Raw genomic sequence first — 72089 nt, 5'->3', positions numbered from 1 at the left:
GGTGCTATCGATGTCTGAGAGAGCTGTACACACTCACTTGTTTCCCCTTCCAAACCAACTGACGACCTTACAAGCAAACTGCCTGTTGCGGTTACAGTGGTGGAAGTTTTGCGTGGAAAAACAGGTGTGACAGCTGTCCCCACAGTCCTAGAAGATGAAGAGCGCGCGGATGCACTGGAAGGGGCGGGCGGTGGATGGTTCGCTCCGCTAGGCCGCATTGCAGCACGGTGAGCTTCCCACCGGGACTTATGATATTTAGTCATGTGACGATTCATGGAAGAAGTTGTCAAACTGCTGAGGTTTTGACCTCTACTAACAGAATCATGACAAATGTTACATATCACATGAGTTGGGCGATCTTTTTCGATGTGAAAAAAGGACCAGGCTAGGCAAGGCTTAGAGGCCATGCGACCTGTTGATCCACCCCGAATAATGCTCATAGGCAGAGTGGTGGCTGAGGATGCAGTTGTAGACGTGCTACCAGTGCTCCGACTCTGTCCAGGAAGGCGCAAGGTAACTTCGTCGTCGGTTGCATCCTCCTCCACCGCCTCTGTTGACCTCCTCGAGTGCCTGACTGGGGGTTGACAGTAGGTGGGATCTAGAACGTCATCATCAATTGTTGTGTTTGCACTCCCCTCCCCCTCAGACCGAGCCTCTTCTTGCCCTGACCGAATATTTAAGTTGTCATCCCAATCGGGTATCTGCGTCTCATCTTCATCAGTATGTTCCTCATTGTCTATAACCACAGGTGTTACAGTTTGTGACAAAGGGTCAACATTATGCTCAGAAACTTGGTCCTCACGGCCTGAATCTGAGTCACAAAGGTTCTGGGCATCACTGCAGACCATTTCCTGTTCTGTACTCACTGTAGCTTGGGAGCAGACCTCTGATTCCCAGGCTATAGTGTGACTGAACAGCTCTGCAGACTCAGCCATCTCAGTTCCACCATACTGTGCAGGGCTGATGGAGACTTCAGAGCTGGGAGAAATCAAGTGTGATTGGGATGACAACTCAGAGGACTGGTGTTTTTTGGATGCGGTACTTGAAGTGGCTGAGAGGGCACTTGTTGGACCACTTGAGATCCATTCAAGCATTTTCCTTTTTTGCCCATCATCTACCTTTATTCCTGTTGTTCGTGTCCGTAAAAAAGGGAGCACATCGGATTGTCCACGGTAAGTAGTAGACATCTTACTTTTGCTGGTAGATGGTCTATCTTCAGCAGATGATAATGGAGCTTTGCCACCTTCCCCACGGACAAAACCTTTTTTGCCTTTTCCACCACGCCTCTTCCCCTTTCCACCAGCATCTGTCATTTTGCCACTCATGTTGATTGCGACAAGATTGTGGACTGAAAATGTGGTAGTAAAAATTGAGAGGTGGTGAAGATTGCAGTGGTGGTCTAGCTTTATTAACAGCAGAATAATAAAGAATAAATATCCCTGACAATGCAACTTAGTTATAATTAGTTGGAGTGTGCAACGCAGGCAGACGTGCTGCAAATGTCTTGGCACTAGTGGGACTAAAGCAAAGTCCAATAGCCACGTATAGGATGCCACTAGGTACACTGAGTGTGTGCTAGTATAATGGCTTAGTTATAATTAGTTGGAGTGTGCAACGCAGGCAGACGTGCTGCAAATGTCTTGGCACTAGTGGGACTAAAGCAAAGTCCAATAGCCACGTATAGGATGCCACTAGGTACACTGAGTGTGTGCTAGTATAATGGCTTAGTTATAATTAGTTGGAGTGTGCAACGCAGGCAGACGTGCTGCAAATGTCTTTGCACTAGTGGGACTATAGCAAAGTCCAATAGCCATGTATAGGATGCCACTAGGTACACTGAGTGTGTGCTAGTATAATGGCTTAGTTATAATTAGTTGGAGTGTGCAACGCAGGCAGACGTGCTGCAAATGTCTTTGCACTAGTGGGACTATAGCAAAGTCCAATAGCCACGTATAGGATGCCACTAGGTACACTGAGTGTGTGCTAGTATAATGGCTTAGTTATAATTAGTTGGAGTGTGCAACGCAGGCAGACGTGCTGCAAATGTCTTGGCACTAGTGGGACTAAAGCAAAGTCCAATAGCCACGTATAGGATGCCACTAGGTACACTGAGTGTGTGCTAGTATAATGGCTTAGTTATAATTAGTTGGAGTGTGCAACGCAGGCAGACGTGCTGCAAATGTCTTGGCACTAGTGGGACTAAAGCAAAGTCCAATAGCCACGTATAGGATGCCACTAGGTACACTGAGTGTGTGCTAGTATAATGGCTTAGTTATAATTAGTTGGAGTGTGCAACGCAGGCAGACGTGCTGCAAATGTCTTTGCACTAGTGGGACTATAGCAAAGTCCAATAGCCACGTATAGGATGCCACTAGGTACACTGAGTGTGTGCTAGTATAATGGCTTAGTTATAATTAGTTGGAGTTTGCAACGCAGGCAGACGTGCTGCAAATGTCTTGGCACTAGTGGGACTAAAGCAAAGTCCAATAGCCACGTATAGGATGCCACTAGGTACACTGAGTGTGTGCTAGTATAATGGCTTAGTTATAATTAGTTGGAGTGTGCAACGCAGGCAGACGTGCTGCAAATGTCTTGGCACTAGTGGGACTAAAGCAAAGTCCAATAGCCACGTATAGGATGCCACTAGGTACACTGAGTGTGTGCTAGTATAATGGCTTAGTTATAATTAGTTGGAGTGTGCAACGCAGGCAGACGTGCTGCAAATGTCTTGGCACTAGTGGGACTAAAGCAAAGTCCAATAGCCACGTATAGGATGCCACTAGGTACACTGAGTGTGTGCTAGTATAATGGCTTAGTTATAATTAGTTGGAGTGTGCAACGCAGGCAGACGTGCTGCAAATGTCTTGGCACTAGTGGGACTAAAGCAAAGTCCAATAGCCACGTATAGGATGCCACTAGGTACACTGAGTGTGTGCTAGTATAATGGCTTAGTTATAATTAGTTGGAGTGTGCAACGCAGGCAGACGTGCTGCAAATGTCTTTGCACTAGTGGGACTATAGCAAAGTCCAATAGCCACGTATAGGATGCCACTAGGTACACTGAGTGTGTGCTAGTATAATGGCTTAGTTATAATTAGTTGGAGTGTGCAACGCAGGCAGACGTGCTGCAAATGTCTTGGCACTAGTGGGACTAAAGCAAAGTCCAATAGCCACGTATAGGATGCCACTAGGTACACTGAGTGTGTGCTAGTATAATGGCTTAGTTATAATTAGTTGGAGTGTGCAATGCAGGCAGACGTGCTGCAAATGTCTTTGCACTAGTGGGACTAAAGCAAAGTCCAATAGCCACGTATAGGATGCCACTAGGTACACTGAGTGTGTGCTAGTATAATGGCTTAGTTATAATTAGTTGGAGTGTGCAACGCAGGCAGACGTGCTGCAAATGTCTTGGCACTAGTGGGACTAAAGCAAAGTCCAATAGCCACGTATAGGATGCCACTAGGTACACTGAGTGTGTGCTAGTATAATGGCTTAGTTATAATTAGTTGGAGTGTGCAACGCAGGCAGACGTGCTGCAAATGTCTTTGCACTAGTGGGACTATAGCAAAGTCCAATAGCCACGTATAGGATGCCACTAGGTACACTGAGTGTGTGCTAGTATAATGGCTTAGTTATAATTAGTTGGAGTGTGCAACGCAGGCAGACGTGCTGCAAATGTCTTGGCACTAGTGGGACTAAAGCAAAGTCCAATAGCCACGTATAGGATGCCACTAGGTACACTGAGTGTGTGCTAGTATAATGGCTTAGTTATAATTAGTTGGAGTGTGCAACGCAGGCAGACGTGCTGCAAATGTCTTTGCACTAGTGGGACTATAGCAAAGTCCAATAGCCACGTATAGGATGCCACTAGGTACACTGAGTGTTTGCTAGTATAATGGCTTAGTTATAATTAGTTGGAGTGTGCAACGCAGGCAGATGCGTTCTGCAAATGTCTTGGCACTAGTGGGACTAAAGCAAAGTCCAATAGCCACGTATAGGATGCCACTAGGTACACTGAGTGTGTGCTAGTAAAATTGCTTAGTTTAAAAAAGTTGTAGTGTGCAATGCAGGCAGACGTGCTCTGCAAATGTCTTGGCACTAGTGGGACTATAGCAAAGTCCAATAGCCACGTATAGGATGCCACTAGGTACACTGAGTGTTTGCTAGTATAATGGCTTAGTTATAATTAGTTGGAGTGTGCAACGCAGGCAGACGTGCTGCAAATGTCTTGGCACTAGTGGGACTAAAGCAAAGTCCAATAGCCACGTATAGGATGCCACTAGGTACACTGAGTGTGTGCTAGTATAATGGCTTAGTTATAATTAGTTGGAGTGTGCAACGCAGGCAGATGCGTTCTGCAAATGTCTTGGCACTAGTGGGACTAAAGCAAAGTCCAATAGCCACGTATAGGATGCCACTAGGTACACTGAGTGTTTGCTAGTATAATGGCTTAGTTATAATTAGTTGGAGTGTGCAACGCAGGCAGACGTGCTGCAAATGTCTTGGCACTAGTGGTACTAAAGCAAAGTCCAATAGCCACGTATAGGATGCCACTAGGTACACTGAGTGTGTGCTAGTATAATGGCTTAGTTATAATTAGTTGGAGTGTGCAACGCAGGCAGACGTGCTGCAAATGTCTTGGCACTAGTGGGACTAAAGCAAAGTCCAATAGCCACGTATAGGATGCCACTAGGTACACTGAGTGTGTGCTAGTATAATGGCTTAGTTATAATTAGTTGGAGTGTGCAACGCAGGCAGACGTGCTGCAAATGTCTTGGCACTAGTGGGACTAAAGCAAAGTCCAATAGCCACGTATAGGATGCCACTAGGTACACTGAGTGTGTGCTAGTATATTGGCTTAGTTATAATTAGTTGGAGTGTGCAACGCAGGCAGACGTGCTGCAAATGTCTTGGCACTAGTGGGACTAAAGCAAAGTCCAATAGCCACGTATAGGATGCCACTAGGTACACTGAGTGTGTGCTAGTATAATGGCTTAGTTATAATTAGTTGGAGTGTGCAACGCAGGCAGATGCGTTCTGCAAATGTCTTGGCACTAGTGGGACTAAAGCAAAGTCCAATAGCCACGTATAGGATGCCACTAGGTACACTGAGTGTGTGCTAGTAAAATTGCTTAGTTTAAAAAAGTTGTAGTGTGCAATGCAGGCAGACGTGCTCTGCAAATGTCTTGGCACTAGTGGGACTATAGCAAAGTCCAATAGCCACGTATAGGATGCCACTAGGTACACTGAGTGTTTGCTAGTATAATGGCTTAGTTATAATTAGTTGGAGTGTGCAACGCAGGCAGACGTGCTGCAAATGTCTTGGCACTAGTGGTACTAAAGCAAAGTCCAATAGCCACGTATAGGATGCCACTAGGTACACTGAGTGTGTGCTAGTATAATGGCTTAGTTATAATTAGTTGGAGTGTGCAACGCAGGCAGATGTGCTGCAAATGTCTTTGCACTAGTGGGACTATAGCAAAGTCCAATAGCCACGTATAGGATGCCACTAGGTACACTGAGTGTGTGCTAGTATAATGGCTTAGTTATAATTAGTTGGAGTGTGCAACGCAGGCAGACGTGCTGCAAATGTCTTGGCACTAGTGGGACTAAAGCAAAGTCCAATAGCCACGTATAGGATGCCACTAGGTACACTGAGTGTGTGCTAGTATAATGGCTTAGTTATAATTAGTTGGAGTGTGCAACGCAGGCAGACGTGCTGCAAATGTCTTGGCACTAGTGGGACTAAAGCAAAGTCCAATAGCCACGTATAGGATGCCACTAGGTACACTGAGTGTGTGCTAGTATAATGGCTTAGTTATAATTAGTTGGAGTGTGCAACGCAGGCAGACGTGCTGCAAATGTCTTTGCACTAGTGGGACTATAGCAAAGTCCAATAGCCACGTATAGGATGCCACTAGGTACACTGAGTGTGTGCTAGTATAATGGCTTAGTTATAATTAGTTGGAGTGTGCAACGCAGGCAGACGTGCTGCAAATGTCTTGGCACTAGTGGGACTAAAGCAAAGTCCAATAGCCACGTATAGGATGCCACTAGGTACACTGAGTGTGTGCTAGTATAATGGCTTAGTTATAATTAGTTGGAGTGTGCAACGCAGGCAGACGTGCTGCAAATGTCTTGGCACTAGTGGGACTAAAGCAAAGTCCAATAGCCACGTATAGGATGCCACTAGGTACACTGAGTGTGTGCTAGTATAATGGCTTAGTTATAATTAGTTGGAGTGTGCAACGCAGGCAGACGTGCTGCAAATGTCTTTGCACTAGTGGGACTATAGCAAAGTCCAATAGCCACGTATAGGATGCCACTAGGTACACTGAGTGTTTGCTAGTATAATGGCTTAGTTATAATTAGTTGGAGTGTGCAACGCAGGCAGATGCGTTCTGCAAATGTCTTGGCACTAGTGGGACTAAAGCAAAGTCCAATAGCCACGTATAGGATGCCACTAGGTACACTGAGTGTGTGCTAGTAAAATTGCTTAGTTTAAAAAAGTTGTAGTGTGCAATGCAGGCAGACGTGCTCTGCAAATGTCTTGGCACTAGTGGGACTATAGCAAAGTCCAATAGCCACGTATAGGATGCCACTAGGTACACTGAGTGTTTGCTAGTATAATGGCTTAGTTATAATTAGTTGGAGTGTGCAACGCAGGCAGACGTGCTGCAAATGTCTTGGCACTAGTGGTACTAAAGCAAAGTCCAATAGCCACGTATAGGATGCCACTAGGTACACTGAGTGTGTGCTAGTATAATGGCTTAGTTAGAATTAGTTGGAGTGTGCAACGCAGGCAGACGTGCTGCAAATGTCTTGGCACTAGTGGGACTATAGCAAAGTCCAATAGCCAGGTATAGGATGCCACTAGGTACACTGAGTGTGTGCTAGTAAAATTGCTTTGTTTAAAAAAGTTGTAGTGTGCAATGCAGGCAGACGTGCTCTGCAAATGTCTTTGCACTAGTGGGACTATAGCAAAGTCCAATAGCCACGTATAGGATGCCACTAGGTACACTGAGTGTTTGCTAGTATAATGGCTTAGTTATAATTAGTTGGAGTGTGCAACGCAGGCAGATGCGTTCTGCAAATGTCTTGGCACTAGTGGGACTATAGCAAAGTCCAATAGCCACGTATAGGATGCCACTAGGTACACTGAGTGTTTGCTAGTATAATGGCTTAGTTATAATCTGTTGGAGTGTGCAGAGGACAAGAGGGTACAGTGGCAGGATTGTGGTGCTCTGGGTAGAGGAATGGAAGCCTGCCTTTCTATTCCCTCCTAATGCTGAAATGCAGGGAGGAAATCCCTGACCTGGGCTACACAGACGCTGTTGCTGTTTGCAGGACCTGTCACCTATGGCTCTCTGACCCTGCCGCTTTGAGCCCTTAAAAGGACTGCTATAAAGTGCTCTCCCTATGCTGTCTAACGCTGTGTATGCAGCGCATACAGCTGTATCGGCTATAGGACTCAGGAGGACGGAGCTGCGACACTGATGTCTGACACCAAAGACGCAGAAGGCAGATAATGGCGTCCGTGAAGAAAATGTCCGGTTTTATAATGCAGGGACATGTGACATGCAGATCCTATCACACATGCCGTTGCTTCTCTGGCTCAAAGTCCACTTAGCTGTGTGTGTGTCTGTGATTGGCTGACATGCTGGCCCGCCCCACAAGACGCGCGCGCTTAGGGAAGGAAGACAAGAAAAAAAAAAAAAAAATGGCGATCGCCATTATAGAAACAGCAGTGATCTGAAGGCGCTGTTCACGCACACTATACACTGAAATGTGATAATAGTTTGATTCACAGAGTGACTTACACTATTACAGCAGAAACCAAGCTATGATTTAGCTGTTTTTTGGCTGCTAGAACCGTTCTCGAACGTTTCTAGAACTATCGAGCTTTTGCAAAAAGCTCGAGTTCTAGTTCGATCTAGAACATGCCCCAAAATCACTCGAGCCTAGAACTGGAGAATCACGAACCACGAACCGCGCTCAACTCTAGTCCTGACACAAGGGTCCCCAGCGGGAAATAGTGCCAGAGCGCCAACTAATGGCAGGGTCATGGAGTTGAAGCCAGGGCAGACCCAGCAGGAGCTCAGGAGCCATTCTTGGGATGACATAGAAGGCTATAGTCTCGGCATGCGAAGCTCCAACCTGGAGGGTCACGGGCTCGGTGGTATACCGGACGGGTTTGTAGAGCGGTTTGCCGTCTACGAAGGCGAACCAGAGAGGCTTCTTCAGCAGAGTGACAGGGACCTGGTATTTGTCTACCGTGGCCTGGTGAATAAAGTTGCCTGTTGCCCCGGAATCGATGTGGGCCTCAGCTGGAAACTGGGTCCCCTCTGTCGTCACCCGCACAGTCTGTTTCATTGGAACCAAAGGGATTTTGGTGGCAAGGGTGGCGGTTCCCACCATCCCTTGGACCTGGGGTCTACCAGGTTTCTCCGGGCAAGAACGTAGCATATGTGACCCGTCTCCGCAATAGAAACACAGGCCCCGGGCGAGCCGTTCTGCACAGCGTTGCTGGGCCTGGGTCAGACGGTCCACCTGCATAGGTTCTGGCGATAAGTCACGGAAAGGCAGGGACGAGGAAGCAGTAGGTCTCTGCGGGAGCACGGCATGGCAAGGTGGTCGCTTCTCCCGGACTCTCTCTTTGGTACGCTCCTGAAAGCGGAGATCAATCCAGGTGGCCAGGGAAATCAAAGCGTCCAGGGTGTGAGGAACATCACGGCCGGCTAGTTCGTCTTTAATACGCCCAGAGAGACCCTCCCAAAAGGCCGCTGTTAAGGCCTCATTGTTCCAGCCCAGCTCCGAAGCGAGCGTGCGGAACTGGATGGCGTATTGGCCGACTGATTGGGTCCCTTGGCATAGCCGGAGAAGCGAAGAGGTCACTGCGGTAGTTCGTCCGGGCTCATCGAAGGTGCCCCTGAAGGCTCGCAGGAACTCCTGGATGTCGGTAATCATAGGATCCTCGTTTTCCCACAGGGGGTTAATCCAGGCCAGGGCTTCGCCTTCCAGGTGTGACATCAGGAACGCCACCTTGGCCTGGTCTGAGGCAAACAAGTGCGGGAGCAACTGGAAGTGCATGGAGCACTGGTTCAGGAAACCGCGGCAGGACTTGGCATCCCCTGCATAACGAGACGGAGCAGCGAGGTGAAGTTGCGAGGCCGTAGATGAAACTGGTTCGGACCTGGAGACTGGTTGCTGCGTGGACGAGACGGCAGTCTGCAGCGTATACAACCGGTGGTCCACGGACGTCATGAATTTCTGCATCCGGGTCAGGGTTTCACGCTGTTGTGCCAGCTCCTGGCGCAGCTCAGCCAGCTCTGATGTTTGCGCTCCAGCGGGATCCATGGCCTGATCAATCTGTCAGGGCCGGGAAGGCTGGTGGGCCCAGGAGGTGGATCCACTGGACCTTGCACCCCACCGGATGGCAGGGTACACGGCAGCCGGAGCGCTGACGTGGCAGAGACAAGTAGAAACAGGTCACCAGAGTCACAGAGTTCTTTAGGACAGTAATGTAATCAGGCACAGGTACCAAGGAGCAAGGACAAGAAGTCCGCAGGACACGGTACCAGGGGACCTGAGCACCTAGCTCATAAGACTAGCTACAAGACACGTTGATCAGGCCCCGCCCACATGGAAAGGCAAGTCTTATATACCCAGCACAGCCCCATGTCATTTCCTGCTTCAGGTGTGCTGGGCCTATAAGACCAGGAGAGTGGGCGCGGCCTGGTCCTATACAGAACCATGTGGCTAATACTCAGAGTCAGACTCCTGAGACCAGGAACAGGACCCAGGGGAGCAAGAGCGGGAGCGGCAGCCATGACTGGTGAACACATGGACTGGATCAGTGGGTAAGGAGTGGTGCTGGGACACGGGGAGCGTGACAGATGGTAGAAGGTCTGCAAACCATGTCATTTGAAGACCGGCTAAAAGAACTAGGAATTTTCTTATTCACAGTAAAAAAATTGTATTTTTGGAAATACCACTGAAAAAGGTAAGAAATAAAAATATTATAAGGAAGGGAAGGGAGGTTTCAAACACTAGAACTTTGTGTGACACTGTGTCATACAATGGGACAATTGTCCTAAACTATATGAAAATTCGGGATTAGAATGATTTCTAGTGCCAGTGGTTTGATAAATAAAGGTCACTAATTGTTGGTGTTTATACTCTTTCTCATTTATTTCGGCATGAATTTGTATAAGATATGTAAAGAATGTAACTTGTGGTGTTTACCTGTGATGATCTTTGAACTTGAAAAATAAAAGTGCAAAAGATAAAATAAAAGGAGAAAAAAAAACCTAGTGTGTCTTTAATTATCCATTGTTAGGGGTTTAACATCTTTAAAGGTTAGTGGTATATGTGTGGTCATTTATTATACACCAACATTAATAGAAAAACTCATAAGGAGTATAATATTAAGCACGCAGGGCATAATATTAAGCGTGCAGGCTCCAAATGGTGAAGTAAGTTCAGACCGTATAAAAAATTCAAACTGCTCTTGTGCAAGGGTTACTCCAGTTCACAGAGAGTGTGCATCCGAGGTATCAAAAGAGTGTGTAGTGAAAGAATTACAAGGATAAAAGCTGAAATCCAGACATAGAAATGGTGGAAAAGGTTTAAAACAAGAAAAAGAAAACATAAAAATAAACATAAGCTAAGGGATCCGAACTCTAAACATCTAAACTAAAACCCGCTTTACACGCTGCAATGTATCTTACAATGTGTCGGCGGGGTCACGTCGTAAGTGACGCACATCCGGCATTGTAAGGTACATTGCAGTGTGTGACAGGTACGTGCGATTGCGATTGAACGTTAAAACGTACATTGCATACACATCGTACCTGTCTCTGGAATTGCACGTCAGATTGTTCATCGTACCCGGGGTAACACACATTGTAGTGTGTGACACCCCGGGAACGATGAACAGATCTTAACTACGTCCTGCGGCTCCCGGCCCACAATGTGGAAGGAAGGAGGTGGGCGGGATGTTTACGTCCCACGCAGATCCGCCCCTCCGCTTCTATTGGCCGGCTGCTGCGTGACGTCGATGTGATGCCAAACGTCCCTCCCACTCCAGGAAATGGACGTTCACCGCCCACATCGAGGTCGTATGGAAGGTAAGTACGTGTGACGGGGGTTAATCGTTTGTGCGGCACGTTCAACAAATTGAACGTGCCACACATACGATGGGGGCGTTGCAAATCGCATACAATATCGTATGCGAAATTGCAACGGGTAAAGCAGGCTTAAGGCTCTATAATATCAATGTGTCTTAGTTTTTGATCCCAAAGTATTAACCCAAAAGTAAGGATATATGAGACAGGGCTAGTATTGGTGGGAGGTTTTTTTATTGTGAAATTTGTTCTTACAAGGAAATTAATTGATGTAATCAAATAGATATTATTGTTAATAATATTAGATGGATGGGAATGGTAGTGTAAATATAATAACATAAAATATTTATATTCAATAAAGGTATTTAATTAATTTCTGTGTTATTGATTGTACGTATTGTTACATGGTCTGATATATCCTCAGATAATAATCAGCAACCGCTAACACTATACATTCCCTCAAATAGAAGCAAGTGACAGAACATAATGAAAGTGCCTAGGCGCTAAAGATGAAGAGAGTTCAGAACTTGAGCAAATCTTACGCCTGAGAAAAGGTTACTAGAGTTTGAAAGAGTTGAGAATGCTGGTCCTCATGAATATAGAGGACAGAAGCACATAAAGACTTGTGCTCTCGTGGCTCTCTTGTATTGTAACATGCAGAGAAACAGTTGTTCTCATATAGTGGTTCTAGGCTTGGTCCTGGACTGGATAAAAATATTTCAGCATCGTGGCTATGTGCTGAGGTTATTACAAAGGGGAGGGGGGGACAGGAAGATATTACTAGGTTCAGTTTGTATAAGACTCGCTTTAAGACTCCGAGAAATACAGAAATAGTTGATACCCTAAAAACAATAATGATGTACGACAAACTGGATTCGGAGAAGCATAAGGAGAAGTCCACTAAAAGATTCTTCAAAAAGTGGAGAACATTTATTGAGCAAAGCTTCACACAGACGGAAATCACCCAGTTAATTAAAGCATTTGAACACACGTCTTGGTATTGTGTGGAAGACATTGCAGGGACACTAGGGACACTGAAGATGGGGAGCATCCAAAGGACCAACTGAAGGGAACAAATAGGTTAGGTTGTTAAGTTAGAGTAAATTATTGTTAAGATAATTCTATGGAGATGAAATTGTTGTGACAATGAAAAAGGAAATGATGTAACAGAAGCATTGTACGATCCGGAGACATTTTATGGAATGTAACAACATGTTCTCTTGTTGATGATATGTGCTTGCTGACATCAAATAAAATATGTTTAAAAAAAAAAAATATAGGTGATTCCTTAAAATCTTAGGTAAGACCTAAAGTACATATAAAACAACATTTAATACTTTTTTATATAATAAAATAAGCAAGATGATAATAAATATTAAAATATAATAATGTAATATTCAAATATAAATACATAACATATAAAAAAGTATTATTTAAAAAAACAGATCTGTGACTTTATTTAGACCTGTGGGTTTAAAGGTATTTACACTATGTGCAGAATTATTAGGCAAGTTGTATTTTAGAGTAATTTTTTATTATTGATCAACAACTATGTTCTCAATCAACCCAAAAGACTCATAAATATCAAAGCTTAATATTTTTGGAAGTTGGAGTGGTTTTTTTTTAGATTTTTGATAGATCTTAGGAGGATATCTGTTTGTGCAGGTAACTATTACTGTGCAGAATTATTAGGCAACTTCATAAAAACAAAATATATTCCCATCTCACTTGTTTATTTTCACCAGGTAAATCAATATAACTGCACAAAATATAGAAATAAACATTTCTGACATTTCTAGGTATGGCTACGTATTACTGTATGTTCCAAATTAGGCAGTGAAACACATTTCTAGGTAATGCTACGTTTTACAGCCTGCTTCAAATTAGGCAGGGAAACATATTTCTAGGTATTGTTAGTTAAAACTGCCTGCTGTAAATTTGCCAGTGAACTAGGTAAAAAGGTCTTGTTAGTTTTAATTGCCTGTTTAAAACTGAGCAGGAAGCACATTTCTATTTATTGTTAGTTAGGACTGCCTGCTGTAAATTTGCTAGTGAACTAGGTAGAAAGGTCTTGACAGTTTTCATTGCCTGCTAAAAATTACGCAGTCAATCACATTTCTCAGCATTTCTAGGTAGTACTACCTGCTGTCAATTTGCTAATGAGCTAGATAAAAAGGTCTTGGCACTTTTCAGTGTCGGCTCCAAAGTACGCAGTGAACCCCATATCGAGTTATTGGTACTTTTTAGTGCCTTCACAATATTGCCAACTCAGGCAGAAAATAAATAATTTATATTTTGTGTCATGAGTCTGACAAGTGTAAGCATAGGATTGTAAAACATCTGTTTGAAAGCAGAAGGGTACATCAACCATGAGTGGTAAATCACTATAAGGCTGTGGTGAAAGAGTGACTAGGAAGTGTTTTGGAGGTATGTGTGGGATGTTCTGTTAGTCAAAGTCCTAGTGGGCATACACCGGTTCATCCTATTCCATGAGAAATGAGAGCAACTTCTGTTACTGGACAGCCTACTCCGTGTGATTTCTTTGTCAGCCGCACATTGTTTCAACTTCAAAATAAGGTTAATAAACAGAATGTGCAAGAGTGGATGGCAAGCACTCCATCAAGTGGCCTCTCTTCCTCTTCCTGCACCTCAACATCACACACAGTTGTTGTGTGGGTCAGAGGTGCCACCCCAATTATATTTGTTTCCGCACACGTCAAAAATCTCCAACCACCAATCTTACTGTGGGGAACCACACATGGGTGAGCCTGCAGAGCTGTTCACACATTGTATCCCATGGGTATCAGAGGACTGCTCTAAAATTTCCCAGACTCTAGAGAAGGAAAGCATCTGCACCGATGCTCAAAATCGTTGCTAGTTGGATCCTGGCCAGAACAATTTAGTGTCCAAACAGGATCCTGACCCTCATCAACTGAGAATAACCCTTGGGGTTGGAGGTGATGATGATAAGACTCAGATACCTGAGGGGCACGCATACTGTTATGTGATGTCAGGTCAGGAAGAGGAGGAGTGGGACAACATAGAGCCTGATGATGAAGTTGTATATCCCTCTTAGTATAAACCCAGTGGCATGCAGCTGTGTAGCTCAGCAGATACAGGGAGGAGGAAGACGAGGAGGTTACATTGGCAATTCCTGGAAATACATGTATTGATGTAACCATGAGAAGCACTGTGGCCAGCAACGGTCGTGGGTCTGCAGTTTGCAGAAAGGTATGAATAGGCTGGGCCTTTTTTGAAATTGCAAAGGATTATCCAACTTTTGCTATCTGCCAATGTTGTAAACAACAACTTAGTAAAGGTAAAAATTCAAATAATTTGACGACTACATGCATAAACTGGCACATGCACAAACAACATGCATGACTGTGGGATTCTTACTGCACTAAAAAGTGGGCTACCAGACATACCCAACCACCAGCCACCAAATCAACCATGTCTGTTGCTTCTTCCTCTTAACTGCATCACCATCAAAACTATTCTCACACAGGTCTCTGACCGCATAACCTTCACTTTTTTATCCACTACAGTTATGGTGAGTGAGAGCCATCAGCTTTTACAGTAGTGACCATGCTTGGTGTTTTTGACTCATGTGAGACAATGAGGCCCCATCCCGTGTGTTTCATGGACCATACCACCCTGCTCTGCAAACACACTGTTACGAATCAGTGCCGCCATAGCCGCAAGTAGCCTGCTATGGTTCCTATTACACCCAGGCGCCGGCTGCCGTTTTTTGTCCGTGCCTCGAGTCGTTCAGCCGGCTGCTTCCTCCTCCACGTCTAAGTATGGAGAGGTGGCTAATGTGCATGCACGTGCCGATTTACCCCAGCCAGAGCCTAAGTTCAGTGTTTTGCCTGGTGAGCATGCTATTTCTGAGGCCAAGTCCTCGGTTCAGGCTACTGAGCATGCTCCTACACTTAGTGCGAAAAGCCTCTTTGCACAGGTACTTGGACATCGTGCCATGTCGAAGTCCTGTGTTGTGCCTACTGAGCATACTCACGCAGATAGTCTGATTTCTGAGACTGCTGTTCAGGCTACTGAGCATGCTCAGGCACTTAGTGCATCAGAGGCTAGGTCCGGTAAGGACCTCACTGGGCATGACCGTGAGGTGGCAGGCTCTGATAGGCCAACACACATCAGGTGCACTGATGATGTGGCCACTCCAGACTGGCTCGCAGAGGCCCGCTCTTATGACATAGCAGCTCACCATTGGTCGTCAGACGATGACTGGAGAGGTGATTGGGGCGCGGCAGCCATGAGGTCATCAGTGAAGTGACGGTTCCGGATAGGCCACTGGTGATGTCGCTGATGATGTGGCACTCCTCTATTGGACCCTGGAGGTGCCATTGTGGTCTACCCTGGGTTTGGGGCAGACCCAGGTTATAAAAGGGGCTGGAGACAACATGGAGGTGCACAGTCTTCTCATATGCTTGTTGTGAGCACACCTCCACGTATAGAGCCCATTGCAGCATAAGTCTTTGTTTGGAAGCGGTAGGTAGGGTTAGGCGTCGGTGCTTGTCATGCCAAGATACCCGTGGCTCAGCACATTAAGGTCAGGCGCTGGGCTTCCACCTCCTACTGTCCAGTTCTGCTATTGCAGCCCAGTGGAGTTAACTGGGCTGCAGCTGCTGTGCCACCTGTCCGGTTGTGCCTCCTACGCACATGGACAGCGTACCCCAGGACCCCTGTGGCATTAACAGGGAATTCCTGGGCTGGGCGTGTGGACCCTGTTCCCCTTGTATCGGCTTCCCAGTCAACGCTACCGGTGTGACCACCTGACCTGACGTGTCCTGTACACACGTGGCCAGTTGAGAGCCCAGGTGGGCAAAAATGCTAATCAGGGGACTGCTCGGTCTGACGTGTCGTACACACATGGCCGACAGGGTGCTTTTGCGGCAGTCTTCCGGGAACACTACCAGGTCACCACGCGGCCTGATGTGTTCCCTGCACACGTGCTCGGTGTAGTGCCACAGGCACACTGAAATGCTAGCTGGGATGTCGTCCGGTCTGACGGGTCCCTACACACGTGAATGTTGCCCAGGTCTGCAGTGTTATTTTAGAGCCACCCAGCTCTGTATTCGCCGCCTAACCTTTAGGTTGCCAGCAGCTCCTTTGTCATCTGGGAGCCATGTGGAACCCGACTGGCGATTGGGAATAAACCGCCTTATCCTAATCCGCCAGTCACCCTGTAACATACAGTCTGGACAAATGAGGGGGGGGTTCAATTTATGCCACTGTCCTGCAGTCTGCCTGAAAGGTTTTTAATCTCAAGACTCCAAAACGGGTCTCCAAGTTGTGTCTTGTGTCTACTGGCAGAGGTATGGGAGAAAGAGGCCAAAACCTGTCACTCATTGCAATTTGTAATTTTAAAAACATAAATGCCAAGGCCACATCTTGTGTGTTCCATGGACCATACCTCCCTGATGGGAAAGACACTATGGGGAAATGGTGGAGGAGGCAATTGGTGCCAGCGTCCTGCTGTCCTTCTGTCTGCCTTCAATCTTACTAAATATCAAGACTACAAGATGGGTTTCCAAGTTGAGTCTTGTCCATACTGGCAGAGGTGTGGGAGCAAGAGACCTAATCCTGTCACTCTTCCCACTATATTATTTTAAAAAATTTAAATACCACCCTACATCCTGTGTGTTGCATGGACCATACTTCCCTGTTGTGCAAACACATTATGGGGAAATGGGGGAGGGGAGAAATTGGTGACACTGTCCTGCTGTCTGCCTGAAAGGTTTTTTAGTCTCCAGACTCCAAGATGGGTCTCAAAGTTGTGTCATGTCTATACTGGCAGGGGTATGGGAGCACCATTCTACACCTGTCTCTCATTCACCTCTATATTTCTTATGTCAATAGACTAGGAAGCTAATGGCTTTGCCAAAACAGTGGTGCTGCAATGTAAAATGTAATTTTGATGTTTAAGATGCTTTTCGACCCCCCTAAAGGTGTTTTCTCTGGCTTTGGTTTGGCCTCCCATTAAATCCAATGAGGTTCAATAAGGTCGATGAACGGTTCTACAAATACTTTGGGAAACATAGCATTTGTTCGGTAAGACTCGACAAACTGAACTTTGAAAGGTTCGCTTACCTCTACTTACAATGCTCCATCAACAGAAAAAAAAATATATGGTTCTTGTAAAATTGCAACACATTATTTTTTTATACAAACTTTAAAATTTTATTTCTCAATTTCACAATGAAAAAAAAAAAATCTATGCAAATATTGTATGACAATAATTGCACTAACCTGGGGAATTTTGTTACCAGGTTATTTTTTCTACATGCCATAAAATCAGAGTCTGATTAAAGTGTGATTGGCATAATCAGACGGATTTTCTCAGATAAGAGAAAAACAGTCGTATGACCATAGTCTATTAGATGAAAATAGAAACAGATGATAAGGGGGAGGGAGGATACAACTTCTACCTAAATGTTAATTAGGTGACAAGTGTCAGCAAATTAATATTCAGTGCACCTGTGGTGCTGAAGCATTTTTTATGCGTTAGCACTAATTTGAAAGTCTTATGCATCAAGAATGTACGACTCATCACAAGAAGAAGGAGTAAAACAGAAGATGTGTAAAAGAGTATTATATAAATGTGCATGACTTAGGAAAGACTGACTGTCGGCCCTATTTTGCCGTACCAACCAAAAACCATTTAACCACCTTTTCCGCTTCTCAACCCAAAATAAGACACAGACTGCGTGACATTGGATGTAAAAGGCCACAGCAGCCTCGTTTATTATCACCAAATAATCAATAACATTTTATTCACAAATATATAGTAACTCCATAAAACATAACCACCAGCAAAGGAGGGGGGTAAGTGAAGAGTCCCGTTGTACATGATTGCAACACCAGCTCCACCATGTGCCCTCAGCCGCACCACACCGACTCGAGGACACCCAGCCGAGTGTTGCTCCACCATGTGCCCTCAGCCGCACCACACCGACTCGAGGACACCCAGCACATTAACATGCCCTGCTGTGACCCAGCACAGCAGGGTCCCACGTTAACATGTCCCGCTGTGACCGAGCACAGCAGGGACCCACCAACCATACCATTGCACCACGAGGGGTAACCCGTTCCTTTGTGCTCTTTGTGCAATCCACTGACTTCAAATACCCCCCTCCTTTCCGCCACAGCGAGCACGTATGACACCTTGTACGTGCGAGTACCACCACCAAAGCCCAACCTGAGCCAACTCCACTGCTCAGGTAACCAATGCTTCAGTACCAATACCAATTAAACAAAACTGACCCCCATTAGACCTCACAATGCCAAACCTGCACCAAGCCACCAGTACAACAAGGTCGGCCGCACCCAAGACCTGCAACTAGCCGACCGCGTCATCCAATCCTATGCACCGCCTGCGCGACCAGTCCCCAACGAGCCACCTGAGCCGCCTCCCCACCCCCATGGAATAGGGGGTACACTCTGCCTCGTTGAGACCGCAACATTGCAGGCGCCTATGAAAATTGCACAGCACCTAATAATTAAGCAAAGCCAACCATAAATCCTGGAAACCAAAGAACCTACACTAGTTCACCAACCCCAGCCAATTCCTAAAACGTGCCCGGTAAAACCCACTATGTAGTCATCCCAAATGGGAGCCACTATGAACAACAACATGACCATGGCACCCAGGTAGGGGGAAATGGACCAAGGCATTCAGGCTCGATGTCACGGATCAAGCCCCTTGACGCCCCAGTGACCCAGTCTCCTCCCCCCCACGTGCAGTACCCAAACGCCGTTGGTCCCATCAACCGAGCATGATAGCACCGATCTTGTAATGTCCACCCAGCTCAATAGCAAAACAATCTAACCCGTAATCACTTTGACCCAAAACTGAAGACCGTCAAGCTGAGACCAGACTAAAGAAAAGACCCCAACTGTTTACTCATGTGCCATAACAACCCCGCCATCAAGGCGGTCCCAACACCTAAGTCAAAGTACCATTTCTAACACCACATACTGCTCCATGACCCATAAAAAGGGAAGGGGGGGCCACCCCCCAGGCCACATGACCCCAATTAATTGGTGCATCGCCCTGGAACTTGAACCCCAAAGCACGACACAACATTGCTGCCCTCTTACCAAAGTGGAATGTACTCCGCACCCAATCCCCGCTGAACTGCGGGTTCGACACTACACACCATGAGGGAAAAGCACTCCACACTCCCAAATCCAGGAAAACTCAGACACTCACACCACATTATTCCAAAACTCCAGACACCCTAACACCCGGGCCATCCGGCAAAACATTGCACCCACCAGGTGCCCCACGCCTGTCTGCCACTCGGCCTTAAAGCACCGCAAAACACCTCCAAACGGGGCACTGCCCCAGACGAGTACCTGGTATATAAATTAAAAATGAATGCACCGCACCAGCTTACCCTGCCCTGGCATGACACCCTCTCGACATTAAGGAAGGTATTGTTCTAGTTGCAACCTGCACGCACACTGCTTCAAATACACCTCCCCGCAGCTGCGCCGCGCAACGATCCTGTATAACCATGTAGTGCCAGAGAGGCTCTACCACCGCGGGAGACCAGTCGCTTGTCATTGAAACAACATGTCCCGCCTCATGCTCTATCCAGAAATCCCGACACATGGAACAACACCCGCCATCAGCACTGGCCAGCTAGATAACCAAACAATTCGCCAACCGGAGACTCCTGATACCAGTAAATCACACACGGGGTCACCCAACTGAAATGCTACACAGTCCTTGCGCCGACACATTACCCTAGGCCCCACCGTGCGGGGGCACCATAAAAGAAGCCACTCCAAAGCAAGCCATGTACCCGCAAGGCAATGCAAAGCCCGCTGTCCCAGAAGCAAACCCCAAAACCCATCGTAAGCAAGAACTCCTTCTCATCATATAATTAACCCCTATGAAGCTTCTATCCACGGCTGTAATGAATTTGACCCAATAAGGTCTGCCCAGAACGCAGCCGGCAACCCTAAAAAACCACAGTAAGAACCCCCAGTCCGCGCGTATAAAATTTCCTACAACTGCCCCTGTGCAGCCACGACCCGCAGACTCCCGAACGCACCCCATGTAACTGCAGGTCATGCAAAAACCCCAAGCGGCACATAGACCCACATATTCAATAAACCAAACACACCCCAGAAGCATCATGATATACATGGGAACATAATAATGACCCGTGTCCTGACTTCCGACATAGGGCCCCACCCAGACAAATCAAACACGTCGACCTATCAAAACACATGCTAACCGCGAGGACACCCTGGGCATGAAAAACACCTCGGTATTTCTATGTTGGACCAGGAACAAAAAGACGCACTCAATCATCCCATCCCCAACTACCGGCCAGAACCTCAACTGCGGGCCGCAACCACCAAACATTGAGCAACTATAAAACCCGGCCCCACACAATATATATGTACCCCAAGAAATCGCCGACACACACTGAAAACCCAAGTGCCGGAAAAGGCAACGAACACCTTCTCCGACCAAGCATGATAATGCCACACCATTATTATCAGTTTTATATTTTATTTATTTATTTATTTTTTTTTTTTTTAATACCTTAATCCGCCTAATACTTTCCATTAATCAGCAGCTAACCTGGAGACCAAATCCAGTAAATGGTCAACTCCAAGACCCCCAGGGAGATAACATCTACCCCTACCATAAAGGATAGGTTCCCGAAAGATCTGCCGTCCCAAACATCTTTACCATCTCCTGAGCGTCTGACCGCAACAACACATATCGCCCCCCAGTGAACATGATAACCCATCGTACACACACAACCCCTGTACCGAGGCATATAAAATATAAAACATGCCCTATTGAAAACGGAACCACCTGTCCCAGCACCTTTGACCAACAATAGCACTCACCCACCATTAAACGCGAAAGATTAATGCGCCAAGTGTGCCCCCCCCCCAAAACGGTTCGCCATGTCAGCAAACTACCATTGAAATGCTTATACAACACTGGGGCGCACCGATAATCCTCTAGCCGAAGGACCCCCATGACTATTATAGTAAGCCATGAAACCGCCATGAACATGGCATTCACCACCGCTTTGCCAATATCCGTATCACCACCTGAATTACGCGCAAACCGCCGTGAAGTCACATACAAAATCACACCTACAATGCAAGCACCTTTACACCAACCAAAAGAAAATATGTCTTCACCTGCAAACATACACACTATCATGAAAACACATTATCAGGAAAAAACACCCCCGAACACTCATGAAGCGTACAAAAGGCCTACTGTACCACAAAGCAACTACTCCCACAAAATGAACGCTGGCCACAGGGCACCATTCCGAAACCCACTGACAAACACCCTGCCACCCTAGTGCACCCGAAACCATATATATATATATATATATATATATATATATATATATATATCTCAACCCTTTGCCACTCCCCATAATCCAAGCATTAAAACAAGGTTTAAGTGAGCCTTATTCTTACTAGGCTGACTCCATGGCTTCCCACGGAACAGCCGTCGCATGTCCTCCGCGACGAGCACCGCCATCTTCTCCACAGGTAGACGCAGGATGCAGCCCTCCTGGGCCGCACCGAAAGCGCCCGGACTAATCAACCATCCGGGGACGCTTGGCAAAAGGTCACCGGCTCTGAGCCACAACTGGGAGGGGGTGCGCTCCAGCCGCTCAGCCGCCTGTGTGAATCCGTATCCAGAGTTGGATCTGCTACAATAACCGTGCGCAATTGTGCAGGGCACAGCTCCTGAATCTTGCACCAGATGCCGAGGGCACATGACGGCAACGCCGGACCACGTGACCGCGCCACGGGTCACGCGGACGCGCCACCCAGGTTGTCACACCAAACCCCCACGCCGTAGCCCTCCTACGATGTTGCCCCATCACGTGCCGCCGCCGGACTGCTGGCCGGGCTCTACGCGGCTGCGCAGGCCGCACTGGTGGAATCAGAGGTATCACTCACCCACTCTGCTGGACGACATCTGCCGTGAACTCCCTGATGGCCAGGCCCTGCACGGATGTGCCGGCCGCACTTCCTTGCTGCTGATGGCTTGGTGACGTGTCCAGTAACCGTGTGATCGCGCCATCAGAGGGCCTCGCACCGACGTGCAGGCCGCGCCTCCTGGATGATGCCGGTCACGTGACCACCCAGCAAGCCATGTGGAAGTGACATCGAAGGGCACGCGACCGCATCGGCCCCACGTGACCGCGCCGGCCCCACGTGACCGCGCCGACCCCACGTGACCGCGCCGGCCCCACGTGACCGCGCCGGCCCCACGTGACCGCGCCGGCCTCACGTGACCGCAAAGCATCGGGTGAGCCCAACGGGTCGGGTGAGCTCGGCGGGTCGGGTGCGCGCGGCGGGTCGGGTGCACGCGGCGGGTCGGGTGCGCACGGCGGGTCGGGTGCGCGCGGCGGGTCACGCAACCGCAATGCGCCCGTCACCACTGGCCACTGCGACCCGGGATCCCATACAGGCCCTGCACGGCTGCACAGGCCGCACTTCCGGGTTCAACACCCGGTCACCTGACCGCACCGCAGGGCCATGTGACCATGACGTCAGGACGCCGGGGCCATGTGACCGCGACGCCGGACCACGTGACCGCGCCCCGGGTCACGTGATCGCGCCGCCCACATCACTATGCCGACCCCGCGCCGCACCACCACAGAAGGAGGCCGGTGACGTCACTCACCGCCCCGCTGCTGCCGAAATCTCCGTCGCTTCCCCCGACGTCCTACGATGCTGCTGCCAGCGCCGAAGGGGGGTCCCGGGGCCCATCTGGATCCAACTCCTGCGAGGGCCTTGACCCCCTCCCGGAGGCACCGGGAGCTCGACCACCTCCGCCGCCTGATCATCCACCGTCCACCGCCGCTGTGTCCACTGGAGCCAGCGCTACCCACGCCGCTCCGCCATAGACGACCTCCTTTGGGACAGGAACTTCCTCTCCGGACCGTCCTGGGTACAACGACAATTCCGGACGTCTTCAAGGTATTGAATGAGCCTCCCACCTCATAATTCGGCCCTATATATACTCCCCTACTACTGACAACCCCCTGACCAATTACATGGCCCCATAGCCCTTATAACCCCACCTCCCACTTTTCCCGCACAAAATGCCCTACACCTTAACCCCTTGCTAACCCTCAGGCCTAGCATCCCTCCTCAGTCATGTTGCCCTCCCTTGAGCCCCTTCAGGGCAGGCGTCCGGGCTTTTCTTCAATTCAAGAAGCAGAGAATCTAGTCAGGAATGCTAAAACTTAATCAAATAAATTTGCTCACAGCCTCCAAAATTTTCTGCTGTTACTGAAACAGTTTTATTGTTTTATTGTAGTGAACACACATTTTATTCTACAATTTCTTCTATTTAGGCCTCATTTAGACATCTGTTTTGCACATACAGTAAGTTTCACTGATTGATCACTTATCAATCATAATCTATGAGGCTGTTTACATGTCTATGATATTTAGCGGACTGTGTGCCATCAAAAAAATCATGGAGAAGTGTCCATTTTTGATCCATGTCAAGAATCAAAATTCACTATACAAATCTACGGGGTTGTGAAAATGTCATCCATGGGCTGTTCATGATTAACATTGCATGTTATGGGAGAAGGTTTGCAATGAATTTATGTTTTTCATACTAAAAGATCACTGATAATACACATGGTAAAAACTATCATGAATAAAAAACACTGATTAAATTCCAACCATTTTTGAATGCATGACAAACCACAGATTTCTGAATGCGATCTTCGTCTTACAGACTATCCAGTCTACAGGCTTGAAAAGAGATGTGGATTAGATTTACTGGTTATTTCTCCAAACAAATCAGTAGAGGAAAACTCATCTGTGGCCTGTTGCCTTACAAGCAGATACAATATATAAGAGAAACAAATGTAAAAAAAATATTTTTAACCCGGAATTAGTGCTGAGAAAACATACTCAGCACTACTTGATGCTCAGCCGAGTATAGCGGGTGCTTGAGCACCATACTTACAGTAAGTCCTCACGCCACATGTTTTTCAGCTGTTAGACACCTAATAAACATGCAGGGATTGCCTGCCATGCACAGTAAAGAGTGCTTTACATGCTGCGACATCGCTACCGATATATCGTCGGGGTCACGTCGTTAGTGACGCACATCCGGCGCCGGTAGCGACATCGTGTAACATCAATGATTGCAAAATCGTCCAAAAACGGTGATCGTTGCCACGTCGCTCCTTTCCTTAATATTGTTGCTGCTGCAGGTACGATTTTCTTTGTCGTTCCTGCAGCAGCAAAAATCGCTATGTGTGACACCGCAGGAACGACAAACATCTCCTTACCTGCATCCACCGGCAATGCGGAAGGAAGGAGGTGGGCGGGATGTTACATCCCGCTCATCTCCGCCCCTCCTCTGCTATTGGACGGCCGCTTAGTGATGTCGCGGTGACATCGCTGTGACGCCGAACGCACCTCCCCCTTGAAGGAGGGGTCACAGCGACGTCGCTGACCAGGTATGTGCGTGAGAAGCTGCCGTAGCGATAATGTGTGCTACGGCAGCGATCACCAAATGTCGCATGTATGACGGGGGCGGGTGCTATAACGCTCGACATTACTAGCAATCACTAGCAATGTCGCAGTGTGTAAAGCACCCATAATTCCATAGCCATGTTGGCTACTGACATTGCTTTGATTGGCTAGCAGCATTTCCTCATCAGGCCTTGTATGAGAACTGGGGGTCCGATCGGTAACACACTGTTCTCTGAAAGCACTTCAGGGAGAGTTTACCTAGGAGGGAGAGCTTAGATTAGAGCAGATTTTTTACACTTGCACTCTTTAGTGCCTTTCATGTGGCAATATAAGGTGTATTTAGCCTTGTTTTACCTAATAAATAATTCAAAAAACAGTGTGGGGGTCCCCCTTTTATTTTTGATAACAAGCCAAGGCAAGGCAGACAGCTGGGGGTTGACGTTATCAGGTCGAGAAAGTCAATAGACATTGGCTCTTTCCTGGCTAAAAATACGAGCCGCAGCATCCTCAGAATTAGAGCATCAGATTACATGCGCCAATTTTGACACTTATTCTAGCTCTTCCTGATTGCTCTGGTTTTGTGGAAATCAGGGTCATTTTTTGGGGGTTGATGTCAGCTGTGTAGTATCAGCTGGCATCAAGCCCTGGTGTTAATAAAGGAGAGGAGTCTATCAGGCACTTCCATTACTAACCCAGTAATAAAAAAACACACCCAGAAAAATGTAATGCACCAATTCTTGGGCTGCTGCAGTCTGGTATTTTAAGGCTGGGAAGTGCCAAATAGCCATGGACCTTCCAAGGCTGGTAATATCAGCCACCAGCTGTCTGTTTTACCTTGGCTGGTTATCAAAAATGGTGGGAAACCCCATGTCATTTTTTACATTTTTATTTAGTTAGTTACCAGCAGTGACCTGGGAGTCAGAGAAGTGTCCAGATGTCTTCCCCATTCTATTCCCATTCAATTTCAGTGGTGTACCCATTCCATGTTGCTATTTTCCAGCCCCTCCAGCTCTCCTGTTAGGGTTTTCCAGAAAAATGCTTACATTTCCCATTGACTTTCATCATACTTGTTACTGGAGTTGAGCCCACCCAAACATCCGACTGGCTCCACAGTATTCGAGTACTGAGCACTGGAGAATTTTAGTGCTTGCTTATCACTACCCGGAATACATGCGTTGATGTAAAAATACCCAAAGTTATCCATATCCTGTAGGTAATGTAAGAGTTGTCCTAGGAACAGCCTGCCTAGTGAAAATGTGAATTGACATTAACTTAAACAGACATATAATATAATTTTCCTTTTTTTAACTCTTCTAATTATCGTAGCATTTCAGGAAAACATCTCTTTATCACACTTGATTTTCACGCTTTTTATACAATGGATTTTTTTCATTCTTTTTTAAATGACAACAATGCTTGAGAAACAATATGCAGTCCTCTGAATGGTTCATTTGGATGCATTCATTTGAACACTGAGTTTTTCAATATGTTTGCGCCTTGATCACTCAGCTTACTACTCTCTATAATAAGTTCTGCAAAGCATAATGGACTCCATTATATCTTAATGACTTTGAACTCATTCATGTAAATCAATACATTTCTTGATATAAATGATTCACTGCTCTTCAATAAAGTAAGAGAATTATGATGTGAGAAGATAATTATGTGTTTTAAGACTAAAATATTTATAACAAATTTAAATGGATACAAGCTATCAATGGGAACTCATTGCATTGTATTTTCTTATAGCCTTTCAGAATAATGTATTTATTAATTACTCGCTTTGCTACAATCTAATTTTAACCACTTTCTCAACAGAGTGATTTTCTTTTTTTGCACTTACGTTTTTCCCTTCCTTTCTTCCAAGAGCTATAACGTTTTTATTGTTCCATTTACATAGCCATATTAGCGCTTGTTTTCTTGCAAGATGAGTTCCACGGTTGTCTTCCTTTGACAGTGTCAGGCTTTGAGTCTCTTAGGCGGGCTTTGCACGCTGCGACATCGGTAACAATGTGTTACCGATGCTGCAGCGATAGTCCCGCCCCCGTCGCACGTGCAATATATAGTGAAAGCTGCCGTAGCGATTATTATCGCTACGGCAGTTTCACACGCACATACCTGCCGTGCGACGTCCCTCTGGCCGGCGACCCGACTCCTTCCTAAGGGGGCGGGTCGTGCGGCGTCACAGCGACGTCACACGGCACGCGGCCAATTGAAGTGGAGGGGCGGAGATGAGCAGGATGTAAACATCCCGCCCACCTCCGTCCTTTTCATTGCAGCCGGCGGCAGGTAAGGTGAAGTTCCTCGCTCCTGCGGCTTCTCACACAGCGATGTATGCTGCCGCAGGAGCGAGGAACAACATCGCACCTGTCGCTGCACCGGCATTATGGAAATGTCGGAGGCTGCAGCGATGATACGATAACGACGCTTTTGCGCTCGTTCATCGTATCAAAAAGGTTTTACACGTTGCGATATCGACTGCGACGCCGGATGTGCGTCACTTTCGATTTGACCCCATCGACATCGCACGTGCAATGTCGCAACGTGCAAAGCCCGCCTTAGACTCTACACATTGAATGTCTTTTTTTTCATTGTTTTGGCATACACGGGGTTACTGTCAGTTTTCTTGCTAGAAGCAAGCTCATTACCCCTGATCAGGTATTTCCACTGATGACCACTCCCAACCTGGATATTTACCCTCTGCTCCCAGCAGGGGGCGATGGTTAGGCTGGACTCTAGTGTATGGCATCCGATGCGATATGCTAATGACCTCGGGCTCAGGCTCTGCTGCGTGTGTGAGCCAAGTGTCATGCGACTATGAAGCTGAGGGTGGGTCCTGTGGAAGAGAGGGAGGGGTTAATCCCCCCATCTCCTCCATTGTCAGCCTGTGCGTATATCACACTGCACTGGGATAACATCCGAGTGCAGTCCGATGTATCTCTCACATCCATTCACTTGAATGGGTGCGAGGGATACGGCTCTAGCAGAAAATCGCAGCATGCTGCCACTTTTCTCACATCCAGAATCTGTATATGAGAAAAGCTGACCAACTGCTCTCCCTCATTGACTAACATTGGTCAGAGTGCAATGCAAGATTTTCTCGCATTGCAGTTGTCCGTTTTCATGCTCATGTGAGCGTACCCTTATTCAGAATTCATTCTGGACCTTGGGCTTGAGCTGGAAGGACGTGTTTGCTGCTGCTGCTGCCACCGCCGTCACCGCCGCCACTGCCGTCGTCTTCAGTTCTTTGGTGTGGATGAATCCTTTTGTTTAGTTATTTTCCTCTAACCTTATTTCCCCCCTATATACCTCCCTGTTGTTCCCCTTGTGTTTGTGATTGGTGTGTGTGTGTCTAAGTCTGTGTCCCAATCTGTCCCCTTTGGTGATGGGACTGATAGGGATATAGTCATCAGGGTCAGGACAGGTGATAGAGAGAGGCTGGGGGCTTAGGCGTTGAAACCATCAAGCATAATTCTGGGAAGAGGGTAAGCCTAGGGCACCCCTTTAGCTTCAGGGTAAGGGTAGGGGCCCCATGTCCTGTCAACTCTCCTAGTCGGTCACGCCTGTCATGACAATGAGTTGTACTTCTGAATCACATCATTCAGCCTATCATGTGATGTACTTGAAAGCAGGAAAAAAATTCCAAGTGTGGCAAAATAGCAAAAAAAAGGCCAATTCCGCAATTGTTTTTATTGTTTTCATTTACCATGCTCACTGTACAGTAAAACTGACCTGACAATATGATTTTGCAGATCAGTACAATTACACTGATATGCATAGTTATATTTTATTTAAGTGGTAAAAACAAAATTCAAAAATTTGTAAAACAAAAATATTGCTTATGCCGCTGTTTTCTGAAAACAGTAAAGGGGGCTTTACACGGTAGCGATATCACTAGCAATTTCTAGCGATAGCGACCGTGTAAGTACCCGCCCCCGTCGCGCATGCGATTGTTTGTGATCGCCGCCGTAGCGAACATTATCGCTACACAGCGTCACACATACTTACCTGGTCGTCGTCGTCGCTGTGACTGCCGAACAATCCCTCCTTCAAGGGGGAGGGACGTTCGGCATCACTGCGACGTCACCGAAACGTCACTAAGTGGCCGGCCAATCAAAGCAGAGGGGCAGAGATGAGCAGGACGTAACATCCCGCCCACCTCCTTCCTTCCTCATTGGGGCCAGCAGCAGGTAAGGAGACGTTCCTCGCTCATGCGGTGTCACACATAGCGATATGTGCTGCCGCATGAGCGATGAACCACAACGCTAAACAACCCTTACCAATTTTTGACTTTGGGACGACCTCTCCATGGTGAACGATTTTCACCATTTTTGAGGTCGCCTAAGGTCGCTGGTAAGTATTACACGCTGCGATATCGTTAATGACGCCGGATGTGCGTCACTAACAACTTGACCCCGGCGACCAAACAATAACGATATCGTAGCGTGTAAAGCCCCCTTAACATCTTACATTTTTGGACAATCAGGCTGTGTGAGGGCTTTTTTTTTTGCTCCCAGAGCTTACATTTTTATGGATTTCAATTTAAAATAGAAAAAAATGTTCTGATCGCCTGTTATTGCATTTTATTTCAGTGCTGCTTACGAAAAAAATAATTCTGGTATTTCATTATTTATGTCTTTATGCCATTTATCAGTCAGATTAGTTTATTTTATATTTTGACAGATTGGACTTATACGAATACAGTGATATGAAATATCTGTATTTTCTGATTTATTTAATTCCTTAATTTTAATGTGGGTAAAAATAAGGTTATTTGAACATTTATAAATATTTTTTTTTTTAGTTTTTGTTGTACTTGTTAGTCCTCTAAGGGGACTTGAACTTTCGATCATCCAATCACTTATATAATACATAACAATATCATAGTATTGCTATGTATAGTGAAAATCATGCTCTCCTATGAGCACCAGCTACAGGCTAGTTTTCACAGGAGTACCATCATTTGCAGCATACCCCTGGCTATCATGGAATCCTATTGATGCCTTGTGATAATGACAAGGAGGCACCAATAGGTGCATAGAAAACGAGCCATCCTGCCAACACGTATCTAATGCCACTGCCAGAGATTGACAGTGACATATAACAAGTTAACAGCCTTGGCTGGCTCTTCATTCAATGAATGGCTGTTAGTGACAGATGCTGGATTCTGAGCCCGTACCAATGTCAGGGAGTTGGCATATGACATAAGTGTTCTTTATATGATGAGAAGGGATTAACTAAATTCCCCAGTAGGAAAAATTGCATTGGAAATAACATATCATACAACAATCACTAAAAATTTGCAAAACTACTTTAATTTTCAGCCTTTATTTATTATCCAGAAGGGTATTCTATCCTTGCTTGATTGACACACAGGAAATGTCTCCCTCTTTCTTCTTGTGACGGAATGTCATCAGGTCACTTGACCCCCCCTCCTTTCTTTTAAAAATGTTTTTCTTGGAATCTTCTATTTTTTTTGCTTTATCATATCACCCCTGTAAATGTGTCATAACATCAATCACAGCTTCTTCATTATACTTGCCCGTCAGACTTTCCACTCCATGAATGGGGCCAACTCCTCCTTCCCATTTACTGATTGATCAACCCATATTTACATCACATGATCAAATTGTTGTTAGGCTAGGTTCACGCTACTTTTTTGAGAGCTGTTTGAAAAAAACAGGCAACTCTTGAACCAATATTATTCAATAGAATTGTTTAGATGACCATTTTTTAAACAAAAATCAAATGTCATCATGGAAAAAATTGCAGCATGTAAGAGTCTCCTATGCATGCTTGACGAGACTTGTCTGCTTAAGGCTATGTGTCCACGGTAGAATGTTGCTGCGGATTTTTCTGCATGAAAATCCGCAGCTTTCCCGCAAAATCCGCACCTTTTCAAAGGTGCGGATTTGCCTTGGATTTACCGCGGATTTACTGCGGAATTTCCGCGGATTTTGGTGCGGATATTTTTTATTTTTTCCCCAATTCTGAAGCCAAAATCCGCACCAAAATCCGCAACAATAATTGGCATGCTGCAGATTTTTCCGGATCAAAATCCGCGGCAAATCCGCCGCGGAAAAATCCGCACCATGGACACAGCATTTCCAAAATGCCATTGAAATGGCTGGGAAGTGCCGCTGCTGCAGATTTTCAGAAAATCCGCGGCTTTTCCGTGAGAAATCCGCGGCAAAATCCGCGCATTTTCCGTAGCGTGGACACATGGCCTAAGTCTTACAAAAAAATTGGATCAGCTGTATACTATGTGATTTTTAAGTATACTTTGCAATTATTGACATAAAGAAACTACTTAGGTCTTGTAAATGTTGTTCACTGCGGATGTATAAAAAGAAACAGATGCAGAATTGAATGCATATGGATGGCATTTAGATGACAATACAGATGAAACATTATCCTTTTTTTCTGGATGTACACAGGCCAATTTCTTTATATGTACAGTACATGTGTCATGAGGGTGTCACGTCCGCATGTCACCTCTCGGGGGTCTGGAATCAGGAGATCTAAATGCTTAGTTGATCAACAATCCTCTGTGGAGTCTACTTGACTGTTATCTTATCTTGGAGTAGATTTACTTTCATTTGATGCTGAAGAGTTTAAGGACCCTTTAATTTCTGGCTGTGATTACTCATAGCCTTAATCCCAGCTGCAGCATCTCATCATCACTCCTTTCAGCTATATTTACCTATTCCTGGCTTCACTCCATACCAGTTATAGATCTTCTATACTGACCACTTAGAAGGAGCTAGTTTCTGGAGAATCTGAGATGTTTGTTTTAGTTGCAGCTATGAATTTCCTGCTGGAGAAACTTAGCAGTGCTATTTGTTGTGTCTTTTCTCACCCATTTGTCTTACCTTCCTCATGTCATTTTATTGCAGTAGCACGACTAGTGCATAGGCATGTGACAGGGAATGGGGGAAATTACCTGTTTAGAGATGTTAGGGAGCTCAGGGTTTAAGCCACAGGTGAGTGTAAGCAGGTGACCCAGCTTCCTTCTATGCCAGGGCCTTCCGCTAAATCTTTCCTGGTTTACCCCTTCTCTTGCGCTGCTCGTTGCTTGTCATCTCTCACCCAGCATGAAAACATGTCAACTAAACCTTAGTGAGAGAATGAGAATGGAGCCAGACTGTCAAGGGAGCATTGTTCACTTGATAATGTGGTATAGCTATAGGGGAAATTATAGCAGGTGGGTAGGAGTAGAATTAAAGTGGGGGATAATATATGATAATGCAGAAGAGAATGAAGATCCAGAAAAGACAGGACCAATGCAATGGCCACCTCAAATGATGATATTTAAATTTACAGGGTAGTTTCACTTGTGAGTAGCGACCGAAGACTTCAGAGCGTTCAGGAAACAAAAAACAAACAAAGTAAAAATTGAAGGCACAATTGTACAGAATATATGCATACTTATCTCTTTGATTTGTGCTTTTCAACACAATTTTTAAAAGCATTGAATGGGGCAGCTCATATCTTACGTAATGTATTAATATACATAAAATAGGCGGTTCTGCAGGTCACATGATTTGGCTTTCCATGCAAGAAATGCACGTGTCCTGAGTGCAGGATTGCAGCCTGCGGCGTTTTATGCGAGCGGTGATGTTCCCGGGGACTCATGTTCCGCTGACATGGCCCTTACATTGCTGTCGGCAGCAGAAGAGCTTCTACGGGAAATAAAACACCGCTACCAAGAGACCTCGCAAATTTCTGATGAACATTTACTGGGATTGAAGTTTATCTTTGGACCCACTGCTCTATACGCCTTGGACTTAGTTGATCAGCGTTCTGTAACACATCTCACAAGTCCAAGTGGAAGAAGCACTTTCCAGAACGCCTCTACTCTGATGAAGATATAAAGAAATCCTTTTCGAAACGTACGTCTGCGTTTGGAGGTTTGCTCCTGTGACCTGGCCTGGCTCTATTGCTGTCATCCAATTCTGGTAGATACATGATGATTTTCTGCGCATGCCAAAATGTGGTTGTGACCCTGAGGGGTTTTCTATACTGTTGGTATTAAGATAGAATGTATTCAACATATGTATCTGCCTGGATGTACAGCTATATATATATATATATATATATATATATATATATACTGATTGTTATTTACCTTGAGGCAACATGGTATCCAGCCCATGGTCCTGTCACTTTGCTGATTTTATGTGATTTTAATACGGATGTTCACCTACTGTGTCTAATAAATTTGTCTATTTTTTGCATGCAAAAACTCTTTGTTCTCGTCCTTATATATCATAAAATATTTCATGTATATAGACATAAACATTATATCAGATGACTGATTAGGCAGGCAAGAATATTTCCCAAAATATATCTATATTTATTTTTACCATATGCTTCTCTTTAAATAGTCTTCAGTTCACCTATTGCTGACCTCTATGGATCACTATGGCTTAACTTTATTTCAAAGCCAAGTATTTTACAACTTTATGTTTCTATTTGAGAAAGCTTCAGGATGTTTTCTGATTTCTCTAAACCTCCAAATGCACTAAGAAATATGATTTTTAGAAACATTTTTATTTAGCAGGGTTAGTATTTGAGAATATGCATTCACAGATGTCTGAATCTTAACCATTAAATGCATGACTGCAGGAAATTTTAGTCTTACTCTTGTAAATTTTTGGCCAGAAATATCCACTTTGGATCTTTCTCTGACCTGATGTTTGCTGAAAATTTCTGCATTCCAAAGAGATAATTCACTGCTAAACATAGGTATTGTCACAGTCCTGACTTTCAGTGTGGCTTCCGTGATGCGACTTTATGTTGCACCCTCCTGTGGAGCCAGTGTCTGCCTGTGCGCCGCACCGAACAGCCTGTCAATGTTTCAGGTACCTGTGACACTGTAACGAGCTGTTACCCTACACCAAGTCACTCGCTGGTTAGGGGAGGGGCTTGCTTACTTGCTCCATATTCTGAGTGATTGCCATGCTTTATTAGGGGGCGGTCTCAGCCGGAGTGACACCGGTCATATTTCCTGGTTAGTTGCAGTAAGTGCCTGGCTCCTGTTGTTTTTGGTACATTGATCTTGGTACTCGACCCTGTACTGTCCCCTGACTTCCCTCTGCCTGCTCCCCTTGTCCTTGTCACCCTGCGTGACCATCTGGCTTCTGACATCTTATTCCCTCCTGACTTCTGCTTTGCCTGCCCCTTGTCTCCTTTACACACTGTTTTGGTTACCTGATCCCCATGGCGTGTATCCTGACCTTGTTCTTGTCTGCTCCCTGTGTTTTGTTGCATCTTCCCGATACCGACCTCGGCTTGTCTGACTTACCCACTGCTCTTGCAGCATGCACGTGATCACAGCACCACCTAGTTGCTACTCCATGCTACACACTTAGTGACTAGCATCTCACTCCTCTCTGTGAGCGACGTTACAGGTGTGTGCCGATTTACATTAAACTCAAAATAATTGTTCTTGCCAAGTCAAAGTTAGGTTTTTCTAAAATATGTTCTTTATTACAGATTTTTAATGGAAAATTTGCACTTTAAATATGAGCAAATTCACTACATATAAACACGTCCTAAGGCTAATACCATATTTTATCTACCTGCCAATATCTGACAGCTTTCTGACCGTACTGTATATATGTATGTGAATAGGTCTAATATTAGTGAGTTAATGCTTCAAAAACCTTTATTTTCTGTTCTTCTTAATATAATATGTATGTTTTTCTCTTCAGACAACTGATAAGCTGCAACATTAAATGATTAATTAAAAAGCAACAAGGCCATCAGATTTAGTTGTACATGAAGTGTGTTCTGTATGTAACACAGCAGATTTGAACAAAATTCCAAGTATTAATTTCTTGCAAGAAAAAAAGAATAAAGGCAAGAACTGTGGAGGAGGTTATATTATGTCTATTCACACATATATCCAGCATGGTCGAATAGATTTCTTCCTCATTTTGTACTCTTTGTCAATCAATCAGAGATGAAGGTGTCTCGGGCTGATTTTCAGTAGAGAACTGATTGGTGCACATATGCTTAAGAAGACTCCATTTGTGCCTGATAAATTACATATTGTAAAATAAAATGTCTCACTGTAGGCCCTATGCATGTAGAAATACGATTTTCCAAAAATCAATGGTACCTACAGTGAAACATGGTGGTGGCATTTATGTGGTTCTCCATTAGTGCTGCTGATGGCGGGGAGCTACATTTCATCATTCATATCATGAAATCCCAGATTTACTGAAACATATTAAAAGAGAAGATGCCACCACTTCGTTCCCATCTCAGTCGTGCACTTTTCAAACATGACACTAGTCCAAAACATACATCTGTTGTGAGTGCTTTTTTTGCAGTGGTACGTGCCGGTATGGCATACCAGAAAATCTGCAGAGCGCTGACAGCCAGCACCTCTGGCTCTGTCCACATGGTTAATTTTTAAACTATACAAATTAGCCATGTGTGGAGCGCAGGCACAAGCAGAGCAGCTACTGGAGCTGCAGGACCTGCGATTATGTCACATACATGTGACTCGGGTGGGCGGAGCCATAGAGTTTTGCCCAGTGGGAAAGAAGCTGGAAAAGATGGAGGAGTGCAGAGTATGTGAGAGAGGGGTGCAGAGGGCGGCAGGCTGTGCAGGGGGAAGAAGGATGCAGGGGGGATAGAGTGAGATCAGGGGTATGGAGAATTGAGAGACGAGGGGGATGGAGGATGGAGACATCAGGGGAATCAAGGATGGAAGGAGCAGGGGGATGGAGGATGGAGAGACCAGGGAGATGGAGGATGGAGGGAACAGGGGGAAGGAGAATGGAGGGAGCAGGGTTCATTGAGTTTTGTTTCGTCAAACTTGTCTTAGGTGGATAAAATAATGCACTATTTCTCGGTCGTTGCGGCTCCGGCGCGCAAAAGACCCCGAACAGACGTGGAGACAGAATCAAATCAGATGATAGTTGAAGAACCAGTGGCCACGTTCTGCTCTATCGAATCTGCATCAGCTAGTGTTAATGATCCTGATGACGTAAAGCTGCTGTCATCTGGTCATCTGGTTGTCAGGCTAGTTGGGCCACCTTTGATGCTGTTTGATCCAACAAAGTACGTTGACTCTTGGATACTTCGAGGTCGGCAATCAGCCATTGCCAGAAACAGTAAAGAACAAACTCGAGATGACGTGGCTGATGAAAATTTGGTTGAAATTTGGCGTTTCTTATAGAATACAACCTAGATAAGTCGAAAACCATATTTTGCAAGTGAAAAAAAATGATTATACAGTATTGGTCATTTTTTATTTTTCTTTTGAAATCTGAATAACAGTTATTATTAGTTTTTGATTGAAATTAGAGTACAGACTACAAAACTGAATAATGAGAAACAGGGCCGCACCGTCCATTGGACAAGTTGAGCAGTTTTCTCAGGCGGCACTATATTCAGGGAGGTGGCAATGGAGCCGGGGGCGGAGCTGTATGGGGACTGCCGTTTTCCGCCGCCCAGTGCCTCAACAGGTAAACCGTGCACAGGTTCTCCCGGCCGCCCGATAGAACGACAGAATCCCCTCCCCGCTCCTCAATCTCGGCCACCGGCTGACAGATCCCCACCCCCCGCTCCTCAATGTTGGCTGCCGGCGCCTGACAGCAACCCCCTCCACTCCTCGCCTCAGAGATGCGTACCAGCAAATATGTTTTTACAAAAAAGTGCTGTCTGTTGCATATCTCAAGTAAAACAGGGAATAAGGTGATTTACTAGCCAAGTATGGCTCCTGACCTGAATTCAATTAAACACCTACAGGAAATCTGAGGAGACAAGTTGATCATCAATCACCATCCAGTATTGAGGCTCTAAAAGATGTAGTACTTGAAGAATGGAAAAAGATGTTGCAATATGTCAACTGTTAGTTCATTCCATGCCTAGAAGACTTGGTGCTGTCCATAAAAACCATGGAGGTCATACAAAATACAAAATGTAATAGTTTTTGATGTGGGGTATATTCATTTTTAAAACAACTACCGTATTTTTTGTTTTATAAGATACAGCAGATTATAAGATGCACCCCAAATTTAGAGGGAAAAAAAGATAAAAAAAGATGGGGTCTGTTTTATAATCTGGTGGTGTCTTACTGCTGTGCTGGGGCTGCAGGCACTGCTCTGTCCTTGCTCTGATCTGTGAAGTTCTGCTCTGTCCTGGCGCTGCTCTGTGTTGACTCTGCTCTGTGCTGGCTCTTGTCTGTGCTGACGCTGCTCTGTGCGACTCTGCTCTGTGCTGCGGGTGGTGAGGCACAGGCTATTCTGAAGATGTCGACGGGGAGGGCTTCAAAGAAATGGCGCCCAGAGGTGACATGTGCGCAGATAAGGTCTTGAGCCGGGAGCTCCATGTGTGCACGTGTTGTCTCTGGGTGCTATTATTTGAATTCCTTGCCGCCGACATAGAGCAGTGCCGCACAGCCGCTGTATAGAGCTGCACAGGCAGCCACCGCACAGAGCAGCCGCTTGACGCAGTACAGTCATGGCCAAAAGTTTTGAGAATGACACCAAAATTATATTTTCACATGAGCTGTTGCCCTCTGGTTTTTAATTGTGTTTGTCTGATGTTTACATCACATACAGAAATATAATTGCAATCATATTATGAGTACCAAAAGGTTATATTGACAGGTAGAATGAGTTAATGCAGCAAGTCAATATTTGCAGTGTTGACCCTTCTTCTTCAGGACCTCTGCAATTCTCCCTGGCATGCTCTCAATCAACTTCTGGACCAAATCCTGACTGATAGCTGTCCATTCTTGCATAAGCAATGCTTGCATTTTGCCAGAATTTGTTGGTTTTTGTTTGTCCACCCGTCTCTTGATGATTGCCCACAAGTTCTCAATGGGATTAAAATCTGGAGAGTTTCTAGGCCATGGACCCAAAATCTCTATGTTTTTTTCCATGAGCCATTTAGTGATCACCTTTGCTTTATGGCAAGGTGCTCCATCATGCTGGAAAAGGCATTGTTGGGCGCCAAACTGCTCTTGGACAGTTGGGAGAAGTTGCTCTTGGAGGACATTCTGGTACCATTCTTTATTCATGGCTGTGTTTTTAGGCAAGACTGTGAGTGAGCCGATTCCCTTGGCTGAGAAGCAACCGCACACATGAATCGTTTCAGGATGCTTAACAGTTGGCATGAGACAAGACTGGTGGTAGCGCTCACATCTTCTTCTCCTAATAAGCTTTTTTCCAGATGTCCCAAACAATCGAAAAGGGAATTCATCTGAGAAAATGACTTTACCCCAGTCCTCAGCAGTCCACTCCCTGTACCTTTTGCAGAATATCAGTCGGTCCCTGATGTTTTTTCTGGAGAGAAGTGGCTTCTTTGCTGCCCTCCTTGAATCCAGGCATTGCTCAAGCAGTCTTCGCCTCACAGTGCGTGCAGAAGCACTCACACCAGCCTGCTGCCATTGCTGAGCTAGCTCGGCACTGCTGGTAGTCCGATCCCGCAGCTGAAACAGTTTTAAGATACGGTCCTGGCGTTTGCTGGTCTTTCTTGGGCGCCCTGGAGCCTTTTTGGCAACAATGGAAGCTCTCTCCTTGAAGTTCTTGATGATGCGATAGATTGTTGACTGAGGTGCAATCTTTGTAGCTGCGATACTCTTCCCTGTTAGGCAATTTTAGTGCAGAGCAATGATGGCTGCACGTGTTTCTTTAGAGATAACCATGGTTAACTGAAGAGAAACAATGATACCAAGCACCAGCCTCCTTTTAAAGTGTCCAGTGGTGTCATTCTTATTTAATCATGACTGATTGATCGCCTGCCCTGTCCTCATCAACACCCACACCTGTATTAATGGAACAATCCCTAAAACAATGTTAGCTGCTCCTTTTAAGGCAGGAATGCAATGATGTTGAAATGTGTTTTGGGGGTTGAAGTTCATTTTCTTAGCCAATATTGACTTTGCAAGTAATTGCTGTTAAGCTGATCACTCTTTATGACATTCTGGAGTATATGCAAATTGCCATTAGAAAAACTTAAGCAGTAGACTTTGTAAAAATTAATATTTGTAGCATTCTCAAAACTTTTGGCCATGACTGTACAGAGCAGCTGTCATACAGAGTAGCTCCGCCCGCTGTACAGAGCCGCACAGAGCAGCACAGCATTGCCCCTACCTCCTGTGACCCCTCTCCACTAGTAAGCTATATTCGGATTTTAAGACGCACCCCTCATTTTCCTCCCAAATTGTTGGTAGGAAAAGTGCATCTTATAATCCAAAAAAATATGGTGCTTTAAGTAAAACTGAAGATTTTGCAATTAAAGTTAAATTATTAACCTTACCTTCATACAATGGGTTAAAACAATTTGGGATTTTTCTTGTGTTCAGTAAGATATCGAAAAATCTTACTTTTCAAAGGGGGTGTACTTATCTATGCTGAACATTGTAAATATTCAATGCCTTGAAAAAAGTATTCATATAGCGTGAACTTTTCCAAAGGTTTTCACTTTATACCACCAAATATAAAGGGGTTGTCTGGTCTTAATCCATAACTGCCGTCACACTGTGTCACTCTATGTGACTGCAGACTTGTGAATCCTCACTTTGCTGCACTGTGCATAAAAATATAAAAGATGAATACATATTTATTTATTTTTGCCTAAAATACAAAGGAAATGTGTCATCTTTAACTTCATGTCTTTTAGAGAATATTTGATGTTCAACTTCAACTTGCTTAACTGTTCATAACAGTAATATTGACCAGGGGCGCCCAAACTTCACTGTATATGGGGTATGTCTCCACCAGGTTTACAGATCTAGAAGATGACATTTTTGCTCTTTCTTCTTTGCAAAATAGCTGTAACTCAGTGAGATTGGATGGAGAACATCTGTGAGCAGCAATTTCCAAGTCTTGCCTGATATGCTCAATGAGGTTTAGGTCTGTACTTTGCACCATTCAAACACATGAATATGCTTTGATTTCAACCTGTTTATTGTTTGTATCACTTTTGCAACAGTATTTTAACTGATAAGGAAGCATTTGTTGATCTTTTGTATCCGTCACCTTTCTTGTGTAAAGAAATCATTTTCTTTCTCAGGTTTTTTGATATTTCTCTACCATGCTGTGCCAATGCTTATAGTGTGAAATGGGAAGGGGTTTTCATTGTTAAGTAAAGACCTTTTATAGTCAGCTGACTGCTGGACACCTGTTTAATGAACAAATTGACTTACCTGTGGGTGAAATTTTTTTAGTTTTGCTTTAGAACTTTAGCTTTACTCACAAGACTTTCATTAAGGTGTACTCTTTTTTGCAACATTGCCTTGAATGTATGTGGCAGAAAAATATATTTTTTGTGTGGGTGAATAACAAATAAACAAATAACAAATCTGGTGTGCAATCAATAGCTTAAACGTGTGGGAAAATTTTGCATTATGGTTTCTATACCATAAAAAATGTTGATTCAGAAGGGAAACTAAAAGGTTTTCAGAAAATCTGTTGGGATTTACTCATATATGCTATATATATATATATATATATATATATATATATATGTATGTAAAGCGCTGTGGAATTAATAGCGCTATATAAATGAATAAAATTATTATTATTATTATTATATATATATATATATATATATATATATATATATATATATATATATATATATATAATCCTATTGTGCTAGCTTTGTCCACAGTTTTTCAGTTAATATTTGAATTTGAAGTTCTTACATTTAAAAGCCAACAACACAGAAGTGATAACTACACCGTGTGCAGAATTATTAGGCAAGTTGTTTTTTAGAGGATTTTTTTTATTATTGATCAACAACTAAGTTCTCAATCAACCCAAAAGACTCATAAATATTAAAGTTTAATATTTTTGGATGTTGGAGTGGGGTTTTTTAGATTTGGCTATCTTAGGAGGATATCTGTTTGTGCAGGTAACTATTACTGTGCAGAATTATTAGGCAACTTAATAAAAACCAAATATATTCCCATCTCACTTGTTTATTTTCAGCAGGTAAACCAATATAACTGCACAAAATTTAGAAATAAACATTTCTGGCATGCAAAAACAAAACCCCAAAAAATTAGTGACCAATATAGCCACCTTTCTTTATGATGACACTCAACAGCCTACCATCCATAGATTCTGTCAGTTGCTTGATCTGTTTATGATCATCATTGCATGCAGCAGCCACCACAGCCTCCCAGACACTGTTCTGAGAGGTGTACTGTTTTCCCTCCCTGTAGATCTTACATTTTATGAGGGACCACAGGTTCTCTATGGGGTTCAGATCAGGTGAACAAGGGGGCCATGTAATTATTTTTTCATCTTTTAGACCTGTTTTGGCCAGCCACTCTGTGGAGTAGTTGGATGCATGTGATGGAGCATTGTCCTGCATGAAAATCATGTTTTTCTTGAACAATACTGACTTCTTTCTGTACCATTGATTGAAGAAGTTGTCTTCCAGAAACTTTCAATAGGTCTGAGAGTTGAGCTTCACTCCATCCTCAACCTGAAAAGGGCCCACAAGTTCATCTTTGATGATACCAGCCCATACCAGTATCCCACCTCCACCTTGCTGGCGTCTGAGTCAGAGTGGAGCTCTCTGCCCTTTACTGATCCAGCCTCTGGCCCATCCATCTGGCCCATCAAGAGTCACTCTGATTTCATCAGTCCATAAAACCTTTGAAAAATCAGTCTTAAGATATTTCTTGGCCTAGTCTTGACGTTTCTTGTTCAAAGGTGGTGGTTTTTCAGCCTTCCTTACCTTGGGCATGTCCCTGACTATGGCACACCTTGTGCTTTTTGATATTCCAGTAACATTGCAGCTCTGAAATATGGCCAAACTGGTGGCAAATGTCATCTTGGCAGCTTCACGCTTGATTTTCCTCAAATCATGGGCATTTATTTGGCGCCTTTTTTGCCAAACATGCTTCTTGCGACCCTGCTGGCTATTTGCCATGAAACGCTTGATTGTTCAGTGATCAAGCTTCTAAAGTTTGGCAATTTCAAGACTGCTGCATCCCTCTGCAAGACATCTCACAATTTTGGACTTTTTAAATCTCTCTTCTGACCCATTTTGCAAAAGGAAAGGAAGTTGCCTAATAATTAAGGACACCTTATATAGGGTGTTTATGTCATTACACCACACCCCTCCTCATTACTGAGATGCACATCACCTGATTTACTTAATTGGTAGTTGGCTCCCAAGCCTATACAGCTTGGAGTAGGACAACATCTATAAAAAGTATCATGTGATCAAAATACTCATTTGCCTATTAATTCTGCACTCAGTATATATATATATATATATATATATATATATATATATATATATATATATATATATATAAAACAGGTGAACAGGTGAAATAAGTATTTATTGCGTCACCAATTTTCTAAGTAAGTAAGGCCACTTTACACACAGAGATAAATCTTTGGCCGATCTGTGGTTGCAGTGAAATCATGGATATATTGTTCCATTTGTACACAGCCACAAACCTGGCACTGATTGTCCACAATTTCACTGCAACCACAGATCTGCCACAGATTTATCTCTGTGTGTAAAGTGGCCTTTAGTACACCCTGACACATGTTTTGCAGTAGCGTCCTCATTGTCGGGATTTAGGCACGAAATCACTTTGATTTCCACTACCACCACCGATTTAGGTAATATAATCATGATTTATGTTTTTTCAGCACAAGCAGTACATGTACTTGCAAGCCTTTAACACTTTGTGAATGGGATCTCACTTTGCTGATAGAGTTAGACCTTATGGATATAGGTTACCTTACCTTTACCTGTTATTGATATACTAAGTGTGGGTATTTTACCCTTCTTTGGATTTACTATTTACTGATGTAGCATCTCTATACGGCTGTGAATTCTCCCTATATTGTTAGTTTGGCCGCATTTTGCAATCTATATTTATATCTTTACTATTTTGTACTTTCTTGTGTATTTATTTGGGTGTTATTTTATTTATTTATTTATTAATTTATTATTTATAGTAATATTCAGAGTGGACCATGTGCCTATCTGGGATATTTTGAGGCACTTTATTAATTGGATTTTAATTGTATTTAATACAAATATTTATTTTAATTTAAAGAGCTTGTCACTAGTTATTTTTTTGACTTATTAAGGTTGAAAATTGTGGAGTTCACTATATGTTCAGTGCTTTTGAGGACTATTTTGGTATGCATTGCTCGTAATGTGGTTAGATCCTTAGGAAGGAGCTTGATGACTTTGAAATGTGTAGAATAAACCACTTTTGATCTTTAGATGTTTCCTGGACTCTTCAATCCTGAAGTTTTAACAGCAGCGCAGAAAAAACACATTTTTTTTAATCTTCTATTGCCTGTATTGAGTGTACACGTGCATCTGCAGCACAATCTCTCTTTGTCTTTACCACTGTTCATCCGATAAGACCCTATTTGCGCTTTTATTCCCCAATGTTTAATCCACGTTCTTACACATAACAAAGTTTAGGAACATATATTGTTTGCTTTTTTGCCTGTGTGGATTGGATAAGTTGTTACCGACATCTGATAAGAAATTCTTGTGAATAGCACCTTTAGAAATATATTTTTAGTTAGAAAATTGTTGACATGTTCAATACTTATTTCACTCGCTGTATTTATACACACATATATAAATATATAGTTGTTAGATTGCAGAACGTAACTTTAAATGTTCTTTCATTTTTTTGGGTAATGTTCAATATTCAACACTTTGTTAATTTAATATAAACTGTAGTTTTGCTATGTATATTGAGACTGGAGTGCCATTCTATATCCCCTCTGTAATGGGGTGTAAATGAACTGTTTCCAGGCATTCAATAAACTGTGATAGAAGGGGATAATAACAATTCTTGCCACTTTCACTTTCGAGAATTTGTTATGGCTTTCTATAGAATGCTACTGTATATACACAACTGTGCAGAAAGATTCAAGTATCTAGAAAATAGGAAGTTAGTGTTTAAAACTGTGATTAAGATTCCTGAAGTGTCAGATAAATTCTGTAACCTCTTGAGACAAGTCCCAAAGAATGTAATGATCTATGTCCTATCAACTACAAGTGAGAGAAAGTGAAAGAATGAATGAATAGAGTCAATGAATCTTGACTCCATAAGATTTGGGTTTTCATTATGTAAGTCCAGATATCAAAACCAAAAATAATCACAGTTTTAGATTACAATGTTGAAAACAATGAACAAATTATAAACACATTAAAATTTAAGTGAAAAAATCTGTAAGACGACAGCCCAGATAAAATGATAAAATAAAATCTAATATATAAAGCTGAGTGTATGTTTGTGTGTGTGTATGTGTGTCTGCTAAAGGAATCCACATCGCCGCACGTACAATCAAACACTTTTGCACAGACGCCTCATTTGACTCAAGGAACATCACAGACTATGTTTTGAGGGGAAATTTTAACCCTGTACTTTACAGTTATTTGACAAAAAAACCCTCCTACTTAGTGTTTGGATGTGTGAGGTAATATATTTGACAGTTAGCCTGGATATTTATCAGGTCACCAATAGCAACAAATCAAAAGTCTGCTTTTTTGCTATAGTTCATTAATAGGAGTTCTGACTGGTTGCTATAGGCAAAGAAGGACATTCTTAGTATAAGACAGCTTATGTGTTAGTTAATATATTGGTGGAGAGACACACACACAGAGACAGAGAGAGAGGAAGAGAGACAGACAGAGACAGAAAGACAGTGAGAGAGAAATACAGAGGGAGACAGAGAGAGACTTACACAGAGGGAGACAGACAGAGAGAGAGGAAGAGAGACAGATAGAGACAGAGAGACAGAAAGACAGTGCGAGAGAAATACAGAGGGAGACAGAGAGAGACATACAGAGAGGGAGACAGACAGAGAGAGAGAGGAAGAGAGACAGACAGAGACAGAAAGACAGTGCGAGAGAAATACAGAGGGAGACAGAGAGAGACTTACACAGAGGGAGACAGACAGAGAGAGAGGAAGAGAGACAGACAGAGACAGAAAGACAGTGATAGAGAAATACAGAGGGAGACAAAGAGAGACATACAGAGAGGGAGACAGACAGAGAGAGAGAGGAAGAGAGACAGACAGAGACAGAAAGACAGTGCGAGAGAAATACAGAGGGAGACAGAGAGAGACATACAGAGAGGGAGACAGACAGAGAGAGAGGAAGAGAGACAGACAGAGACAGAAAGACAGTGATAGAGAAATACAGAGGGAGACAGAGAGAGACATACAGAGAGGGAGACAGACAGAGAGAGAGAGGAAGATAGACAGACAGAGACAGAAAGACAGTGCGAGAGAAATACAGAGGGAGACAGAGAGAGACATACAGAGAGGGAGACAGACAGAGAGAGAGGAAGAGAGACAGACAGAGACAGAAAGACAGTGCGAGAGAAATACAGAGGGAGACAGAGAGAGACATACAGAGAGGGAGACAGACAGAGAGAGAGAGGAAGAGAGACAGACAGAGACAGAAAGACAGTTATAGAGAAATACAGAGGGAGACAGAGAGAGACATACAGAGAGGGAGACAGACAGAGAGAGAGAGAGGAAGAGAGACAGACAGAGACAGAAAGACAGTGAGAGAGAAATACAGAGGGAGACAGAGAGAGACATACAGAGAGGGAGACAGACAGAGACAGAAAGACAGTGAGAGAGAAATACAGAGGAGACAGAGAGAGACATACAGAGAGGGAGACAGACAGAGAGAGAGGGAGACAGACAGAGACAAAAAGACAGTGATAGAGAAATACAGAGGGAGACAGAGAGAGACATACAGAGAGGGAGACAGACAGTGACAGAAAGAAAGTGGGAGAGACAGAGAGAGAGAAAGAAAGTGGGAGAGAAATAGAGACACAGTCAGAGAGAGACCAAAGTGTGGCCAGACCAAATGTACTATAGTTCAAACAAGTGGTACAAGCACCACAATGGACCTTCAGGCTTTCACCACTTCTGTGGTACATACCAGCCATTAGCAAAGTAGCCAGTCGCCATCTTACAATATGTATATATATATATATATATATATATATATATATATATATGTGTAATATATATATATATATATATATATATATATATATATATATATATATATATATATATATATATATATATATATATATATATATATATATATAGAACATATGTACACTATAGTTGAAAAGTTTGGGGTCACCCAAACAAATACTTTTGCTCATTTCTACATTGTATAAATATATATATATATATATATATATATATATATATATATATATATATATATATATATATATATATAAATCAATCAGTGAAGGGCTACTTCACTAATGATTTTAAAAGGCAAGTTTCTAGTTAAATTAGTACTCCGCTAATACGCTAATATGCTACCATTGTTATGGCTGATGGCATTATATATTTTCTCAGAGTATTATCCACTAGGGCACCAGCAGTAGTTTTTAAACTTTTTTATTACCATCATCCTTCAATTCTAAAATAAACTTTATGTTTTACACATTTTATTATGGTAAAACAAGACTATATGGGAAATATTTTAAGGACTTTTTATAACGAGGAGGTAAAAATGTATTGTTCTTTGTTGTTTTGTTAATTTCTTGCTGCTAAATCACTTTGAATTCCCTAATTTGGGTTGAACATAAAGCATGGCCTGTCAAGGAGCCTGATGAGGTATGGTATTTAATTGTAACAAATTGCCTATGATTAATTCAATAAGAATTTTAATGAAATGCACTTAGTAACTTTGTAACTGTTAATCACTCCAGGTGGTTAAGCAAAATGGCATGGTTAAGACCATAAAGCCCTTACTTAAGCAATGTGTTAATTAAATTTCAGAATACCGAAAAATGGTGACAAAAAAGATTTTACATTGAATACAAATTTTATATTAAATTAAGACTAATAGGATGAAGGACGTTAAAAGGAACCTTTCAGCAAATGTTCAGCGTTTTCACAGCCACCATTATGGTCAATGGCTTTCTTTTATAAATTCTAACTAATTTTTTTATTCTTTTGTAATATGTTTTTTTTTTAAGTCCACAAATGAATAAAGCATTTTTTTAACTTACAGTCAAAGAGTTTGTGTCTCCTTTTCACCATTTGACTTTTTTTATCCTTTGAACTAATGCTTGAAAAGGAAAAGCTTGGTAAATTCTCTAGATTCATGCATGGAGTTCTATAGCCTTAGGCTGCTTTCACACTTGCGTTTGTCGCAATCCGCCGCTATGGAAAATAGCGCAGTCTGTTACGGCTTGCGCTGTTTCCCATAGACTTGTATTGCCGACGTTCTGCGACGCAAGTGTCTGTGTTGCATCCGCCGGCCGACACTGAGTCGTTATTTTGACTGAGTGTCGGGTGGATGGAACGCAGCATGTAGCGTTTTTTGTTGCTGTAAAAAAATGTACTCCGCAGGATTCCGTTGGGATCCATTAAGAGGCATAATGAATGTCTATGGTGCTGGATTCCGTCGCCATGAGTTTGGCGACAGATTCTAGTGCAGGATTCCGTCACGTTCTATTGAGCATGCTCAGCATGTCCAGCAGAACGTTCTAAATCGTTTAAAAGCACTCCTGGTCTCTCTCTCTCTGTCTGTTGGTCTCTCTCTCTCTGTCAGTCGGTCTCTCTCTCTGTCGGTCACTCTCTCTCTCTGTCGATCGGTCTCTCTCAGTCTCTATCTCTCTCTGTTGGTCTATCTCTCTCTGTCAATGTCGGTCTCTATCTCTCTCTGTCGGTCGGTCTCTCCCTCTCGCTCATACTCACCGATCACCTGTGCGGCACTGTGTAATGACTGAATGCCGGCCGTTATGACTATTAGGATAGCACTATGGAAAACCCAGGGACACAAAGATGGTGAATAACAGTTTTTTTTTTTTTTTCTTTAAAAAAAAACAAACAGTTCTCTTACAACTTATGGGCCACAACAGCCCGAAATAAACAATAACAGTTTATGCAACTTGGAGGACTTCAAGTGTCGGTCTGTAGGGATGAACTGAACTATATTTCCCCCCCCTATACTGCTCCCTCCCTTATCTATTGATGGGGCTTACCCGGGTACACTACTACAGATAATGGCACGTGATCCCTCCTGTTACATCTCGTGGCTCTCCTGAGGCAAGGACTGAGGCAGTCTCCCATTCCTTGCCTGCCACGAGCACTCCTGCTCAGCAGCGCCGAAGGTCTGCCAGACTGCGCAGTGTGCAGGAGATACCTTCTCAGAGAGGCAGCAGAAGGGTGACACCTAGTGGTTCTCCTGTTACAAGGAGTGAAGCGGTCTCCCATTCCTGGCCTGCCGCAGACTCTCCTGCTCAGCGGCCCCGAAGGTCTGCGAGGCTGCGCAATGTGCAGAGGTTTACTGCTCAGGGAAGCAGTGAGATTCCCGTTATCTCTGCACATTGTGAGACCGAGGATCCCGCCTCTATTTCCCAGAGGCAGGAGGGTGAGCATGTGCAATGCGTGGTGGGTCCTGATTCGCTCACTGACGTCACACGGCTTGATGACAAGGCTGGTGACGTGGTGAATCCTGACTGGCCAGGCTGGGACGTCGTGGACCCTGATTGGGTCAAGTCCGTCATCTCCGCCTCGCGCCCGCCCTCGGGTGGAGCTGCACCTCCTTAAAAGCTCCCCCTGCCATCATGGCGGCGCGCGACCGTCCTTCTATGTTTGGATGTCTGGCAGCGTGCTGCCACGCCACTGCTCAGGCATTACTGTCTCTTGTGGGCTTGGCCCTTGCTGCTCCGGCAGTACCTCGTTTGCAGGCCGTGTTCCTGCCTTGCTGCTCCGGCAGTACCCCCGTCAACAGGCCGTGTTCCTGTCCCAGGTGAGCTCCTCAAGTCTCCATTGGACTCACCTGGTTATTGAAAGCACACGTGCGTGGGCACCTCTGTGCTACCCTCGTGCCATATTCTCGTGACTTCCACTGGCACACGTGCGTGGGCACCTCTGTGCTTCCCCGTGCAACAGGTACACCGAGCCGTGAGATCTGTGCCATACAACCCTCAGGGGTTAGGGCAGGTCGGTGTACATAGATCGTCTGTGACATTCCAGACGATCGCTAGCAGCAACCCGCTCACTCTTCACCCACCATAGCGGCGGTCCCTTACACCGCACAGTGGACCTTGACCGGCGGAAGCAGTCCATTTCCCATCTTGGCACGCTTCCCCGGGTCCCCCTCGTAACACCCTCCAAGGATATAATCTTACAACCACCTTCCCTTATGTTTACATTTCAATCAGGGTAGCCGGCCACCTTCCCATATACAGCCAGAAACAAGTAAATATATGTACATGTACCTATATACCTGTACATCTACCTCTAGCTCTACATGTACCTCTATTCAATATTCTGTATCTCACTGTTCCCAGACAGTGTGATGAAGCAAAGGCAGAATAGTCTGTTATTATCAGCACAACACAGCTTAACCTCTACTAACTTCCGGTCCAGAGCAAATGCCTCAGGATAAACCAGCAAACACAGCTCCTTCTCAGTGAATAATCTGTCCCAGAGTAATCTTTCTTCTTCTTTATCCTATCGATATATCTATCTATCTGTCCCTGACTGACTATTATACACTGATCGGTTTCAGGTCAATTGATGCCGTCCGTCCCCTCAGACTGTTTCTGATTCACTCTTAGATGATTTTATTCAAACAGTTTCTGGAGAAAAATTCACTCAGATGAATTCCCCTCATCAGGGGCAGTAGGAGCTCCAAGGAAAAAAAAACAAAAACGAGTAAGCGGTCCACAAAAGGAAAAAAAAACAAACAAAACAGGCAATCCTATGAATCCAAACACAGGGAAACAACAGCCGTCTTTCTCTTGTGCAGTCCCTCAGAACTTGACTGACATTTTCAACCGTCTCTAACAGTCTATGTTACCAGGGAAACCTAATGTAACCCCTTACTGTCTAGCAGTGTGCCTGCCCTCTAGTGACACCTAGTGGCCATTTAAGTTATAGCATAAATATATAGAATACATTAACAAACATGCAAATTTATCTTATGTCCATTTTCACACTGTTACACCTGCACAGCTGTCACACTAATCTGGTGGCTTCTCCTGGTTCATTATTCCATCTTGTATTCCCTGCTTCTCCCGACCATCGGCACCTATGATTGGTTGCAGTCAGACCCGCCCCCACGCTGAGTGACAGCTGTCTCACTGCAACCAATCACAGCCACCGGTGGGCGGGTCTATAATAAGCAGTACAATAAATAAATAAATAATCCATTAGATGCGACAGTCCTGGGACTCTACCCGGCTTATCCCAAATTGCCTTGGTGTGGTGGCAATCGGGGTAATAAGGAGTTAATGGCAGCTCATAGCTGCCACTAAGTCCTAGGTTAATCATGGCAGGCGTCTATGAGACACCCCTAATGATTAACCTGTAAGTTAAAGTAAATAAACACATACACCCGAAAAAAAATCCTTAATTTGGAATAAAAGACAAAAAACCTCCCTCTTTCACCACTTTATTAAAATCCCCAATTACCCCTCCAGGTCCGGCGTAATCCTCACGAGGTCCGACGACGCTTTCACCTTTGCTACATGAAGCTGACAGGAGCAGTTGTAGAACACCGCCGCTCCTGTGAGCTCCACACAGCAACTGAAATGAATTGCGTTTTCAGTGGTGACGTCACTAAGGTAGTGCGGTGTGTGTGCGGTGATAATGGGTGAAGTAATGCCTGCGTGTATGCGGTGATGATGGGTTTGTAGTGCCTGCATGTATGCGGTGATGATGGGTGAGGTAGTGCCTGGGTGTATGCGGTGATGATGGGTGAGGTAGTGCCTGCGTGTGTGCGGTGATGATGGGTGAGGTAGTGCCTGCGTGAATGCAGCGAAGATGGGTGAGGTAGTGCCTGCGTATATGCGGTGATGATGGGGGCGGTATTGCCGGTGTGTGTGGTGATGATGGGGCGGCAGTGCCTGTGTGTGTGCGGTGATGATGGGGCAGTAGTGCCGGGGTGTGTGCGATGATGATGTGGGCAGTAGTGCCGGTGTGTGTGGTGATGATGGGTGAGGTAGTGCCTGCGTGTATGCGGTGATGATGGGGCGGTATTGCCGGTGTGTGTGGTGATGATGGGGGCGGTATTGACGGTGTGTGTGGTGATGATGGGGGCGTTAGTGCCTGTGTGTGCGGTGATGATGGGGCGGTAGTGCCGGAGTGTGCGGTGATGATGGGTGAGGTAGGGCCTGTGTGTATGCAGTGATGATGGGTGAGATAGTGCCTGCGTGTGTGCGGTGATGATGGGTGAGGTAGTGCCTGCGTGAATGCAGCGAAGATGGGTGAGGTAGTGCCTGCGTATATGCGGTGATGATGGGGGCGGTATTGCCGGTGTGTGTGGTGATGATGGGGCGGCAGTGCCTGTGTGTGTGCGGTGATGATGGGGCAGTAGTGCCGGGGTGTGTGCGATGATGATGTGGGCAGTAGTGCCGGTGTGTGTGGTGATGATGGGTGAGGTAGTGCCTGTGTGTATGCGGTGATGATGGGGGCAGTATTGCCGGTGTGTGTGGTGATGATGGGGGTGGTAGTGCCTGTGTGTGCGGTGATGATGGGGCGGTAGTGCCGGTGTGTGCGGTGATGATGGGTGAGGTAGTGCCTGCATGTATGCTGTGATGATGGGTGAGGTAGTGCCTGCGTGTATGTGGTGATGATAGGGGAGGTAGTGCCTGCGTGCATGCGGTGATGATGGGGGCGGTAGTGCCTGTGTATGCGGTGATGATGGGGGCTCTGTCTCTCTCTCTCTCGGCTAAAGAAAACTAAAAGAACGCAACCCATTATTTCACAGGAATCTGTAGCCTTTATTATCACACTATTTACAACGCATCCATCACATGCGTCACACAACGCATTATGACGGATGCCGCACAACGCAAGTGTGAAAGGAGCCTTACTGAGCAAACTTTTCATGTGACGTCAGATCCTTGGCTGCAGACGTGAAGAAGAAACTATCACAAAGAAAGTTACAGAAAGGCAGGCAATGCAGACAACCAGAGTCATGGGACTACTATGGTACAGAAGGAACAGGGCTGTATTTGAAAATAAATGCATATTCAACATCTAATGTCATTGATTAAAACATAGCTTTTGCTGGTGATCTAAAACCAAGAATAACCAGCATAAATTACAAAAGCAATAAAACTAAAAATATAAAATATTAACACAGGCTAAACAAAAGCATTTTCATTCCCATCCAAAGACATTCTTCCGGGTTAATAGTTTAACTATTAGTTTAACTATTAAATCTATGGACAGTCCTTCTACTGGATCAAAAATGTTTTTTTTAAAAGTATGTTAACATGTTTTATCTTTAATTTTATTGTTTTTGTAACTTACCATATTTTTCAGATTAGAAGATGCTCTTTTCCTCCAAAAATATGAGAGGAAAATGAGAGGTGCATCTTATAAGCCAAATATAGCTTACCGTGGGTGCCTAAAAGGGGTCAAAGGAGGCAGGGGTGATGCTGCGGGCTGTGCACTGGGCTGTATATCGGGCGGTGCACTGTGGGTTCTGCTGTGCTGTGGGCTCTGCTGTGCTGTTGGCAGTGCGCTTCAAATAATGGCACCCGGAGTTAGTGAGTGCACAGATGGAGCTCTCCGCTTAAGAGCTCATCTGCGCACATGCTGCCTCCGTCCCATTGATCTCCCAACAGCGGACTCAAGGAAAATGGTGCCTGGAAGTGGCGCGTGCGCAGATGAGATCTAGACTTGTGATTGAGCTGATAGCTCAATCTCCGCAAGTGCCGACTCCGAGCACCATTTCTTTGAAGCACGTACTGCCAACATTCAGGATGACGGCCCCTGCCTCACCGCCCGCAGCGCAGGAGAGCCTGCAGCACACCACAGCCCACAGCTCAGCAGAGCCTCTCAGTGTCATTGTCCGCAGCGAGCTTCTGGGACACCCGCTGCAAAATTCAAATTCAAAATAGAATATGATGCATATAACAGTAACAATAATGAAGAGCATATCTGCTGAAGAGGCAATGTGTTAAAAAGAAAGGGTCCGATTCAATAAGTGCAGTTTTGATGAGGAAACATGCTGGAGCCAGATGCTCTGGACGCATGAAGAGATGTATGCCCCTTCATGAATCTGGAGCATCTGATAAGTGGTTCAAAGCGTCTCACTCCATTCAGGTACTTGAGTGAGTTTCCTGGTCAACAGAATGTCACAGCTCATCATGAATTAGATTAACTGTGATGTCCTGCCCAGCTTTGCTCCCATCCACCCTCAGCTCCACTTGGTTGGAGCTGGAAGAAATTGGCATAGAAATGCAAAGAATCACGATTTGCATCCAAATGTTATGACTTTTCAAAGCTTGTACAGCATAATTCTGCCATGAAAGCTTTAATTAATCAGGCCAATGTTGTCTGATGTCACATCTTTCTTACGATTCTATGCTGAGTTCATTGGCTTTGACTTAAGCAATGTGGGAATATACTCAGGGTCTGGACATGTCAGGTTCGCCATGTAATACACTTATACTGTTATTTTATAACTGCTGAATATCCAAAAGGTCAAAAGGCACTAAAGGAGTTCTACATTCAAATGAAGTTATATTTGTACATTTCATACACGTGAATAGCAACAAAGTCATTAATGGATATGATAGAACATGTACAAAACTGAACAACTGAATAAGACTTACAGGTATTATGAATAAGGAGGGAGCAGATATGTATCAAGTTATGTCTGTCTTTACAGTCATATGAAAAAGTTTGGGCACCCCTAATATTGTTAACCTTTTTTCTTTATAACAATTTGGGTTTTTGCAACAGCTATTTCAGTTTCATATATCTAATAAATGATGGACTGAGTAATATTTCTGAATTGAAATGAGGTTTATTGTACTAACAGAAAATGTGCAATCCAAATTTAAACAAAATTTGACAAGTGCAAAAGTATGGGCACCCTTATCAATTTCTTGATTTGAACACTCCTAACTACTTTTTACTGACTTACTAAAGCACTAAATTAGTTTTGTAACCTCATTGAGCTTTGAACTTCATAGGCAGGTGTATCCAATCATGAGAAAAGGTATTTAAGATGGCCACTTGCAAGTTGTTCTCCTATGAAGAGTGGCATCATGGGCTCCTCAAAACAACTCTCAAATGATCTGAAAACAAAGATTATTCAACATAGTTGTTCAGGGGAAGGATACAAAATGTTGTCTCTGAGATCTAAACTGTCAGTTTCCACTGTGAGGAACATAGTAAGGAAATGGAAGAACACAGGTACAGTTCTTATTAAGCCCAGAAGTGGCAGGCCATGAAAAATATCAGAAAGGCAGAGAAGAAGAATGGTGAGAACAGTCAAGGACAATCCACAGACCACCTCCAAAGACCTGCAGCTTCATCTTGCTGCAGATGGTGTCAATGTGCATCGGTCAACAATACAGCGCACGTTGCACAAGGAGAAGCTGTATGGGAGAGTGATGCGAAAGAAGCCGTTTCTGCAAGCACGCCACAAACAGAGTCACCTGAGTTATGCAAAAGCACATTTGGACAAGCCAGTTACATTTTGGAAGAAGGTCCTGTGGACTGATAAAAACAAAGATTGAGTTGTTTGGTCATACAAAAAGGCGTTATGCATGGAGGCAAAAAAACACGGCATTCCAAGAAAAGCACTTGCTACCCACAGTAAAATTTGGTGGAGGTTCCATCATGCTTTGGCGCTGTGTGGCCAATGCCGTCACTGGGAATCTTGTTAAAGTTGAGGGTCACATGGATTCAGCTCAGTATCAGCAGATTCTTGACAATAATGTGCAAGAATCAGTGACGAAGTTGAAGCTACGCAGGGGATGGATATTTCAGCAAGACAATGATCCAAAACACCGCTCCAAATCTACTCAGGCATTCATGCAGAGGAACAAATACAATGTTCTGGAATGGCCATCCCAGTCCCCAGACCTGAATATCATTGAACATCTGTGGGATGATTTGAAGCGTGCTGTCCATGCTCGGCGACCATCAAACTTAACTGAACTGGAATTGTTTTGTAAGCAGGAATGGTCAAATATACCTTCATCCAGGATCCAGGAACTCATTAAAAGCTACAGGAAGCGACTAGAGGCTGTGATCCACAAAATATTAATGTCACTTTTATGTTGAGGTGCCCATACTTTTGCACCGGTCAAATTTTGTTTAAATGCGGATTGCACATTTTCTGTTAGTACAATAAACCTCATTTCAATCCAGAAATATTACTCAGTCCATCAGTTATTAGATATGTGAAACTGAAATAGCTGTTGCAAGAACCCAAATTGTTATAAAGAAAAAAGGTTAACATTAATAGAGGTGCCCAATCTTTTTCATATGACTGTATATATTAGACAAAGTGTCAGCAATACAAATGCCAACACCATTAAAGGGGATTGTCCCGCTCAATAAATAGCTATGTTCAATGGTGTTTAATAGGTTTAGACATTTTTAATATTAAAAGTAACAGGTATGGTGCTGTTCATTTTATGATATCGGCAATGGCAGAGCAAGTATGGCTGAAAACCACAAAAAAAAATTCAAAGGAGCTTGGTGTTTTCTTTACATATAAAAAAAGCTATACTTGGCATAATAGTGGTCAAATGTAGCGCCCCTGAAGCTATCAGGAGCTACAGGGTACTGCATCCTGTCAAAGATGCAGGGCCTACTTCTAGGGACCCAGAAGACCATTGCCGGTAACACCAAAACACATTATAATCCCTGTTTTTCCGTTCCACAAGGGCTGGTAACAGACTAGGGTTGGATCCAATGGATGGCTACATAGGGTTGGAACTGATCCAGTCTACTAGATTACAGCCAGGGAGGAGGGGTCAGACAGTCAGTAAGTGGAAGTGAGAAAAGCCGGACGTAACTGTACTGATGGGGGAGTTTAGCGGTGTCCTGTGGGCCCAAGCGTGTGGTTGCCAGTGGAGTACGGCAAAGTACTCCTTGAACCATAGCACTGACGGGGTACAGAGCCCTAGGTCAGGCAAACGCTCCAGGCAGACCTGATAAAATCTGCACAATGAGGGGACCATCCAGGAACTCACTGACTGTAAAATCTGGGGGCACCAGCAGTGACGGGAGAACCAGGGACCAGAACAGAACACCGACCCTACAGGGTTCAAACTGCTAGCCGTACAGACTAGAGACTTAAAGACTACCAGGAGGGGACCCCCAGATTCTCCGAGCCATGGGGACCCACCAACCAGAGACAGGTGCAAAAGAAAGAAGCCACCAGGTCACCACACGCACTGGGACTAAGGGAACCAGTGGTCAGGACCAGCCTTCTTCAGCTTGCCAGCCGTAGCAACGCTGTGAGTAAAGAAACCAGTTACACTGCAATCCCATGCATGCCCATGTGTGGCATACCTTCTTTCCATACCTAACTCCATCACCTATCCCCATTGCAGCCTGACCCTACTTGCGGAGGGCCCAAAATCTAGGCTGCCATTAACACCAGCCCCATAGACTGTGCAGTGGTGGCTTAATCCATATAGCCACAACCCATAAGTGGCGTCACGACAATTTATTATCATTCCCATGTACATAACCCCTTTCAAGGAACCCCCAGGGTCACGGAATCGGGCAACAGCCAGCCAGTGAACTGTTCCCCGTAAATATACGTCCCAGGACCGAGTACCCCATAGCCCTGGGGCGAGTCACAAACATTTCAGCTAACTGTAGTTAATATATTTTTATAATTTAAGTTCTACAGGCACCCAGCTGTCAATGCCAGTTCCGGGCCCTGGCAGGAACATTTGCTTTGAGGAGAAAAGAGCTTCCACCCTCTCTGTGTTCATTGGCATTTAATGCAGGGTCTGACCGAATGGTTCATTTTAATTGCTAAGCCACACTTTCCCTCTGTGTATAAGGCCAGAGTCACACTTGTGAGTGCCTCATGTGTAACTCGCGCGAGTCTCACATCTCATCACCCGCCACGGCTGTACACTCTCGTGACAGGAACGGGTCAGTTGCATCTATCTCTATGCAGCTGAGACACTCCTGTCTGGAGAGTGTCAGGCTGTGCCAGGGGATGTTATGTGAGCTAGGCACTCGCAAGTGTGACTCTGGCCTAAAGAAGGGAGCTTAGCTATTAAAATGAGTCAGTAAGCCAGGCCACTATATATACATCAGTGATGCAGAATAAGGTGCCGAATCTTTTTCATGAGTGAGATACAGAAGTGAAGCTGCTGGACCCAGAGTGGCGCATGTTGCAGAACATCGATGGAGCTTTGGTGATGAAAGTGGAAAGATAAAGTTGTATTAGCTTTAACCCTTTAATGACGTGGCCATTTTCATTTTCGTTTTATCCTCACATGCTTTCTAAGGCCATAAGTTTTTTTATTTTTTTGTCCACATTGACATACGATGGCTTGTTTTCTTGCAGGACAAGTTGTACTTTTTGAATGACACCATTCATTTTACCGGAGAGCGGGAGCGTGCGGGGTTGCTGCGCTGGGACCGGACACTACACTAAAGTTATAGATTAGAGATTATTGCCCTAGGATTAATGAGCATCAAAAGTTTCTGCCTCAGGTTTATCAGTAAATAACATAAGATAAAAAGACATTTGTTGTAATTTAAATCTAGATAATGGATTTGTGAAGTGATTGCTTCATTATTTCAGTCTCTTTATTACATCATAGTTTCCTACTGAAACACGGGGAAACGGCAGGAACCGGAGATGCCCATTTATCCTAGGGCAAGAACCCATAATCTTTAAGCTAAATACCTAACCAACGCTTACTTTACTAGAATTAAATTACAAGGCATGTCTTTTTAACTTATGTCATTTACTGATAAACCTGAGGCAGAAACTGATGATGCCATTTCATCTTAAGGGAAGAATTTTTCATTTATAACCTAAGGGGTACTTTGCACGTTGCGACATCGCAAGCCGATGCTGTGATGCCGAGCGCGATTGTCCTTGCCCCCGTCGCAGCTGTGATATCCTTGTGATAGCTGCCGTAGCGAACATTATCGCTATGGCACCTTCACATGGACTCACCTGTCCTGGGACGTCGCTCTGGCCAGCGACCCGCCTCCTTATTAAGGGGGCGGGTCGTACGGCGTCACTGCGACGTCACACGGCAGGCGGCCAATAGGAGCGGAGGGGCGGAGATGAGCATGATGTAAACATCCCGCCCACCTTCTCCCTTCCGCATATCCTACGGGAGCCGCGGTGACGCCGGTAGGAGATGTTCCTCGCTCCTGCGGCTTCACACACAGCGATGTGTTGTGTACTGCTGTTGGAGCGAGGAACAACATCGGACCATCGCGTCAGTGTAATTATGGATTACGCCAACGCTACACCGATGATACGATTATGACGTTTTTGCGCTCGTTAATCGTATCATCTAAGCTTTACACACTACAATGTCACCTGCGATGCCAGATGTGCGTCACTTTCAATTTGACCCCACCGACATCGCACCTGCGATGTCATAGTGTGCAACGTACCCCTTAGTTTCTTTCTTAGGTAGATGCGAATAATCAGGAATGTACAGTATACTCATATCTGTTTCATATCATTTATTGGTGAATACTCGCATATTAGTCTTGACGTTGAAGTATTTATACTAACAGGAATTTTCTCTGACCCTCCACACCCTTTATCAATATTTGGCTCTATTCTATTTCAATAGAGATATTAAAGGAACAGCATGAAAGAGCTGATGAGGAGCGGAGGCGCCACTTATCATTAATTTATTGGGTTCCAACCTGTGCGGCCAGGCAGGATCAACTACTAGGGTAGCTTTCCGAAGGTTAATCAAGTCCATCTTGGTAGCTTGGCTATCCCAATTAGCGGATATCTATGACTGATATCCACTGTATTACAAACTTTTGTTGTGGTGTAATTATAATCTAATTCAACAAAGGAATAATATGTTATACACTTAATTTTCCTGTACAAATACTAGCTTTCTGAAGTTAATGTTTAAAAGAGTTTATCTTGAGTTTTTCAGATTTTTTCAGATTATTATTAAACATATTAATACATTTGTGTTAATATTAATTTAATTGCAAAATCTGTATTCAAATAAATAGCCATTGGATATGTACTGTAGGTATAAAATCATGATAATGAAATAATTAATGATTATAATGATTAGCTAAGATTATAACATGCACTTTTGGTCAGAATTGCCATGTTTGGTAGATTTATGATGAAGCATTTACTGGAAACAGTGTCAGTATAGTATATAAATGTATGAGCTGTCATAGAAAATCAGTCTTTTATAATGTCAATGACCAGTGATGGAGCAGGTGGATGAGTAATGATCGGGGATATTTCTCTCATTTGTATCTTACACATACATTGCGCACTTTGCTTGTGCTCTTCATATTTCAGACAATACGACGCTACATTGCTTTTGCATTGGAATTTAAAACATTAGGGAAGATAATGTGAAAATATGAGAAGGACCTAAATTGTCTGTTAATTCTTATTAAAGGATATATACAGTACATTATTTTTTCATGGTTATTGCTCTTAAGTATGGAATGCATCTGAACTATGTTATCTCATTAATGGTCCAGTGTAAATGTTAGAAACTGTATGAAAAGTTCATAGTCTTTCATTGTTCTTCATGTGTTGTGAAAATTATATAAAAAAGACATATATGGACACATTTTTATAATTGTGAAGAAAAACAATTAGCGATATATAAAAAAATAAAAAATACGATTGTATTTGTATAAGGCTTTTTTATAGTTCGAATAGTATTTCATACAACATACTTACCAATGGGAGAAAGTGTTTTTGATATGTATTCATAGCAGGGGTGGACACATAGCCAGCGCAGCTGCACAGGGGCCCAGGAGGAAGGAGGGCCCAAACAATTACCCAAGGTGCTGGGTTCACCATCAGTAGCAGAACACTAAGGGGCACTTTGCACACTACAACATCAAAATCCGATGCTGCGATGCCGTGTGCGATAGTCCCCACCCCCGTCGCAGCAGCGATATCTTGTGATTGCTGCCGTAGCGAACATTATCGCTACGGCAGCTTCAGATGCACTTACCTGCCCTGCGACATCGCTCTGGCTGGCGAACCACCTCCTTCCTAAGGGGGCGGGTCATGTGGTGTCACAGCGACGTCACACGGCAGGCAGCCAATAGAAGCGGAGGGGCGGAGGATGAGCGGGATGTAAACATCCCGCCCACCTCCTTCCTTCCGCATAGCCGGTGGACACAGGTAAGGTGATATTCCTCGCTCCTACGGCTTCACACACAGCGATGTGTGCTGCCTGCTGGAACGAGGAACAACATCATACCGTCGCTGCTGCGAAATTATGGAAATGTCGGACCCTATACCGATCATATGATAACAACGCTTTTGCGCTCGTTAATCGTATGTAAAACGATTCACATACTGCGATGTCGACAGCGACACCGGATGTGCGTCACTTTCGATTTGACCCCATCGATATCGCACCTGCGATGTCGTAGTGTGCAAAGTACCCTTAAGAGGAGAGGCGGAGGGCCCCTTTTGGCATGAGTGCTTTACATTGCAAATGACGCTGTTACTGGCCCCTACATTTCCTGTTACTGTTTTTATCACTGCTAACAGCATCTCTGCAGAAGACACACTGCATGGAGAGAAGGGCTGACACTGAGCATTACAGAGTGTGAATTCCTCTACTCCTTTTCCATGACCTGCAGTGGGGATGGGCTGCTCAGCACTCTCTGGACTCTAAGCTTCATCCATACTGCTGGTGAGGGGGTGACTCGTAAACATCATTATTGTGCCCAGCAGGTGACAGCAGCACAGACTGATACTGCTGCATGCTGGACTTGAGAAGTCTGCAGCTACAGGCAGTATAAGGCTACAGTAAGGGTATGTGCGCACGTTGCGCTCTGCCATGACAAATATTCTGCAGCGTTTTGTCACTGCATGTGCGTTTAAAAACGCAGCCAAAACGCTGCGTTTTCGATGTATTTTGAATGCAGAATTCATGCACTCTGGATGCTTGCTCTTCCATAGACAAAGTGGGAAAAGCATCCAAACTGCACAAAAGAAGTGACATGTTGCTTTTTAGAATGCATCAATTTTGTAAAAAAATTTGGCATCCAAAACGCTGCGTTTTAAAACGCAAAGTGCGCATGGAATTTGCTAAATTCTCATAGACTTTGCTAGGGATGCAGAACGCATGTGTTTATGCTGCAGTTTTAAACGCTGCGTAAACGCATGAAAAAAGGCAACGTGCGCACATACCCTAATGTTTCCCAGCTCCTTAGTACGAAAGCTCCCCCACCCCCATGTTAGAACTATCCATTCTCCATAGCTGCCCTTCCTCTCTTCTCTCTTTGTCTCATATAGTCACTACAGGCAGTCGAGACTGAGAGCAGGGGGAGAGGGAGGATATAGCAGTTTTAGGCCACATGCACATGCTGCAGGTTTTTTCCACATTTCTGTTGCATTTTTTGTTGTAGTTTTGTTGTCAGAAAGTTCTCACTTTAGACTAGAGATGAGCGAACCGGTCTTGGTTTGGCTCGAGTTTGGTTCGTCGAACGGAGGTCTCGTTCGAGTTCAGTTCGTCGAACGTTCGACGAACCGAACTCGAACTGCATAGGAAACAATGGCAGGCAATCACAAACACATAAAAACACCTAGAAAACACCCTCAAAGGTGTCCAAAAGGTGACAAACAACTCACAACTCAACACAAACACATGGGAAAGTGACAAGGACATATACTCATGCGAAAACAAAAGGGCAGGACAAGGAAAAAGAGGAGGAGACACAGATATATGAGTATATGCAAGGAAACGTCGATGCCATTACTGTGCAACTTGAGCCCTGCTCATTTTAGGCTTCCAATCTGGATAAATTGCCTGAGCTTGCCACGTACGCCTTGGGGATCTTGTTGTGTCCTGCAGCCAGCGTTCTCTCGGAACCTGTCTTCAGTGCTGCTGGGGATCTGCTGGCAGATAAGCACACGTGTCTGTCCACTGACAATGTGGACATGGCTCTCAGAGGACTTTTCTTCCCCTGGGTCAGCCAGGGTAGGTGAAAGGCACGCATATTTTTGAGAGTGCTTCATGCAAAGCATCTTTTTTTTTTTCAAAAGGGGGGGCAACTGATGCCAGTCAAGTGGGGTGTGTGTGGCCCAATTAGTGGAAACGAGGGAGACTGTGGTTGGAGTCCCCTCGCTGTGTTTTACATGATTTTTGAAGGGCATGACATGCCTAAGAGGTTGAGTTTCATCATCTGCAACTTGTTGGCAACAGAAAGGCTGCCTTTACACCTTTTTGAGACCGAGGATTTTCGAGACCTTATGCCCATTGCAGTGCCCCAAGAGCCGATGGCCAGTCTTCACTCCTCCAAGAAAGGCGTGCCCGCGCTACCACAGCAGGTCGCACACAACCTCACCGATTCCTTGAGAAACTCTGTGTGTGACAGGGTGCATTTCACCACAGATACTTGGACCAGTAAGCATGGACAGGGGAGTTACATGTTGCTGACTGGGCACTGGGTAACTATGGTGAGAGATGGAGAAGGGTTTGCTGTACAAGTCTTGCCGTCCCCACGACTTGTGTGTCAATCCTTCCTCTGTATGTACAAGTTCCTCCACTGTTTCTGCCTCCTCAACCTCGTGTGGGTCCTCCACCTCGGCCCAAACCCTGCGTGGTCAGGCCACCCTTCCTTGTAACTGCGCCCAAGGAATCCCACACACCTCCTTACTATGCTGGCAGCACAGCTCAACAGCATGATGCGGTCGACTCTTTACTTAGAAATGTCTGGGAAATGTGAGTCACACCGCTGAGGAGTTGTGGACGGTAAGCTCTGGAGAGTGAGACCGAGTTTCATCAATGGTTGTCTCCACTCAACCAGCAGCCAGGGAAGGTCGGGTGCGACAATGATGCAAACCAGTCTGCGACCCTTCTTAAAGGGGCTTGGTGACACACGTGCCTTGTATGGCTCACGTGTTGAACCTGGTTGTCCAGCAATTTTTAAAACACTATCCCGGCCTACATGGCCTTCTGCAGAGGGCACGGTGTAACGCCTGCCTGGATCGACACACTCAGATGGGCTGTAAAGGATAGGCTAGAGGCAAGCCACTCACCAAGCTGGACACCCAGAACCCTGAAACCCTTTAACCCCTATACAGTGATTTGGAATTACACAGGGCCCAAGTTGATCAATACCTGTGGAAGGCTGCAGTTCCAGAGAATAGTAGTCATGCAGGGTCAAAAACATTAATTAAGGAAGAGGAACAGAATGGGATGGCCAGGACTTCAGAATCAGAAAACAAGCAGAGGTGAAATGCGGATCGGCCAACGAGGTACATAAACAGCAAGCAGGAAAAGTAGTCAGGTAACAAGCACACAAAATCATAAAACTGAACTGGGGGTAACAGTAACAAGAGGTTCATAGCTTTGTCTGGCAGTGGTCTGCAGACAGGAGGGGCCTAAAAAAGGGTGTGGTGTCTTCCCATTGGTTGTAGCTGAATGATGGTACTTCATCTGTGAGATACCCACCACCTACATTCAGCCTGGGGTTCTGTATCTGTCAAGGTAACACAACCCAGTGGGTGACCATAACCTGCGTCCACCTGCGCCGCTGGCATCGACTCCTTTCCCATCATCAGCACTATGCACGAAAGGAACACGTTGTCACCTGGTGACCGGAGTACAAATTGATTGAGTGGACTCCGGTTGTGACTTAACAGCCGTGTGCGGCAATGATGCAAACCTGTCTGCGGCCCTTCGGCAGGGCAAAATGACACACGTGCCTTGTATGGCTCACGTATTGAATCTGATTCTCCAGCAATTTTTAAAATACCATCCCGGCCTACATGGCCTTGTGCAGCGGGCATGCTGCTATGTGCTCACTTTCATCCTTCGCACCCAGCAGCTCAACAACTTTCATCGCTCCTGAAGTCTTAGGGTCTGGCGGTTAAACGCCTGAAATGCGATGTTCCGACATGCAGGAATTGGAATCTGCACATGTTGCAGCGTCTGTGGCAGCACCGCAGAGCCCTGCTGAAATACGGTCTGACGTATACCCTGGGCTAACTTGATCCAGAGGTGGTGCAGATCACGCTGCTGGAGTGGTGTCAGATCAAGGACCTATGCACCCTTCTACACAATTTACAAATGTCGACGAAGATGTTTAGCAATGGCGATGCCATTCTCAGCGTGACAATTCTGGTCATCTACAAGATGGAGCACACTGTAAGCATTATTCGGAGTCAGGTGTTTGTCCAAGAGGAAGGGGAGGAAGTACAGGAGGAGTCATATGCAGAAGGGATAATAAGATCTACAAGGTCCAGACGGTGAGCGGCACCTAGGCGGCAGTCATGGTGGGGGAGAGGGATTAACAAGGGCGCATAGTATCAGCAAAAATTGTTGAGGAAGGTGCAGGAGCCCATGAAGAAATGGAGGACGAACTGGCGATGGGCATGGAAGACTCAGCAGATGAGTGAGAGCTTGCTCACATTTCGGTTGTGCGAGGTTGGGGGGAGAGGGCAGAGGAAAGAGGCACGATTCTCACCTCTCTGCCACCAACACACCAAGGACTTGGTCCTCCTGGATGCACAAGACACATGAGCGCCTTCTTGCTGCACTACCTACAACATGACCCTCGGATTGTACGAATTCGAAGTAATGCTAACTACTGGGTTGCCACACTGTTAGATCCCTGGTACAAGACAAAATTTGGTGAAATAATTCCTGCCATAGAAAGGGACGCACGTATACAGGAGTATCTGCAGAAGGTGTTACGGATTCTAAGATCTGCTTTTCCAGTAAACACCAGTGCTGCACAGAGTGAATCTCAACGCTTTGTCATGGATAGGAGGAAATGGTCTTTTACTTGTCCACATCTGAGAGACCGAGGGCTGGCTGCTGTGCTGAGATGGCATTGAGTACGGTGTCCCTGCAGAGTTGCACTTTTGGTCATATACCAAATGAGTTGAAAAAGGACAGATGCTGGTGGAAAGGGGAACAGTTGTGTTAGAAAGGGGAAAAAAGTTTTTGTCCGTGGGTTTGGTGGTTAAGCAAAAGTAACATTTGATGAAGAAACACCATCTGTTACGGTGGGACTGGCAGATTTGGATAAGGTGGTATATACTATGTTACCGCTATATAACGAAAATTAATAAGAAAAGAAAGAGAAAGGTATATATTCCCATCAGCAGTCAATGTCCACCGTGCTCCCAGATGGAAAAGGAGAGGTTGGCAACTGGAAGGTTAGGTGGAGGATACAGATCTGTGTGGCTATGAAACTAATAGTTGCCTGAACCGAGTTAGATGCCACTCGGATCTGGAGACTGGGAGCCCTGTTAGCGTCACAGGGTCCACACGCCCACCCAGCCCAGGAACTCCCTGTTAACATCACAGGGGCCATTGAGTATGCTGACCGTGTGCATTGGAGCCACACCTGTGGACAGCAGGCGCATCAGCAGCAGCAGGCTTGTTAATGCCACTGGGCTGCACAAGTAGGACTTGTAGTACAGGAGCTGGTCTTAACCGTTCTGCGTTACCAACTGTGGTGGCGGCCTGCATCGACACCCTATCCCTGCCTACCTCTGGCCTAAAGCCGCAATGGGTTCAACACTGGAGGTGTGCTCTTTCGGAGCATAATAGAAGACTGCGCACCTCCTTGTTGGCTCCAGCCCGTTTTATAACCTGGGTCCACCCCAAACCAGGGTGGACCACAATGCACCTCCTGAAGACAAAAGCAGAGTGACATGTCATGAGTGGCATAACTAGCGTCCTATTTAGAACCGCAACTTCAATAATGACCTCATGGCTGCCACGACACAAACACCTCACCAGTCATCGTCTGACCATCAATAATGAGGTGACAAGTCATAGGGGCGGGCCTCTGCAAGCCATTTGGGAGTGGCCTGGCCACATCGTCAGGACACCTGATGCCCTGTGGTCTATATGGGCCCCCCACATCAGGGGCAGTGCCAAAGAGTTCATTACCGGACCTAGTCTCTGATGCAGTAAGTGCCTGAGCATGCTCAGTAGCATGAAATACAGTCTCCGAAAAAAGACTATCAGCTTTAGCATGGTGTCTAGGCCCAACACAGGACTTAGATCCGGCACAGAGTGCAAGTTCCTGTGCAAAGAGGCTTTTCGCACTAAGTGTGGGAGCATGCGCTGTATCCCGAAATGAAGACTTAGCTCACTAGGCGAAACACTGTAGTTAGGCTGCGGCTGGGGTAAATCGGCACACGCATGCGCACTAGCTGCCTCTCCACACTTAGACGTGGAGGAGAAATTGCTCTTCAGGTGTGGACTTGGAGATGCTGTCTATGAACAAAAGGAAAAGATAAAGGTAGCCTCACTTTCTATCCCTCCGAATGATCAAATGCATCAAGGAATTCCCTGAGTTTGCTATAAAATTAGCGTAGCAAAATGTGCATGAGGGTGTCATGCAGAGGTGCTGCAAATAGATTTGCACCAGTGGCACACTAATGGAAGTCCAACAGGCAGTTCTTGTATGCCACTAAATGGCAGCATTTTTTGCTATCATTATAGCTTATTAAAAACAGAGCAGGAGGGTGTCCTGCACATGTGCTAGAAATAGCTTGGCACCAGTGGGACAATAATGAAATACAACAGCCAGTTCTTGTATGCCACTAAATGGCAGCATTTTTTGCTATCATTATAGCTTATTAAAAACAGAGCAGGAGGGTGTCATGCAGAGGTGCTAGAAATAGCTTGGCACCAGTGGGGCACTAATGGAAGTCCAACAGCCACTTCTTGTATGCCACTAAGTTTACTCAATTTTTGGTATTATAATGTCTTAGTAACAATGAGTTTGAGTGTGCAATGCAGGCAGACGTGCTGCAAATATCTTTGCACTAGTGGGACAATACAGAAGTCCAACAGCCACGTTTAGGATGCCACTAAGTTCACCCAGTGTTTGCTAGTATAATGGCTTAGTAACAATGAGTTTGAGTGTGCAATGCAGGCAGACGTGCTGCAAATATCTTTGCACTAGTGGGACAATACAGAAGTCCAACAGCCACGTTTAGGATGACACTAAGTTCACTCAGTGTTTGGTAGTATAATGGCTTAGTAACAATGAGTTGGAGTGTGCAAAGGGCAGGAGGGTACAGTAGCAGGGTTGTGGGTCTCTGGGTAGAGGAAAGGAAGCCTGCCTTTCTATCCCTCCTAATGGGGAAATGCAGCGAGGAAATCCCTGACCTTAGCTACACAGACGCTGTCATCTTGTGTAGCTGTTAAACTCTGTTTTCACGGACCTGTCACCTATGGCTCTGACCCTGCCGGTATTAGCCCTTAAAAGGACTGATAGAAAGTGCTATCCCTATTCTGGACAGCGCTGTGTATGGAGCGTACACAGCAATATCGGAGATAGGCGCTGCGCCAGCGGTGACTGACACCAAGGACGCAAAAGAGATAATGGCGTCCGGACGGGCAGATACTCGTTTTTATAATGCAGGGACATGTGACATGGACATCCTATCACACATGTCGTTGCTTCTCTGGCTAAAAGTCCACTTGGCTGTGTGTGTGTCTGGGATTGGCTGACATGCTGGCCCGCCCCACTACACGCGCGCGCTTAGGGAAGGAAGACAAGTTAAAAAAAGAAAAAATGGCGATCGCCATTATCCATACAGCAGTGATCTGAATGCGCTGTTCCCGCACACTATACACTGAAATGTCATAATAGTGTGAGTCTCAGTGTGACTTACACTATTACAGCGGAAAGCCAGCTAGGAATTAGCTGGTCTTTTTGCTGCTAGAACCGTTCTCGAACGTATCTAGAACTATCGAGCTTTAGCAAAAAGCTCGAGTTCTAGTTCTATCTAGAACAGCCCCCAAAATCACTCGAGCCGTGAACTGGAGAACCTCGAACCGCGAACCGCGCTCAACTCTACTTTTGACTTCCTAGCAAAGTCTATGATAATTCAGATTTACTGTGCCCACAATGCAGTTTTTTTGTCTGCAGTTTATTTGCCATAAACGTCTGACAAAAAAACTGCAGCATATTCTATCATCTTGTGTTTTTGGCTTCCTTCTACTGAAAAAAAATGCATCAAAAACGCATAAAAATTGCAGCATCATTACAAGCCTTCTTTTTACATTTCTGGGACAAGGTGCAGTTTTGGTGCAGTTTTGTTGTGATAACAAAACTACAGTGTGCGCATATAGCCTTACTGTCTTCAGCGCCTGTGACATGGGACCTCAGCTCTCTTTCCTGCTCTGGGCTAAGTTCTCTATTTTAGAGACTTTTGTATTGGTCATGGCTACTGTCGTGGGATGGGCAGGAGTATGAAGGCCCTACAACTTCTGTAGATTCCTTTCAGAGTAGCTAAATATATCTATTATAGGTAGGTTTGTAGGTAGTATATAGTGTATTATACACCGTGTGCAGAATTATTAGGCAAGTTGTATTTTAGAGGATTTTTTTTTTATTATTGATCAACAACTGTGTTCTCAATCAACCCAAAAGACTCATAACATCAAAGCTTAATAATTTTGGAAGTTGGAGTGGTTTTTTTTTTTAGATTTGGCTATCTTAGGAGGATATCTGTTTGTGCAGGTAACTATTACTGTGCAGAATTATTAGGCAACTTAATAAAAAACAAATATCTTTCCATCTCACTTGTTTATTTTTACCAGGTAAACCAATATAACTGCACACAATTTAGAAATAAACATTTCTGACATGCAAAAACATAACTCCAAAAAATTAGTGACCAATATAGCCACCTTTCTTTATGATGACACTCAACAGCCGACCATCCATAGACTGTCAGTTGCTTGATCTGTTTACGATCAACATTGCGTGCAGCTGCCACCACAGCCTCCCAGACATTGTTCCGAGAGGTGTACTGTTTTCCCTCCCTGTAGATCTTACATTTTATGATGGACCACAGGTTCTCTATGGGGTTCAGATCAAATGAACAAGGGGGCCGTGTCATTATTTTTTCATCTTCTAGACCTTTACTGGCCAGCCACGCTGTGGAGTAGTTGGATGCATGTGATGGAGGATTGTCCTGCATGAAAATCATGTTTTTCTTGAACAATACCGACTTCTTCCTGTACCACTGCTAGAAGAAGTTGTCTTCCAGCAACTGGCAGTAGGTCTGGGAGTTGAGCTTCACTCCATTCTCAACCCGAAAAGGTTGCACAAGTTCATCTTTGATGATACCAGCCCATACCAGTACCCAACCTCCACCTTGCTGGCGTCTGAGTAGGAGTGGAGCTCTCTGCCCTTTACTGATCCAGCCTCTAGCCCATCCATCTGGCCCATCAAGTCACTCTCATTTCATCAGTCCATAAAACCTTTGAAAAATCAGTCTTAAGATATTTCTTGGCCCAGTCTTGATGTTTTATCTTATTTTTCTTGTTCAAAGGTGGTCGTTTTTCAGCCTTCCTTACCTTTGCCATGTCCCCGAGTATGGCACACCTTGTGCGTTTTGATACTCCAGTAATGTTGCAGCTCTGAAATATGGCCAAACTTGTGGGAAATGGCATTTTGGCAGCTTCATGCTTGATTTTCCTAAATTCATGGGCAGTTATTTTGCGCCTTTTTTGCCTAACATGCTTCTTGTGACCCTGTTGGCTATTTGCCATGAAACGCTTGATTGTTCGGTGATCACGCTTCAAAAGTTTGGCAATTTCAAGACTGCTGCATCCCTCTGCAAGACATCTCACAATTTTGGACTTTTTAGAGCCCGTCAAATCTCTCTTCTGACCTATTTTGCCAAAGGAAAGGAAGTTGTCTAATAATTAAGCACACCTTATATAGGGTGTTGATGTCATTACGCCACACCCCTCCTCATTACAGAGATGCACATCACCTGATTTATTTAATTGGTTGTTCGTTCTCAAGCCTATACAGCTTGGGGTAGGACAACATGTAGAAAAATTATCATGTGATCAAAATACTCATTTGCCTAATAATTCTGCACATGGTGCATATAGTGTGTGTATATAGTGTATGTAATAACGTAGTCAAGTGTGTATATTGGTTTTTAGTGAATGTAATAGTGTATGGTAGGACAGTATATAGTGCATGATATATGGTGTGTATAGAGTGATATAAGTGGATATAATTTATATGTAGTGTACATAACAGTATGTAGCATATAGCATACATGACAGTGTATATATGGTATTAAGTGTATGTACAGTAATATAGTTTTAATTGTGTATTACACATGTAATAGTGTGTATGTTCAGTAAACTGCGTTTTTCTATGTAGGTAAATAAGTGTATATGGATATATTGTGTGTATTGATATATGCTGCTTGTGTACATGTGTTCAGTCCTGGGTTTATGTATAGTCCTACCTGGAAGATTCCCAGTGAGCAACTCCTGTAGTAACCCAGACTATAGTGTGAAATAATGCTTTGCATGTATCTGACATGATATAACATACATGCAGGACATTTAGTGATGAGGTAGCAGCTCGGTACCACATGGTACCACATGACAGTGGGCATCCATAGGCCCTGTGCATCACTGCTTGCCTGTAGTAAGGTGTGGGTAGCCCATTATATTTTTTCAGAGAATAGGGTGCTGCTATAGGCAATCTTATCAGTGCAGAGAGATTTAAGATTGGCCATCTGCATATAAGGGCTCTGTACATTAAGGAGCTGGTCCAAAGACCAAAGACATTTTCATCTAAATCCCTAACTATTTAGTGCTGTAATCTAAACTATTTTGCAATATACTTGCAATAATAAACCCCTCACTATTTTACTGCCATAGTATGTTTTTCAATACTTCCTGTGTGAGAATGTAGTTTGAGAATCGCAGTGTTGTGATAGTCAGACAAAGCATCATCAGAGTTTATAGGGTGCTTTACATGAAGCGACATCGCTACCGATATATCGTCAGGGTCACGTTGTTAGTGACGCACATCCGATGTCGGTAGCGACATCACAGCGTGTGACACCAAGGATTGACGCTCAACGATCGCAAAATCGTTCAAAAATGGTGATTGTTGACACGTCGCTCCTTTGCTTAATATCGTTGCTGCTGCAGGTACGATGTTGTTCCTCGTTCCTGCGGCAGCACACATCGCTGTGTGTAACACCGCAGGAACGACAAACATCTCCTTACCTGCGTCCACCGGCAATGAGGAAGGAAGGAGGTGGGCGGGATGTTACGTCCCGCTCATCTCCGCCCCTCCGCTTCCATTGGCCGGCCGCTTAGTGACGCCGCAGTGACATCGCTATGACGCCGAACGCACCTCCCACTTGAAGGAGGGATTGTTCGGCGGTGACAGCGACGTCACTGACAAGGTATGTGCGTGTGACGCTGCCGTTGCGATAATGTTCGCTACGGCAGCGATCATCAAATGTCGCACGTATGGCGGGGCGGGTGCTATCGCGCTCGACATTGCTAGCAATCGCTAACAATGTTGCAGCATGTAAAGCACCCTTAAGGTCATTGCCACAGCTTCAGTCCCTTGTTTGAAGCAAAGCGTCATCAGTGACTCTCATTTCAGGGGGTTGGACTAGTGCCTGCGCACTGTACAATGTGAACAATGATAGTGTGCGCTATATTGCCAACACTTGCAGGGGCAGCGCTGGTCTCTGCACGTCAGGTGACCTAAAACCGTGCACCGACAGAGCACTCTGCCCCCGGATGACTTTCATTTGACTATCTCAAGATGTACTGGGATTCTCAAATTAACCATCATCACACATGAAGTATGGGAAAACAAATACTATAGCAGTTAGGATAGTGAGGGAACAGTAGGGAATTTTTAAGGCAACCATCTATATATATAATTGCGTTATTCTGTCTATCTGTATGTCTGTCTTGCTCCAAAATGACGTCATTACAGTGATAACCATCGCATTGGCCGCTCGGCTTGGCCCGACCCCGCCCCTCGCACGCATTGGCTGCTCGGACTGGCCCCGCCCCCAGCACGCATTGGCCGCTCGGCTTGGCCCAGCCGCGCCCCTTGCACGCATTGACCGCTCGGCTCGGCCCCGCCCCCGCACACATTGGGCACCTATACACCTCCCCCAGGACTACTCCACCTATTAGACACCTCCCCCCAGGACTACTCCACCTATAAGATACCTCTTCCTCCAGGACTACTCCTCCTATTATACTCCTCACCCTCCAGGACAACTCCTCCTATTATACTACTCTCCCCCCAGGACTACTCCTCATATTATACTCTTCTCCCCCAGGACTACTCCTCCTATTATACTCCTCTCCCCCAGGACTACTCTTCCTATTATACTCCTCTCCCACCAGGACTACTACTCCTATTATACTACTCTCCCCCAGGACTACTCCTCCTATTATACTCCTCTACCCCCAGGACTACTACTCCTATTATACTCCTCACCCCACAGGACTACTCCTCCTATTATACTCCTCTCTCCCCAGGACTACTCCTCATATTATACTCCTCTCCCCCAGGACTACTCCTCCTATTATACTCCTCTCCCCCAGGACTACTCTTCTTATTATACTCCTCTCCCACCAGGACTACTCCTCCTATTATACTCCTCACCTACCAGGACTACTCCTCCTAT

This window comes from Anomaloglossus baeobatrachus, chromosome 1 (assembly GCF_048569485.1).
Source record: "Anomaloglossus baeobatrachus isolate aAnoBae1 chromosome 1, aAnoBae1.hap1, whole genome shotgun sequence".
Lineage (NCBI taxonomy): Eukaryota > Metazoa > Chordata > Amphibia > Anura > Aromobatidae > Anomaloglossus > Anomaloglossus baeobatrachus.
The sequence above is the reverse complement of the archived record's forward strand: the minus strand, read 5'-3'. Positions refer to the sequence as shown.